This window comes from Vicugna pacos, unplaced genomic scaffold, assembly GCF_048564905.1.
Source record: "Vicugna pacos unplaced genomic scaffold, VicPac4 scaffold_20, whole genome shotgun sequence".
Lineage (NCBI taxonomy): Eukaryota > Metazoa > Chordata > Mammalia > Artiodactyla > Camelidae > Vicugna > Vicugna pacos.
Genome location: NW_027328741.1, coordinates 62,688,967 through 62,761,055, shown reverse-complemented (window position 1 = coordinate 62,761,055; position 72,089 = coordinate 62,688,967). Strand labels below are relative to the sequence as shown.

General features: G+C 45.8%; 1 long non-coding RNA gene across 1 annotated transcript; it reads left to right on the top strand.

Moving 5' to 3' along the window:
- Positions 1-20,861: 20,861 nt before the first annotated feature.
- On the top strand, positions 20,862-43,656 carry LOC140693876 (uncharacterized). Its single transcript, XR_012069582.1, has 4 exons — positions 20,862-20,995; positions 40,115-40,174; positions 42,075-42,147; positions 43,524-43,656. It is a non-coding gene; the product is annotated as an uncharacterized lncRNA (long non-coding RNA).
- The last annotated feature ends 28,433 nt before the right edge of the window (positions 43,657-72,089 follow it).

Below are 72,089 nucleotides of genomic sequence, written 5' to 3'. Positions count from 1 at the left end.
GGTAGGACGTAGACCATAGTGGCCTTACACAGGCTTAGAAAAATAAGTAACATTTTTTTCAATCACAAATCCAGAAGAAATCATCATAGTCTTATTAACTGACACTCAATAGAAATAAATAATAGAAATGAATTTTTCAGGGCTTGATCTTTGTTTGGCAATTGAGATAACCGTCTTCATTTACTTTTCTGCCCAAAACTAAGGTAGCCATTTCTATTTGGTATATATGAAAACAGAAACACAGGAAAGTTTCTACTAGGAAATACCTTATGTAGAGATACAATTTCCATCGCCTTTCTTCTGGGTGTTTGATAAGTATGAAGGTTATCATTGCTGTCTATTTTTATATAAGACCGAGTTTCTTCTTATGGCTGTACTTTTGAACATTAAAGAAAAGATCATTTAGCTACTCCATCTCCATGTAACCATAATAATGAAATGGTAAAAATTTAGAATAGAATTTGGACCTTTCAACCAAACCTATTACCCATATTCACTGGTGACTAGACGGTGACAATATTACCCATTATTTTGTACCATTACGTTGGTGTTAATATACTTCAATGGAAGTTGCATCATGAAAGCCAATAATTACCATCACAGTGCTTTAAAATCTTTCCTTATAATAAATGGTAATATATATTGAATGAATACATGAATATCATTAATAATAAATATTATTATATATCATTAAATAATAAATCATTAGATAATAAAAATATAATTAAGTAATAAAAGCTAAGAACATTATTATTCATCTAGGATTGTTAAGGTGATTGTTCAAAACATGAAGTAAGAAGCATTTGGTTATATTTTTGCCTTCCAAGAAATATTGTCTGCTGTATATAAATGTAATTTTTGGTACACTTTGACACCAAAAAAAAAATACTGCTTTACTCAACTTGTGAATGTAATGTTAAATTTTATTTTGAGGAAATGTTAATATAGATACTCATTTATTATATATATTTAGTTTTTTTAAATCTCTTAAGAAGTCTAATAATATTGCCAGATGTTTTAAAGATCTTAGAAAATTGTTAGGGTCAAAGGGCATAATCCAAAGAGTTTGGAAAAATGCTTTCAAAGTTAGTAAATAGTCCTTTTTCTCTACCCAGAACCTTTTGTGGGTTCTGTTAGTAAACTTCACCTTGAGCCAGAAGATACTGAGAGTTATTTCCCAGGTCTTACTTGAGGAAGATTTTTGGTGATAAATTGCCCACGTTATGACTGACTACATCAGAGTTTGGTTACTTTTGAACTTACTCTTGCTGGCCTACTTTCAGATGAATACATAGCATCTACATTAAATCATTAGTTTTCTTTCAGACAAATGACCATTGCAAGTTTAATAAAACAAATTTAATTCAAATAATATAAGAAAATGAAGATTTAAGATATTCTTAAATATTGTTTCTCTTTCAGAATGGCCATCTTAACTCTAGAAGAATATCAGATCTGAACTGTGAAAAATGTTCTTGCCAATGAGTTTTTGAATCTACTTTTCCAGGTATGTTTAAGGTAAATAACAGAGACCGAGGGCAGTGGTACCAGTAGTTCTACATCTTTTCCATTATGTAGTAGTTAGACAACTAGACTACAAAACCATATATTGTCAAAAGAACTGCATTAACCTGTACACCACCTGCAGATGGTAAGTTAGAGCGTGCCTGCTTCTCAGAGTCACAATGTGCATGATAGGAAAGTAGAGTATAGCTGATAATGTCTATCTTAATTACTCTTGATAGAGCAGATTGTAGACACATAAAAAAGAATTTAAAATGAAAAAGCCATTATAATTTGCTATTTTTCTTTACTTTTTTTTAAGACCCTCCCTAACAAGTAAGGCAGTGTGGACAGAGACATAGATCATAAGTTGGCAGCTGTAAATTTTTCACAAAGTATACCATCTTTCCAGTTAGGAGGTTATTTTAGATGCAGAGCTGTTTCTTAATTTTCTTTCTTTCTTTCTTTCTTTCTTTCTTTCTTTTTTGTAATTTAATTCTTTAGAAGGTCCAATAAAGATTGAAGGAGAAAGGAGGAAAGAAAAGCTGTCAGGGGTGAACATGAAATCATAAAACTTGCCAGATTTTAAGTATTTTCCCAGTTAAAGTAGTTCTCTTTGCTCCAATTTAAAGAAACAACTTATAGTTTCCCATTTTTCATAATTCTTCAAAAATATATGTTGATTTAATAGTATTTTACAGGGGGGAGGGCTGTGAGTAGGGACAGACTGGAAGTTCAAGATTTGTAAATACTGACAGGTATATATAGAATAGATAAACAAGCTTATACTGCATAGCACAGGGAAATATATTCAAGAATTTGTAGTAGCTCATGGTGAAAAAATATGAAAACAAATATACGTATATTCATAAAGGACTGAAAAATTGTGCTGTACACCAGAAATTGACACAACATTGTAAATGGACTATAACTCAGTTAAAAAATAAAAGATAAAACTGTTAGAACACTATAAAAAAAGTAGTATTTTACATTTTTCTTATTTTATTCTCCTTTTCTTATAAAAGCACCCCTATGAAGATCAATAAGGCTTGATATCTTCATATCTATCATGATCCTCCATTGTGAATACAGAGTAACCTGCCTGTGGCACAGCTATGTTAGAATAAATGAAAATTGAACTCTTCCTGACAGCTAATAACTAATGTATATTTAAAGCATATGAAATCTGATAAGCCTGTGATGCCCATTTAAATCAATCAGTTGCTCCACTGTCAGTTATCTGTCAGGATCTAAGTTGATGTCTTTATAGAATATAAATACATGTAAAAATAATATAAACCTACTATAAACAGGAATGACTTGCTTAGTAATATGAAAATTGAGCAGCTATTTTTATCTCATTTAAAACGATGCCCTCAATTACTTTGTTATCATTAATTATATAGATATTTTGACCACTTAAGTTTGTGTCTGAGTCATCTGGCAGCTCTTACATAGCAAAGCATTTTGAACTTTTATATTGCCTTTCCTATTTTCTCATGCTTATCAGGGACTTGCATAGGCACTATTTTTTCTATGACTCTATAAACAGATTTATGCCTGAAATTTTCTTTTGTGTCTCAGGGTTTCTAGCATTATATTACTGACAGATTTCTTGTTGGTTACCAATCTCATTTGTTTCTTTGTATATATACTCCTTTCAGTCCTTTCAAATATATATATATATATATGTAGTCAGTTTACAATGTTGTGTCAATTTCTGGTGTGCAGCACAATGCTTCAGTCATACATGAACATACATATATTCATTTTCATACTCTTTTTCACCATAAGTTACTACAAAACAGTATTGGATATAGTTCCCTGTGCTATACAGTATGAACTTGTTTATGACTTGGGAGTTTGAGATTTGGAGGTACTAAATATTAACATTGCATTTTATGATGCTCACTTTATCCCATATTCAGACATGCTTTTAAAACTTTATGTTCACTTAATATATAAGTAAGCAGACTTACTCTAAATTGTTTTATTTTCTGTCTGTTTCTAAAATAGAATTAGCTAATAAATTCAGTGATAAAAGCTTGAATTATTCTTTTATTTTATTTGCCAAGATCCCACTCCTGGCTGACCATTTTGGGTATTTAAGTATAAAGTAAGTAAATGTCAGTAGAATTAGGAAACCATTCCTGTGGTAATATTATTTTCAGTCCTTTCAAATAAACTCAGTGCCCAATATATTGCAGAGGAAGCATTCTAAACATGATCAGGATCTTCTGTCTTGTACGTTTGTCAGAAAGCGTGAAATGTTAAACAGTTTGATAAACAGAACAGTTCACCACACTGACCCCTACCTATATCCATGTTCTAATCCTGAAATCTGTGAATATGTTATTTTACATGGCAAAGGGGATTTTGCAGATGTATCAGGTTAAGAACTCTGAGACAGGGAGATTAGCCTGGATTATCTACATGGGCCTAGTCTAACAACAGGAGTCCTTAAAAACTGAAAATCTTTCCCAGATGTGGTCAGAAAGATATGACTTTGGAAGAAGGATTAGAAAGCTGTAAAGCTGTTAGCTTTGAAGATAGAGGAAGGGCCATGGGTAAAGAAATGTGGGTGAACACTAGAAGCCGGAAAAGACAAGGAAATATATTCTTCCTTTGACTTACAGAAGGGCATACAGCCCTACTGACATCTTGATTTTTAGCCAAGTGATACCTGTTCCTCACTTGACCTACAGAACCATAAAATAATAAGTTTGTGTTGCTTTAAGCTGCAAAATTTGTGATAATTTGTTACAGCAGTGATAAAAATAAATATAGGGGAGGTAATCCAAATTTATGGATTGGAGGGCTCAACATTTTAAAGATGTCAGTTCCCCTTCAACTGATTCAAAGATTTATATGTGCACATCAAAATCCCCAAAACTTAATTGTTGTTACTGTTTATTTGTAGAAATTGACAAGCTGATTCTAAATACATAGAGAAGCTTGAAGAGCCAACAATAGCCAAGATGATATTAAAGAACAATGTTAAAGAACTTATTATAAAACAATATTAACTCTATGTGATAACTACCTAAAGTTAGACATATAGACCAATGGAACAGTATTGAATTAAACCCTGTACCATACATGAACAGTAATTTTAGATAGATTATAAATCTAATAAATTTGAAACAAAAAGCAAAGCATCTGGGGGAGAGTAAAGCTCAGGTGGAATGTGTGCTTAGCATGCATAAGGTCTTGGGTTCAACTCCCAGTATCTCCATTAAAATAAATAACCTAATCCCCCACCAAAATAAAGCATCTAGGAAATAGTGTAGGAGATATTTTAATGACTTTGAAGTGGCAAAGAGTTCTTAAACAGGAGACAGCACTAAACATAAAAGAAGAGTTTTAAGTTAGACTTCAGTAAAATTAAGAATTATTTTTATCAAGAGATACCATTAAGAAAGTGAAAAGCCACACGGTGGGAAAATATATTTGCTATACCTATATCCAACAAAAGACTTGTATCTAGGGCATATAGAGAACAAAAACCAGTGGAGAAAAAGGCAAAACCTCAATATTAAAATGTGCAAAAAAGTTGAACAAGTGCTTCACACACAAAAAGAAAAATCCAAATAAGCTATGAAAAGTGGCTGACCTCTTTAGTAATAATAAAAATACGTACTAAAACCACACTTGGAACACCATTAGACATCCACTAGAATAGTTAGTTGTTAAGTGATATGAAGCATTGGTGAGGGTAACATGCAATGGGGACTCTTACACATGGCCAGTGGGAATATAAATTCTTTCAAATACTTTGAAAGTAGGCTTTTTGAATGAAAGTTATATATGTATATGTGTGTGTGTATATATGTACACACACATACACATACATACATACACACACACACACTCCCTGTGTACCCTTCAGAAGCTTCTACATCAGAGCACAAAAGGACATCCAGAAAATTCTCATAATCACTATTTGTTATAGCCCCAAATAGAAAATGACCCAAACACCTGTCAACAATAAATACATAACCATAAGTGGTGGCACATGCATACAAATTGTATACTTTAAAGCAATAAAAATAAATATACCAGTTTACAGAAAACACTAGTGGATGAATCTTACATAATGTTGAGTGGAATGTAAGGGACTAAAACTTTCAAAAGCAAAAAAAAAATCCATGGTGGCTGAATTTAGGATGGTGAATCCATCAAAGGGGTGCCATAGTATCTGGGAAGAAACCCAAAGTGGAACAGCAATGTTCTGTTTCTTGACTGGATGAAGGTTACATAGATGTGTTTACTTTGTGAAAAATCACTGAGCTGTATACTTAAGATATGTTCACATGTAAGCATGTATATTATATTTGCATTTTAAAAAAAAATGTATGCTTGCAAAAAAAGATATCCAAAGCCTAAGTATTTATCAGTAGGAGAATGGATAAAACAAATGATAGTATATTCAAACAATGGAATGCAATTCAACAATAAAAAAGAATCAACTACTGATACAAGGATGAACTTCAAAAGCCTAATTTATACATTTCATTGTCAGGTAAATTTTAACTCAGAAGGTAAACAAAACTATAAACAGGCATGTGCCCTGGGGGGAGGGGTGCTGAAGCCTTTGTCTCCTCAGACCTGTGCCATTACTGGCACATCTCGCAAGAAGAGAGGCAGGGCTCAGCCACAGCTACCATCTCCTCCTGTGCATAGTGCCCGGGTGGGGGCAGGGCTGAGACCTGAATCTGCACATGGGGGCTCCACAACCTTTTAGGCAGGACTGAGACTTGTTTATAGCCTGAGGTAGAGAGGATTTTTCTACCCTGACACCTCAGAGAACTTGTGCTGCCAAGGGAAACAAGGAGCTCAGATTTGGCACAGAGCGTAGGCGGGGCTGTTCCGTGGTCTTCCCTGAGCCCACCTACAGACCGCCTACCCAAGGCAGAGCAGGCTGCTGCACAGAGCAGCAGAGCGACCAGCACCAGGAGAGGGCAGGTGGGCAGCCACCCACCTTCCTGGCAGGAACACAGCACCTGACCACGGTGCTGGGGCGGGGTGTGATCTGCCCACCTGCTTTCCCCCAAGCACAGCATCTGACTGTGGCATCAGGAGGGGGAGTGACCTGCCCACCCACTGGATAAGAGCTCAGTTCCTGACCTAGTGTTAGGAGGGGACACAATCTGCTGGCCAACAGCCACTGAGAGCAGCACAGATGAGGGTGCCAACAGAAGGCCTATGAAACAGCAAGCTGAGTTTGTGAAGCAGGGCAAAGACACAAAGACCTCTCGATAAAATCATTAAGGGCACACCATCTCCAGGATAAGTAGGTAACTGCTACTTCTTAAGCCACGGTGCCAGAGAGATATGAGCAATGTGAAGAAGAGAAACCACTCCCAATGAAAAATTCAAGAGAAAACCCCTGAAAGCATGATCAATGAAATAGACATTGATGGTCTATTAGATCAAGATTTTAAAAAAGAGTGATCAAAGTACTGAAGGAACTAAAAGAAATAGTGTTTAGGTATATAAAATGTATCAAAAATGAAATAGAAACTATAAAGAAGAACTAGGTAGAATTAGTAAACTCATTGGCTGAGATGAGAGCTGACCTAAAGGCTGTGCAAAGCAGACAAGAAAATACAGAAGAATAAATAAGTGACCTAGAAGACAGGACAACAGAAAGCACCCAATCAGAACAGCTGAGAGAAAAACAAATGAAAAACAAAACAATATATGGGACCTATGGGGTAATATAAACTGTGCCAATGTATGCATAATAGGAGTTCCAGAAGGGGAAAAAGAACAAAGCGGGTTGAAAAGGTATGGGAAGGACTCATGACTGAAAACTTCCCAAACCTAAAGAAGGAATCATATCCAAGCACAGGAGGCTCAGAGGGTCCCAAGCAGGAAGAACCGAAACAGACCCACACCAAGGCATATCCTAATCAAGATAGCCAGATTCAAGGATAAAGAAATGATCCTAAAGGTAGCAAGAGAAAAACAAAGAGTGAGTTACAAGGGAACCCCCATAAGGTTTTCAGCTGATTTTTCTACACTATTTACAACAGCTAAGACATGGAAACAGCCTAAAATGTCCATCAACAGATGACTGGATAAAGATGTGGGATATTTATATGATGGGATACTATTCAGCCACAAAAACTGACTACATAACGCCATTTGCAGAGATATGGATGCTCCTGAAGAATGTTATTCTAGGTGGAGCAGAACAGAAAGAGATCACTCCACACATGGAGCAGAACAGAAAGAGATCACACCACACATGTGAGATCACTCATGTGTGGAATCTTAAATATATGCAAGATCTTGTGGTAACTCACAGCAAAAAAAAAAAAAGTGACAATGAATATATGTACGTTCATGTATAACTGAAAAATTGTGCTCTACACTGGAATTTGTCATAACATTGTAAAATGACTATTACTCAATAAAAAATGTTTAAAAATAAGTAAAATAAAATATAACCTTTAAAATACTGTATAATGAGAGGTGTGATGTTCTAGTATCTGTTCTAAGAAGTACGTTAGACACACATAAGAATAGCCAATGGTCAGACAGATCACATATTATCAGCTACCACCCCATGCAAATTAATGGCATTTAGCAGATATTCATATATGTGTGTAAATATATAAAATAGGTATTAGTCTATATGTAAATCAAATCAAATATTATAATCTAACGTAAAATCATATCAGCAAAAACACTTTGCTGACATAAGTGTCTTGGTGTAAACAGATTACAATTTTTTATTGAGTTGTCATAATGGGATAATATTGTGAACCAAGTGGAAATTGTAAAAAAAAAAAGTTATCCAAAAAAAAAAAAAATCCTGACTACATGAAAAGATGCACAGTTACTATAAGGCCTCTCCCATTATTTACTATCAGTGTCAGAAAGTCTTGGAATAAGTTAGGAGAATTAAAAACTCTAACAAGACACAAGAATGCACTCTCTGTTAAAGAAAATAAACGAAAAGAAAAAAACAAATGAATAGACAATTAAGGTCCTACAGATAAAAATACTAATTTTTATGGGAAATAGCCTTAAAATCAAAAATAAGGAGATTATATTCTAATTTCACCTTTTGAATAAAGATATACAAAATTTAGCTGAATACCTTCGTATTTTGCACTTATGAAGAAAAAAATGTATTTGCAATGAAAAAGCAGCCATTACCCTGCCTTTTGAGTATTCTAAAGTTTTAGGTTTGAATATATTTCATCTTAAATGATCTTAAGCACTATGCAGTGGTTGGCGTTTTAAAAATACCACTGTGTGTGGAACTTCTAAAAGTGCTTCAAAAAAATTATATTTTTGTAATAATTTAGTAATGGCCTGGATATTATTTTTAACAAGACAACTCATCATGGAATACTGCAAGATTTTTTCAATGAGTTTATATTCACAAATGTTTAAGATTGTCACTGTATTATGAGAAAATGTCAACCGTGGCAGTATTTTGACTTGAAAATGAGATAAGCTGAGAAGCATATTTTAAGTATAAACTAAATGATAGCACTCCTTTAAAGACAAGAAAGTAAAAGCATGATAAACTCTGACTTTGACACACTTAAAATATAAAAATTAACATAATGTAATTTTACACACTTCTCTTTAACTCTCAGTACTTTCTCAGCCCCTTTCCCATTACACCCGCGTCCCCGCTCCTGACCCTTGGTGTACACACCTCCGTTCACACGGAGGAAGGGGGGACCCGGGCGGTGAGGACCAGGGGCGCGGACACCCCAGCGGCCCCGATGGACACGGACACTCACCCGCTCCCGGCGGGCGAGGAGAATAGTCGAAGCGGGCCCGCCAGCGCACCCGTCTCCTCCTGCCCTGCTGGCCGGGGCCCCAGCTCGGTCAGGTCCACACACACCCCGGCGGGAAGCGGGCTTAGGCCGTGGGAAACCAGCGTAACTTCAGACAGAGAGCGGGGAGCATCCTCCCGCAGACACGCAGGCAGCGATGTCCTGGAGCCTCCTTGGCGCCGCCCTCTCAGCCCTGAGGAAAGCAAGCTCCGCCCCCAGGGAAGACGCTGGCTGCTGACGCGGACTGCGCATGCGCACCGCCACCTAAGACACGCTGGCTTCGTGCACCCCCTGCAGGTCCTCGAGGACGGTGCAGGATACTCGGAACTCATTGTAGAACACATGACCCCTCCCAGCCATGATGCTAAATCACTGGAAATCTCAGTGCCCTGGCCTCTTTTTTAATGGCACTGGTGATGCTCTCATCCAGCCATGCCTGCTCTCTTGCCTGGCACATGCCTCAGTCCTTGGAATCCTGCCTGAATCAGATTCTGTTCTGGAGGAAGGACAGGTGCAGAAGAATCTCAAAATTCCAGACTTAGAAGATGACCAGGAACCCAAACTCAACTCTGTCAACTCCCTGGGGTCCCCTGAGGAGTGTGGTTTTCTCAGAACCATCTGCCCTGTGTCAGGAGCAGACGAAGCCTCAGGTAGCTTAGAGAGGCTATCATGCAGCACATGCTTTGAATGGTTCTCAGTTCTGACCTGCATGATCTTGAGACCCTTTTGTAACTCCTAACACTCTGTTTTCTCATACCTATAGTGATGGTTATTGATGACTGAGTTAATCCTCTTACAATGCTGATGTGCTATTGTTCCTTGGATAACAGAATATTTTGAAGGGATCAACAGTTTATCACTTCCCCCTAATGAAGTATGTTTTTAAATCTAGAAATGTTTCAGGGGGCACTCAGGTCCTCCTCTTGCACCAGTTCCTGAGGTGTTGGCAGTTTCTGCTCTGAGCTCCAGATCCTGATCCTGCCGGTGGTCTATGGTGATGCCATTGTGTACATGCTCTTCCTTTTGCACCGGTGTGGAAAGGAGACAGCCCTTCCCCTACATGAGGCTGCAACATGCTGACACTCAAAGCAGGCACAATGAAGAACCAGCTAGAGTCCCCGGTACCAGCTGTCCCAGGTAGAAACGTCACCTTCACCACAGTGTTCCTGTGCTCCTATCAGGCCTTCACTACTCCCAGCAGGCCATGCCTGAGCAGTGTGACAGGTGACTGTCTGTCCCAGCATGGCATGGTGGTGATGATCCCACCTTATCTGTTTGTTTTTGGAATGTCCCCACACCTCTCTGAGCTTCACTTTGCTCTTCTCACAGGCAGAGTTGTACAGGCATGAACCTCACAGGGTTATGGTAGGTAGTCACGGTAGCTGCTCACCCAGTGGCATTCTCTGCCGAGAGGGCTGCTGGGAGTGCTGTGTGTCTTCACACTTGTCCTTCACTCTTCCCAATGAAAACACTCTTGGCCTTATTCTTCCCTGGCCTGCGGCCTTTCTGTGCTTGCAAAAGAACATGGAAACAATCTGCAAAGAAGTTTTGAGGTTCTGTCCATCTTGTCCAGGAAATGCTGACTCTGCTAGATATGCTGTTGGGTGGGCTCTCATGGGAGGGGCTTGGGCAGGACTTCCCTTTGCAATAAGCTGCCCCACCCAGGCCTTTCCATGATCCAGACCCCTGGGACCAGGGTGCAAATCCCCAGCTCCCCACTTGTCAACCATGTGACCTGGGCAACTTTCTCAAACCCAAGCTTTGTCCACCCAAGGTCAGCAGAGATGGGGGATAACAGGATGTCCCGCACAGAGTGTCTGTGCAGATTAAGTGAGGTAGAACAGACAGAACAGTGGTGGGGCCTGGCCCATTGGTTGGCAGAAGGGAGCTCACCATGTGCAGCAAGTTCCGCGGGTCACCCAGCAATCTGCCCAGAGGCTTAGCCACTCCATCGCTATCATGCATCTGAAGTCCACTTAACCACATGGGAGAGAAACAAACACATATTCTGAGTGTAGCTGCCACAGGGAAAATTGCATCTTAGCGGGGAGTAATACCAGAGGGTGATCAGGATGGCGGCAGATGCCCCCTGGGTTTGAGCAGACTGGAGCTGCTCTTCAGAGACTGGGGTTAGTGAGGATGGGCTTGTAGAAATACCCCTCTCCTTTACCCATCAATGCTGGGTCCTGCGGGTACTGAGTCCCACAATCGGTGTGCTGCTAGTGCCCTCAGCACAGAGAAAAACCCAGGGGTTCCCACAAGGCTTCGGCCACGTCCTCTGCTTCCTGAACTCCCACTCTGGTGACCCCACCTGGGATGCAGAGATGAGGTGAGGCAGGGACCTGTGCTGTCAACATCACTGCTCTACCCTGGGAATCTGGCACACAGTAGGTGCTTGGTAAGTCATTGTTGAATGAACAGCAATACTGGGCCAAGTTTCTGTGGGTGTCTGTGCCCCCAGATCAGGGACCCCTCAGGGCCCACCTCACAAGTGACATGAAAATAATGATCCCACCAGGAGCAATAACAGTTCCGCAGAATAAATGGGCTTTTCCAAGCACTCTCCACCTGTTGCAAAGGCCTCCCAGCAGGGAAGTGGGCTGTCAGGGGCAGCACTGCACTCTCCACTGTAACAAGGAGAAAGCCAAGGGCCACAGAGAGGAGTGCCTTTCCAGTGTCACTGCTCACTTTCCCACCTTTTGGGAGACCAGGAGGCTTTTCTACTACATTCTGGCTCTGAAGCCCCAATACTGTGTGGACATGCCTCCCTCCCTGGAGCAAGGAACCACTAAGTGACCTGTCACTTGTCACCAAGCAGACAGGCTCATTCCAGCTCATTGTGCCACCAGCAGGTTGTGCTAGAAGCAGGATCCTCTGGGAGACATCACACTCTCCCAAGCTGGAAACACGTGAACAGCTCACAGGTTTCCTGGAGAGGATGGTCACATGGCCTTGATCTGGCCGATCAGCATTTTCCATCCTCCCTGGCCACTGTGATTGGCTCAGGGCTGGGCACCAGCCCAATCAGGCTCCACGGAGGTCAGGCCTAGTTGCTGGAATCCTGGGAGCAGAGAAGTTCTATTTCAGTTGGGAGTTGAGGGGTGGTGATGTCAGCCTGTGGCAGTTGGTGACCATCTTGCTTACATAAAGGCAGAGCCATGTGAAGATGACACCAGTGGCAGAGCCCAGAGGTGGGGAAGGATGACTTCTGTTGATGTCACTGAGCACCAGGTACAGACCTGCCTGAAGCTATCTCCCTGTGGACGTCTCAGTTAGTCATTCTCTCCTGCCCTGTTTGCTTCATTAAGCCACTTTGGTTTTCTGTCACTGGTTTTAAGAAAAAGTTTGACTATTCCTTCAAGCTGGCTAAATGGAGACCCTGGAACTGCAACAGTGAGGTGACAGGCAACAATGTGGCTAATAGAGTCCAGAGGCGTCTGTTCAAACAGGGGATTGTAAATGACAAGGGAGAGTACACATTGCCTCAGTGAACAGATTTGCTACTGGTAGCTCCCAGTTCCTGGATATTAGAGTGCATGCACTCAGCCAAGTCTCAGCTCTGCTGTCACACCTGCTAACCCACACCTCTCCTCTCCCACCTGCCGGGCCTAGGGGGGCTGGACACCCCCGGGCACCTGAAACAGCCCAGGGCTTTGTGTAGTAATTTACACAGGCTGCCCCCAGTTCTGAGGGTGAGGGTGACTGGGTTCCAGTTTACAGAGAAAACAGACTAGACGGTCTCACTGGTGAGATGTGGGGGTGGGACCCCAATCTACCTTCTGACCTATGACTTCAGAGTGGACAGCCTCCCCACCCTCAGCCAGGATGCTTGCTAAGCCTAGGGGCTCAGGAGTCCTGCTTCCTCCAGCACCCCTCCTGGAGGTGAGAGTGGGGGGCTCTTCTCTATACAACATTCACCCCTGCAGGGGCACACGTGTGACCTCACAGTCTGTCATCCCTTCCTTATGACCTGGACCTCCTTGATGTGTGAGCACTGCAGATCATGGGTGCACACGTGGGCAGGTGCACCATGACTGAGAGGACAACACTCCAATTTAAGCCCCTCCTTGCTCAGATGATTACATCCTGGAATTGAGGGGTTCCCAGGGGTCAGTTGGCCAATTCTGGCCTTAGGGGCAAATTCTTATCACCCAGGGGGCTAATTTTTAAATTAAATTACACATTTACAATTCAATAGTCAAGCCCCTTTCTAGGCAGCCTTGTAGCCACTCAGCTTTTACCCCTCGCTGTGACCATGTCCTTAACTTCAAATTGAGTGTCATTATGGACATGAACATGTCCCTTTCATGTGTCACCTTCACAGTAAGCGGCCACCCCAAACTCCCCTCCCTTCCCCTTGTCGATATCTCCACTCAGGGAGTAGGGCCCTTTTGATGCAGTTGTGCAAATGTGTGATCTAAGGGTTTAGAATGTCCAGGCTAGGAGGGGTCTGCCCCACATGGCAGGGCAGGTGGGCTGGCAGGGGGTGATGGTTCACTTGCAAAACCTCAGCTGGTTTCAGGCAGTGACAACAGACTGGCAGCCAAGGGCTCAGCTGGTGCAGAATAAGTGGATTAACTGTGTTCACCCAGACGCCTTGGGGGTGGCAGCCCTGGAGTACGACTACAAGTGAGGAAGGTGGAGGGTCCCCAGTGCCTGGACCTCCACCTTCTAAAAATCAGGACTGAGATGTGGCTCTGAAGTCAGAACACTGGAGTTCAAAGCTTCCCCCACCACTTAGTCAATAATTCAAAGCAAATGAGCCTCAGTTTTCTCATGTGTAAAATGAGAACTTTGAAGCCTCTCCCTCTGAGGGTGTGGAGGGAAGTAAATGCGGTGACAGCAGAGCACAGGAGCTGTCTGGGCTGAGCCTGCATACAGGCAGGCCGTTGTTGCTGCCATGACCACTGTCTTCCAGGGCAGGGTCTGCACTCTCTCCCTGTGAAGGTCCAGACAGTAAACATTCTAGGCTTTGAGGGACCTACAGTCCCTGTCACAACTACCACCCTCTGCTGTTGGAGGGCAAAGACAGCTCCTGCAGTAGGTAGTCCAGTCTCGCACCCCCGCTTCCTGACATAAGTATTCCTGAGATACAATTTTCACATAACTTTGTTGGCTTTAGGTGTGCAGCATAATGACTTGTTACATGTGCATATTGTGAAATGATCAGTGCATTAAGTTTACCTGACGTCTGTCATCACCCAAAGTCACACACTATTTCCCTTGTGATGAGAAATTTTAAGAGGTACTCTCTTAACTATCAAATGCACAACGCAGTGCTGTTAACTACAGTCAACTTGCAGTACATTATGTCCCCAGGACTTGTTTATCTTCTAACTGGACGTTTGTACATTTTGATTATCTTTCCGAATTTCAATCATCCCCTGACTCACCTCTGGCAACCACCAACCTGATATCTGTTTCTATGTGTTTCGGTTTATTTTGTAGATTCCACATATAAATGAGATCATAGGTATTTGTCTTTCTGTCTTATTTATTTCACTTAGCATAATACCCTGAAGGTCCTCCCAAGTTGTCACAAATGGCAGGATTTCACTTTTTTAATGTCTGAATAAGATTCCATTTTATATACATATATATGCATCATGTTTTCTGTACCCATTCATCTGCTGATGGACACTTAGGTTGTTTACATATCTTGGTTATTGTAAATAATGATACAGTGAACATGAGGGTGCAGTTGTCTCATTGACATAGTGATTTCATTTCCTTTGGATATATTTCCTGCAGTGGACTTGCTGGATCATATGGAAGTTCTAATTTTAAATTTTGGGGGAGCCTTCTTACTCTTTTCCCGAGTGATGGCACCAATTTACATTCCCACCAACATTGCACAAGTTTCCCTTTACTTCACACCACCACCATCACTTGTTATCTCTTGTATTTTGATGACACCCACCCTGACAGGTGAGAGGGGGTATCTCATTGTGGTTTTGATTTGCATTTCCCTGATGGTGAGTGATGTTGAGCACCTTTTCATGTACCTGTTAGACATCTGTGTGCCTTCTTTGGAAAAATGTCTATTCAGTTCCTCTGCCCACTTTTTAAATCACATTGCTTTTTTTTTTTTGCTGTTGAATTGTAAGAGTTCTTTATATGTTTTGAGTGTTAACCCCTTATCAGATATATAGTCTGAAAGTACTTTCTCCCCTTCTGTCTGTTACCCTACCCTCTGCTTTCTGGATGACAGGGGTCCAGGCACTTAGGAATCTCTGCTTCTCACGTGTTTCCAATGTTGGTTGGGTGAGGGCTGTGTTCTGATAAAAGTGTGCACAACCGTGGGTCACTACCCCTTATTTTAGAAGGTGGGCTCTGAAGAGTGCAGTGTGGGCAGGGATGTTTCCCAGAAGTCATCATTTGGATGGTCATGTGCTCTGGAACTCACACCAACTAGCCCGGATGTGATGGGGCAATTTGCAAAGGGAGGACCTTGCAGCTAAGACACAGACCAGGTGCTCTTGTGTCTTGTTGGAAGGACCTGGAAACAAAGTTGTGTGGAACAGGGAATCCTCCAGGTCACAAGGCTCAGTTCAGACTTCTGGGGTGCAGAGACCTGCTCTGAGCCACTGTCACTGAGGAGCGAAGGGCCTCAGGCAGGAGGGAGGAGTTGCTGGATTTCACTTGCCCTGTGTGTCAAGTTTCAGCTCTGGTGATTTGTGGAACATGGGCTTAGCTTTGGGAATGTAAGAGGAGAGGTTACTGGGGAAGGGCTGGCTTTTTCCTTTGATTGAGGTCCTACTGTGTGCCAAGCACAGCAGTCCTCTGAGTCAGGGCTGGAAAGCCAGGCACAGAGAGGTCAGGGAGTTTCCAGGTCACACAAAATTAGGCGCATCATTAGGGTCTGATGCAGACCTGACGCCCAGCCCACATTCTCTCTCCTTTCCCAGGACCATCATGATCCCACATGTCAGAATCACCCAGAGAGGCCCAGGTATGGGCACTGGGACCTTTCCTGCCTAACATGCAAGGAGCCTTAAGAGGGACAACAAGGCACTTCCTGAGTCCATGATGCCCAGAGGCTGCTCTTAGCAAGAGGCTCAGCACACACTCTTGGATGAATCCTAGCTCTGTCCTGAGTCACTTTGTCCTCCCTGCCTCAGTTCTTCTGCCCACATGGGGCTGGAAACAGCAGCCACTTCACAAGGGTCTAAGGAACCTCCAGGATCCTGGAAGCAGCACCCTCACACAGGGAGCACGGTCTCCTTAACTTTTCCTCACCTCTTTGCTGGATGTAGAGTCCCAGCGGGGCCCTGGCTTGTCCCAATTCTCACCCCAGATCAGGGTCCAGCAGGGGGTGGTGTCCAGGCTGGACTCTGTCCTCTGCCCCTTTTGGGGACCCTCATTCATCGCACCTTGGCTGCCTAGACACTGTCTTCCAGGGGCCACTCTGTGCCTCCCACACCTACCTAGCATCCACCCACCCTGGGTTACTCCAGCGCCCTCTGGCCCTTGGACACACACCTACTCCGTGTTGAGTGGAAATGAGGTGACCGACATGCTGGGCCTCCTGGACAGTCTGGAGGAGACCGATATCCCCAACCTGCCCACCACCCCAAGAGCCCAAGATGGGGAGAGGGTGTGCCTCCATTCATACTCTGATTTGCTCAGATTCTCAGCACCTACTTTGCTGGGTGGATATGGGGGCAGAGGTATGATGTAAAAGCAGGAGACCTGGACAGCAGACCATGAGAAGGGGGCTAGCCCAGGCTGGTCTCATAACCCCCTTAGCTTTGGTTTTATCATCTTTAAAGTGGGACAGACTCTTGTGAGGTGAGCAGGATCCTGACCCATAGCCAGGAACTGTCCTACACGCCTTAGAGAAGCTCACTGACTCCTCACGAAAATCTGTGGGGCAGGGACAGGCATTATCACCCATTTCTGCAGAAGTAACTGAGGCACAGAGAGAACAGCTGAGGTGACCACCCCAGATTACAGAGCCCAGGTCATCTGGTTCCAGTGTCCAGGCTCATGGTCAGTGCCCACTCTGGGTTTTCCTCCTCCCTTCATCCACCACTGGGACCCATGGCCGCAGCCTCATCTCAGTGTGATTGTTCATGGGGAGCAGGATGGGTGCACTGAGGGCCCGTTTCTCTGAGGACTGCTTTCCCAGAAGGCTCAAGGGGTTGACTGTATTCACTACTGGACACCCAGGCCTGGGCCCAGGCCAGCCACACTGCAAAGCCTGAATCAGTGATTGTTGAGTGAATACCTGAACCTCTGCATGTACCTGCATGTTGCCCCCATTTCCTCATCTCCACAGCTGGCTACCCGGCCAAAACCCCGTGTAATCAGGCCTGGGCCAGGGACAGTCACGGGGACCAGAGATGCTCAGCTGGGGACAGGAAGCCTCAGGGGCCCTGTGGCTGTCCCAAGCATCTCCTGGGGCAATTCACAGGGAAGCCCAGCCAGCTTCCAGGAACAGCAATCAGGTCCCAATCCCAGGGGTATAAGGTAGGTCTTGAGGGGTGTTTCCTGAGACTGACTTTGTGTATGAAGGGGGCCTGGGGGTCAGGTTGCTTTCAACGTCCATTCCAGGCCTACATCCCTGCTGGCAGCATGGACCTAGTCATAAAGGACACAGGCCGTGGGGCCAAGGCTATAACAGGGCTCTGCTCCCTCTCTGTGGCTCAGTGTCCTCATCTGTAACAGAGAACTAGTAACAGGGCCATGGGAGGGCTCACTGAGACCCTCCTCTGTGGCTTTGGTTGGACACTGCCCTCCCTCTGCTCAGTGCCATTCTCTGTAATAGAGAATAGTAACATTTCTCTTAACCCGTTTTGGCCCCATTTTTCTGAGTCTCTTTCTACATTGGGCCCAGGGCTTTCACAGAGATCACAGACTTGGGATGTAATCAGAGTGTGGTCACAGCCCTAGTGGTCCCAATTGAGGCCAGAGGAGCTTCGGGGGGGTGGGAATCCAGAACTGCTTCATGGAGGAGGTGAGATCTGAGCTGTGTCCCCAAGGATGAGCTGTCATCTAGCTGAGGCCTGACACTGAGCAGGACCCATGTACATGGTTAATGAGGGTGTGAATGAATGAATGGGCACCCCTCTGACAGAGAGTGAGGGGGGAGTCCCCTAGGCCAAAGCAGGAAACACAGGGCACCCTGGGGGAGCAGAGGGCGTGGCTGCAGTGTGATGCCTGCCTCACCCTTTATGGGTGTCTTGCCACCACTTTAGCGTGTGTTCTGGTGGATTGGGAGCCCTTTTCTCTCCTCTGCTTCAGTATCCTGCTCTTCATTCCCCTGCTCTTCATTCCGAGGAACACCCGCCTGTGTCACCTCAGTGTCCCCAAGTGGACCTGGACCTGTCTTGTGGGAGATTTTGAAGAGGGATTTGGTGTGCAGCCCAAGACTGAAGTGGGAGGGAGAGGATAATAGGGACCTCCAGAGGGGATCATGGGCTGGGAGTCATCGGAGGGGTGGGGAAGGCAGAGCCTCAGAGCTGTAGGATCCTGCTAGTGGTGGCTCCTTCACGAGGGGCTTCACAGGGAGGAAGCAATCATGGGGAAAAGGCAGAGCTCAGTTTGGGGCTTGCTGACATGGAACAGCTCATCACAGAGACGTCCAGAGGAGCTGGATGTAGGGAACGAAGATGCCACTGATGTCAGGGTCAAATCCTGAGACCCAGATGAGGTGGGGCGGTGGTGCAGGGGAAGGGGCTTGAGGATATCAAGATGTTCATTCATTGGGGTCCTCAGGGTGGGGACCTTCATGTTCATTTCACAGCCACCTGGTGCCTGACAGAGTTAGGCTTAGGGAGGTCACTGAGTAGACACGTGCCGATAACCTAGATTCTGCTCTTTCCACATAAAGTCCCTGGTGTGAAGCCAGCAGGCACTCTTCAGAGTCATACACCCTCACCCCTGGGCTCTCTGTGTGCCTAGAGCCCAGTGGCCCCTTACCTCCCACTCCCCACTGCAGGACCCTTTGCACACCTGCATTTCCACAAGCTATAAAACATCTTCTCTTGCTGTGTGTTTACCCTATGAAACCTCATTGCCCCAGGAAGAGAGGCCTCACATCCTTCCCTTATTAAAGTGGTAAAGCCTTTTGTTCAGAGAAGCCCCTGTCAGATCTCATAACCAACCAGGTACCTGTGCATGAATTGATCATGCAGCCCCCTCCTCCTTGTGTGCACAGCACCCCCCCAATAACAGACCCCACACACTCAACCTTTGCGCTCGTGTAGGCACCTCTTACCTGTGTGGCCTGATGTTGTCTATAGCAGTGTCCCTATTGAACTTTCCTAAACCCTTCTCAGACGCTGGTATTTCTTTACCAACCCAAGTAATTAGCCTGCCATTGTGCCCACAACACCTGAAACAGAGTTGGCTAAATTATGCAGATTGATGATGCAGGTTAATTTGCTATAAAGCTGAAATCAAGGTTTACAAATAAAAGCAACATACATACTCAAGGCAGGACTAAGAACTCACACGGATAACTAAGACCCTCCACATACATCCCACTTTGCCCTTAGGGCCTTTGCGATGGCTGCTCTTCCAGCCAGGATCTCTCTCCGCCTGCTTCTTAAACACCTCCAGGAATCTGCTCAAATGTCCTCCCTGACCTTATTTTTCTCCATGGAACATATCACCTCTGGACATTGTGTATATTTTACTTAATTTTCTCTGTGTCCCACACCAGGCTGTCTGCTGCATGAGGATGGAGAACTGACTGCTTCACTACCTGCTGTGCCCGGTATCTGGAACCCACCCAACACACAGTAGGACCTCAGAAATTGTGTGACGGGTGTGTGATCACTGTAGGCCACAGACAAAAGTCTTCCCAGCAGTCATGGTAAGAGTCATTCATTCTCTACTTACTGTGCCCTACTGTGTGCTGGATACTGACCTGGGTGGGAGGCATGCAGTGGATTAGACACAGTGAGCACACACAGCATGTTAGGAGGGACATGTGCTCTGGAGACCACACAGGGCTGGGGGAAGTCAGGAGTGCAGGAGTGGAGGATAAGAGGGCCAGGTGGAGACAGTGGTGCCAGAGGAGACAGAGAGGTGGGGCCCAGGTCGTGCAGGGCTTTATGGCTCCTGTGAGAGCTTTTCCTCAGGGCAGCGGAACCATGGCTTGGTACGGAGCAGGGGCCCAGTTCCTGAGTGCTATGCAGGAAATGGAGCAGGTGTCTGCTGGGGAGATGTGCGTGGAGGAGGCTGTCCCTGTAGACTGTGCAGGCAGAGAAGGCTCCTCTGAGGAGGTGACATCTGAGCTGAGCCCTTGTATGGACCGTGTTTCCACCTTCTGTAGACTGGATGCTTTCATCTGCCCTGCAGCCCTATGCAGGACACACCCTGTTCTCAGTCACCTGGACTTGGCCTCCTGCCTGCCTTTTGGGCCCTCCCACCCCAGAAGGAGTCCTTCTAGATCTAACTCACTACCTCCTCCACTGGACTTGGACTCACACTGAGCCACTGTCCACCTGCCCAACTCACCCAGAGTCAAGTCCAGACACTTGGGGGAGCCCCTCCACTCCAGAGCCCATGAACTTACTCAAATGGCCAGTCCTCAGCCTGCTCACATGCCTCACACTCCCCTCCTGCAGAAACCCTGTGACAGATCATGTCCACAGCACCCTGCTCCTCCGATCCTGACCCCAGGCTTTCCCATGTGGTGTGACCCCGCATAGGTTGCAGTCCCCTCCTCCAGTCTGGTGAGTAGAAACTACCTTTTCTTTTTTCTTTTGTTAATATATTTATTTTTTAATTTTTATTTTATTGAGTTATAGTCAGTTTGCATTGTTGTGTCAATTTCCAGCATAGAACATAATTTTGTCAATTGTGTTTACTCTTTCAAGAAACCATCTCTTGGCTTGATTTTTTCAAATGTTCCTTATATCTCTATTTTATTTTTTTCCTCCCTGATCTTTATTATTTCCTTCCTTCTGCTTACTTTTGTTATTTTTGCTCTTCTTTTTCTAATTCTTTTAGGTGATAAGTTTGATTGTTTATTGCAGTTGTTCCTCGTTTTTGAGGTAGACCTGATTCTCTCGCTATAAACTTCCCTCTAAGCACTGCCTTTTCTGGATCCCATAGGTTCTGTGTGATTGTGTTTTCATCATCATTTGTCCCAATGTGTTTTTTATTGCTTCTTTGATTTCATCATCCACCCATTTTTTTTAAAGTAGTATGTTGTTTAACCTCCATACTGTCATTTATTTCTCCTTTATTTTTCTGTAGTTAATTTCTAGTTTCATGGTATTGTGGTCAGAAAAAGTTGCTTCAAATATTTTCTATCTTCTTCAAATTGTTAATGCTTCTTTTGTGCCAAAGTATATGACCTATCCTAGAAAATGTGGTATGTGCACTTGAGAAGAATGTATGTTCTATTTTAGGGAAATATAAAGTTCTGAAAATATTACCCAAAACAAATTGTTCTATTGTATCATTTAATTTCTATGTTGTCTTATTAATTTTATGTATGGAAGATCTGTCCAGTGATGTTAATGGATTGTTTAAGTCTTCTACCGTGATTGTATTCCGATCAAATTTTCCCTTTTTATCTGTTAGTATTCTCTTTTTGTCTGTTATATATTTAGGTGCTCCTATGTTGTGTTCATATATGTTAATGAGTGTAATATCTTCATCTATGACTCCTTTAATCATTATAAAATGGCCTTCTTAATCTTTCTTTATAATCTTTGTTTTAAAGTCTATTTTATTTGAAATCACTGTTGATATTCCTGCTTTCTTGTGATTTCCATTTGTGTGGAATATCTTTTTCAGTCCTCTCACTTTCAATCTATGTGTTTCCTTCTCCCTAACGTGGGTCACTTGTATACAGCGTATTGTAGATACTTGCTTTATTATCCACTCTGCACTCTATGTCCTTTGATTAAAGCATTTAGTCCATTGACATTTATAGTAATTATTAATAGAAATGTGTTTATCACACTTTGAACTTTGTTTTGCAGTTCATTTTGTATTTCCTCTTTGTTCCTTACTTTTTCTTTTTGTGGTTTGATAATTTTCCTTTTTATTATCTTGGTGTCTTTTTAGTTTTGTGACTCTATTGTAACTTTTTGGCTTGTGGCTACCCTACTTTGTACATATATTAACCCATTACTATATCTGTTTATTTTAAACAGATAATAATATAAGCTCAAACCCATCCTACCAAGAACAAAAAAGAGAGAGAGACAGAGAGAAAGAGAGAGAGAAACCTGCATATTTTCTTGCTCGCCTCTCCCACGCTTAATGATTTAGATGCCCTCTTTTATGATTTCATGTTTATTCTGTTGTAATTCATTGTAGCAATCACCTTTCCAATTATGGTTTTCTCCTTTTTGTAGCATCCTGCTTCTTTTCTATTTAGAGTAGGTCTTTCAATATTTATTTTAGCATAGGTTTAGTGTTGCTAACTTCTTTTAGTTTTTGCTTCTCTGTGAAGTTCTTTATCTCTCCTTCTATTCTAAAGGATACCCTTGCTGGATAAAGTATCCTAGGCTGCATCATTTTTTCATTCAGGACTTTGAATACACCTTGCTTCTCCCTTCTGGCCTGTACTGTTTTTGTAGAGAAATCAGCTGAAAATCTTATGGGGGTTCCCTTGTATCTCATTCTTTGTTTTTCTCTTTCTCCCTTTAGAATCATTTCCCATTCTCAACCCTGGTCATCCTGATTGTAATATGTCTTGGTGTGGGTCTGTTTGGGTCCTCCTTGTTTGGGACGCTCTGTGTTTCCTGTACTTGGATATCTGATTCCTTCTTTAGGTTTGGGAAGTTTTCAGTCATGATTTCTTCAAATATCTCTTCAATCTCCTTTGTTCTTTCTTCTCCTTCTGGGACCCCCATTATGAGTAGGTTTGCATGCTTTATGTTATTCCAAAGGTCCCGTATATTGCTTTCATTGGTTTTTATTTGTTGTCTTTCAGCTGTTTTGTTGTCCTGTCTTCTAAGTCACATATTCATTCCTCTCAATTATCCAGCCTACATTTTATAGCCTTTACCTCAACTCTCCTCTCAGCAAATGAGTTTTCCAATTTTCACTGGCTCCTCTTTAGAGTTTCAGTTTCGTTATTTGACATATTCTCTGTCTCTATACACAATCTCTTTTAGTTTCTTCAGTACTTTGATCACTCCTTATTTGAAATCATCTAGTAGACTATCAATGTCTATTTCATTGATTGCTCTTTCAGGGGGTTTATCTTGTTCTTTTAATTGAGACAGGTTGCTCTGCTTTTTTATCTTGCTTATATCTCTCTGGCACTAGGGCTTATGGAGTATCAATTATCTACTGTGGTCTTTTAAGAGTTTATTTATTTATATAAAGTGGATGCAGAAATAAAACTAAGCACAAAGAAATTAGTTTTAAAAGCAGTATAATCAATAACAGAAGAACATATTGAAACAAGATAACAATTGAGTTGGGATGAATTTTTAAAATATTAAAGGAAGAAAAAATATTTGAGAACAGAGTATAATCACAACAGAAGAACAAAACAAGGATAAAACTGAAATTGGACAAATTGTAAGATAATAATAAAAGTATTTTAAAAGAAAATTTTAAAAGGGATTAAAATAGAAATATAAAAATTATTTAAGAAGTAACATTTAAAAAGTAAAAGAAAATGGAACAGAAAAAGGAAAGAGTATGTTCCCTTGGAGATTGTGTGCCCTTAGTAATTTTATCAAGAGGTCCTTCTTAAACATGTGTGGTTACCAAGTCTTACTTCTGTGCCTTTTGTCTGTTATCCCTTTGGTTAATGATGTGGCCATTAACCTGTTAACCAGAGCCTACCCTGGCTATTGAATGGGGACTCCTCTTTGTTTTGTTGTTGTCAAAGCTCCTGCCCTTGCCTAGCTTCATGAACTCAGCTCGTTGTTTCCAGAGACCCTCTGGTCACACCCTTGGTCTGTGCTGCTCCCAGTGCCTGTAGGTAGACATGTCACTTCTCCTCACAGTGCTGCATCTTGGTGCTGCACTCCTGCATGGTAGGTGGACAGGTTGTGTCCCTTCCCAATGCCGTGTCCAGGTGCAGCAGTCCTCCACAGTAGTTGGGTCGGTTGCTCCCATATTCAGTGCTACTCCCCACACCACATCTGTTCCACACTCTGTGGGTGGGCTTGAGGCAAATGGCCACACCAGCCCTAATCCCTGCTCTTTGCCAGAACTTTGCTCCTTGTTCATTTGTCTTAGAGGTGTGAGTTCATAGAGGCACCAGGACAGAAACGTCCTATATGTCTGGGGATGTAAACAAGTCTCAGTCCCACCTATGAGGTTGCAGAACTTCCAGGTACATATTCAGGTTTCAACCCCATGTCTGCCTGGGTGGGTATGATGGCTGTGGCTGAGCCTCATCTCTCTTATTCTGAAAAATCACCAGTTATGTTGCCGTGAGTCAGCAGAAACAAAGGACGAAACACCCCTTCCCCCAGGCAAGCCAGCAATATTGCTTTGCTTTATTTTTTTCTTATTTTATGGGAGGCCCAGGCTGTTCTGATCTGTATACAATCCAAGCAGTTTTCCACAGCACACTGCAGTCCCCCAGGGTTACCTATGTACAGTCAACCAGAGTCTGCCTGGATCCAGCAACCTGTCCCTTCCCATCCCTGATTCACTTCTAGGTTTGGGGGTTGTTGACACACTTTGTGCCCATTTAACTTAATTCTGTCAGTCAAGGGTGGTTCTGTACACATCTGAGCCTCAGAGGTTCCCTGTCCATCCTGCTGACCTCTCCGTTGGAAAGAGGGAGACCCAGTCAACCAGCACTATCCCTCCTTTGCTGCTCCCTCTTCAAAGGACCAACCCCAAGCCATTTTGCATTTTCTTCCTTCTTTTTTCCTTTTCTCCTAGCAGATTGGTGGCACATTTTGTCTTTTGAAGATGGCAATGTTTTATCAAAGTTCAGCAGATGTCCTGAGTGGATGGGTGTGTCTGTGAATGTCAGTCTTGGTGAATTTATTGGAGAGGATAAGATACAAGCATCCTTCTACTCCAATATCTTGGCCTTTCTCCAAGAATATACACTCTTAATAATTTTGTCATAAGGTTATTTTTAACTATGGGTGGTTGCCAAGTCTTCCTTCTACGCCTTTTGCCTGTTATCCCCTTTTTTGGTGGTGTGGCTGGTGTTCTGGTGGCCTGAATCTGCCCTGGCTATTGAGCAGGAGCTACTTTTTTTCCTGTGGTTGTCACACTCCTGCCCATATCCTGCTGTGAAAACTCCACTTGCTGGTTCCAGAGGCCATCTAGTCGTGCCCCTGGTCTGTGTCCCAGCATCAGTAAATGGGTGGTCTGCACCCCCCACCAGATGCCTGGTCCCAGGACCACACTTGTGCAAGGTAGTTGGCAGGTAGCTCCCCTGCCGCATTAGGTCCATGCTTTGTAGGTGGACTCAGAGGAAACAGCTGCACTAGCCCTCACCCCTGCTCTGTTCCAGAACACTGCTTCTTGTGCATTTGTCTTAGAAGAGCCAACTCAGAGAGGCATCGGTGTGTAATGGTCCCTTCTTCTTGGGACTGTAAACAAATCTCATTCCCACCTATGAGGTTGTGGAGCCCCTAGGTAGGGATTTGGGTTTTGACCCCTCCTCTACCTGGGAACCATGCACCAGAAAATATGGTGGCTATGGCTGAGCCTTGACTCTCTTCTCCCAAGAAGTCTCCAATAATGGTACTGTGGGTCTGCGGACACAAAGGCTATGGCTCCCCTTCCCCCCAGGGCACACCAGCAGTGTTTTTTGCCTTTTTTTTGTATTTTATGGGGGACCAAGGCTGTTCTGTATACTCTCCCAGCCATGGCACACAGAACATTGCAGTCCCCCAAGGTTTCCTTTGTAGAGTCAGCCCGAGTCCTCTGCTCAACTCAGACAGCCTGTCCCATCCCACCCCTGCTGGTTCGTGTCTAGGGCTGGGGATCTTTGGGACCCTTTGTGCCCAATTAACTTAGTTCTGTCAGTCAAAGTCTATTCTATACAGATCTGAACCTCTGATGTTCCATCTCCATCCTGCTGAACTCGCCATTGGAGTTGGGGAGACCCAGTGTATTAATGCTATTCCTCCTTTGCAGCTCCCTCCCCATTGCAATGGTCCAGAACTATTTTCCTTTTTCTTCTTTTCTTCTGTTCTCCCAACAGATTTGTGGAAAATTTTATCTTTTGAAGAAGCCAATATTCTGTCAAAGTTCAGCAGGTGTTCTGGGTGGTGGGTGTGTCTGTGGATGTCACTCTTGGTGAATTTGTGGGAGAGGGTGAGCTCTGAGCATCTTTTTTACTCCACCATCTTTCCTCCTCCTTCACTCTTTTTCTTTTGATTGGAACATTTAGTCCATTGACATTTATAGTAGTTATTTTATAGATGTGGGTTTATTGCCATTTTGAAATTTGTTTTCCAGTTGATTTTGGTATTTATTTGTTTCTTTCTTTTAATTATTTTTATTTTTGTGGTTTGATAAATTCCTTTTCTATTAGCTTGGTTTCTTTTTGGGTTTTATGACTCTATTATATACTTCTGATTTGTGGTTATCTTGTCATTCAAGTATGGTAACCCCTTACTTCATCTGTTTGGTTTTAGTTGATAGTCATGTGGGCTCAAGTGCATCCTAAAAAGAAAGAAGACAAAGGGAAAAAAGAAAAAAAAAAGAGAAAAAATATATATTCTCTTGCTCTCCTCTTCCACCTTTTATGATTTTGCTGTTCTCTCTTTCTTGTTTGCTTTCTTGTTTTCTTTATTGACTTACTGACTTATTTATATCCTCATGTTTTCCCTTGCAACTCACTGTATTTATCGCATTTCCAATTATGGTTTCTTAATTTCTATAGCTTCCTGTTTATTTTTTATTTAGATTAAAACTTTCAAATTTTTTTTTTAGCATAGATTTAGTACTGCTGAATTCATTTAGTTTTTGCTTGTCTGTGAAATTCTTTCTCTCTTTCTGTTCTAAAGGATAGTCTTTCTAGATAGAATAACCTAGTTTGCAGCCTTTTCTTATTCAGGACTTTGAATATATCTTGCCACTCCCTTCTGGCCAGAAGTTTTTAGGTAGTGAAATCTGCTGAATGCTTATGGGACTCCCTTGTAACAAACACTTTGTTTTTCTCTCACTGCCTTTAGAATATTTTATTTAACTTTAGCCGTTTTAACTATAATATGTCTTGGTGTAGGTGTGTTTGGTTTCTCCTTGTTTGGGACCCTCTGTGCCTCCTGTACTTGGATAGTTCTTTCCTTCTTAAGGTTTGGAAAGTTTTCAGTCATGATTTCTTTAACTAACTTTTCAATCCCCCTTTCTCTTTCTTCTCCTTCTGGGACTCACCATTATGCATAGGCTGGCACACATTATATTATCTTGCTTTAATTGGTTTTTATTGACTTTTCTGTCTGCTGTTCTTTTTGGGTTATTTCTTTTATCTTGTCTCCTAAGTCATTTATTCATTCCTCTGCATTATCTAGTCTTCTTTTGATTGCCTGTATTTGAATTTTCTATTTTTAACTAGCTCTTCTTTATAGTTTAAATTTTATTTTAAAGTTTTCTGTCTCTATTGATAGTCTCTTTTAGTTCTTTCAGTGAGTTGATCATTCCCTTTTTCAAGTCTAGTAGACTATCAAAGTCTATTTTACTGCTTGTTCTTTCAGGGGATTTGTCTTGTTCTTTTAATTGAAAGTGGTTCCTCGGCTTCTTTATTTTACTTATATTTCTCTGGCTCTATGTATTTCTTCTAGACCCGTTTCTGAGCTTTTACATGTAGTAGGCAGGGTTGGAGCACTTCAGTTGTGAAGAAAAATAGGCAGAAGATGTTCACTGGGGAGTTCTCTCTGTGGTGTTGCCTGTCACTTGTTATGCAGACTTACAAAGTCCTATTTGTTGATTTTGGCTTTATCCCTGCCTTAGCTATGGGAATGTCAGCCACCTACTCTGGTGCCACTCAGGTTCTGAGCCCCAGGAAACATCAGTGCAGATCCAGCAGTGTCAGTCCCTTGGACCTGCCTTAGCAAGTGTGCAGTCACACATATGAATTTGTGGTCCACTACAGGTTCAGCTCAAACCCCAATCCCGCACTCACATATGGAACCATACACCACCCTGTTGTAAATACCCTCACTGGCCACCCTTCTTGAGTAAGAACTCCACTCACTACCTGTAAGTCTCAGAGGTGTGGATCCACAAAGTGACCAGATACAGCAAATCCACCCTCTCTGCCTGGGGCTGTAAACAAATCTCAGTCCCGCCTGTGAAGTTGCAATGGCACAGGGTATGGAGTCAACATTCAGCTCTGCCTTTGTTCAGCAGTGTTGGCTCTCACCAAGCCCCATTTCTCTTCTCACGAGAACACACCAGCAATGGAGCCAAGTGGAGTAAGTGACTTTGGCACAACTGTGTTTCATTCCTCCCCCATTATATCAAAATTGGTGCTTTTTTATGAGAGTTTCAGTCTTTTCTGTTCCACACACACACACACACAGCCAGAGCTCACACTGCCCTCTAGTTTCCTGAGGCTGCCTCTCTGCAGTGTGACCCAGCCCTCTGCCTGGGCTCTTCACTGACTCCAGTAGCCTGTTCTGGCTCATCCCTTCTAGCTCATGTATAGGGCTGGTCATCACAGGGACCCTCTGTGTCAGTTTTCCCCAGTTCTGCCTGCCATGCAGTTGCCACTGTCTCCTCCAAACCTTGGAAGCTCTGCTTCTTTCCTAGCTGATCTCCCAGCTAGAGAGGTTGTGTCCCAGTGTGAGGGTGCCTTTATTCCTATGCTACTCTTTCCCTGCAGGATCAGTCCTGCACTTAATTTTTCTTTTCTCTTTTTATTCCTTACCATATTTTGTGAGAATCTTCCTGTATTTCAAAATAAGAGACACTCTACCAGAGTTCAGGAGGTTTCTGTGCAAATCAATGTTTTTGTAGATGTAATTCTTTGAGTATTTGTGGGAGAGGTCAAGCTGTGAGTCTGTCTACTCTGCCATTTTGGCTCCTTCAAATTTTAAAATAGGGCTAGTTCTTTCTTAATTACTCTCAACAAGCTGTTGTAGTTTTCAGCGTACATGTCTTGTAATTTTTCCTTGCCTCTATTGGATGCTGATTCAGAACATACACAACCTTCTAGAGAAACCTGTCCCACCCTGCCATTTACTGCCAACTAGCTGGCCTGTGTCTGAATCACCAAAAGGTTTTGTTCTTTATCTGATTCTTAATTCTTTAGAATTTATCATTTTACTCTCATAAATGCTGATAGTACTTGTAACATATATTTTAAAATAAAAATAATAAACTTTATTCTATAGATGAAATATGAATGAATCTCAAGTAACATATGCTTTTAATACCTTAGAATTAGTAAAGCAATATAGATACATTATAAATGCTTGAAATGTTGCCTAAAGGAAAAGTGCAGAGATTTGCAAATCCCACTCCCAGAAGTGACCGTCATTAATGGTTTGGTGAACATCTCTCAGTCTCTATCTCTCTCATTCTCTCTGCCTCTGTGTCTCACACACCACAAGATTCATTTACATCTATGATGATTTGACACATATGTGGTTATAGAGATGGCATCTGGGATGTAGATGATGGATTAACAGGCATCCAAACTGAGGGCTTCCTTGACATCAGGTAAAGACCTAGCACTCATTTTTCCAGCTGCACAACAATCATTCCTCCATGTGAATCAGAACTGATGAATCCCACCCCCTCTCCATGAACATTAGTGTTGCTTCCATTTCCCTAGTAGTTTAACCAGGATTGTGATGAGCATCCTTGAAAAGACATCTTTGAAAAATTGTGCAAGAATTTTAGTATGATCAACACTAAGCATCAGCACTGCTCAGAAAGTGGTGCACTTGTGGAACTGTGATGCATTCTGCATACTGTTCTCCCAGAGAGGAGAGTCTGCTCACTCTTCCCTCCAGGGGATCTACTGTGGCCTCTGCCTCCTCATGTTGTCACTAGAGCTGGTTGTCTCCAGGCTAAAGGCCTGCCAGTGTGATGTTGACCAATGCTGTCTCCGAAGTGTGGACATCTTCGTGCATCCTCACTTGAGAGGTCGAGCATCTCTAATATACACTGGCCACCTGCATTGCCACTTGTTGGAATTGCATGTGTTTGTTCTGTTTCTGTTTAGAACACAGTGTTTCAAGATATTTTTGGACCACAGGGATGTGAAACCTTTCTCTGACTTTAGGTTATGAAAAATGATTTTTCCATGTTATGGTTTGTCTTTCATGGATTTTGATTATTATTTTTTTTTTATTTTGTTAGGTTATGTTTTGCCACAGGAAGAGCTAAGCATCTCCCTCCTGGCTCTGGTTTCACACATAGAATAGCAGTGCCTATCTCGAGATTATGCACATAGTTACTAAAAATATTCATTTTGTATATCTCATATTTAATCCACCTGGATTTCCCTTTGAAATAACCATAATGCTACTTCAAGTAAAGAAAAAAACACCAATCCCTTGTTAAAATATGAGAGCAGACACAAACAGCCACCTTTTGTATGATTTCATTGATAGGGAACATCCAGTGTAGGGAAAGACACACAGAGAGAAAGAGGATTAGGGCTTGTCAGGGGTTGGGGGAGGGATAAAAGAGAATGTGTGCTTTGGATACGGGGTTTTATTTTGAGGAAAGAAACAGTCTGAAACTAGACAGTGACGATGGTTACACAGCATTGTGAATGCACTTAATGCTCCTGAATTGCACAATTTAAAATGGAAAAACATCTAAATTTTATTATGGTAAACTTAAAACATAAAAATAGATGGTACTCTAAATGACATGAAAGAAAACAAGGAAATGACAGAAAAAACAAACAAAAATGATGCCAGGAGAAGGGAAGTAAAGTTCAGGTCTGGGAGTGGGTTGATTCTTAGAATTAGATGACAGTGTTGGTGGTTGCAGAGACATCTCAGCCCGTAAGGGTGGTGATGCCTGAAATGGCTCTGGGTCTCATAGAAGTATGTGTGTAGGTTCAGGGGGAGCTACAAGATCAGGCTCAGGGTCTCCCTGCAGGACTGGTAATGTAACTTGGCTCTAGGTCTCCTGTAGGGCTAGTCTTACAGTCTGCAGAGCTGGTGGGATGTGACACGGTTCTGTGTGTTTTGCAGGTGCAGGCTCGGGTTCCCCAGCAGGGTTGTTGGAATGGGACCCAGTCCTGGGTCTCCTGCAGGAGCCAGATCAGGATCTCATGCAAGACCAGGCTCAGGGTATCCTTGTAAGGCTTGTGGAATGAGACCCCATCATTTTTCTCCTGCAGCAGCAGATTCAGGGTGTCCCTGCAAGGTTTTGCAATTTCACCCTGCTCTATATCTCCTGCAGGAGCAGGCTTGGACTGTCCCTGCTGGGTTGGTGGAATATGACCCATCTCTGATTCTCTTTCAGAAGCAGGCTCAGGGTCCCCCTACAGGGCTAGTCGATTTTGTTCCAGTCTTAGGTCCTTTGCAGGTGCAGGACTGGGGTCTCCCTTCAGGGCTGGTGAAATGTGACTCAGCTGTTTGTCTCTTGCAGAAACAGGCAGAGTTTCTCCCTGCAAGCCTTGTGGAATGAGACCCAGTGCTGGGTCTCCTACAGGAGCATGCTCAGGGTCTACATGCAGGGCTAGAGGAACTGGACCTGGCTAATGGTGTCCCTGCAGTGCTGCTGGAGTTGTTCCAATTCTTGGGTGTCTTGAAGGTGTAGGCTCTAAGTCTCCCTGCATTGCTAGTGAAATGTGACTCTGTTGTGGTTCTCCTGAAGGGACAGTCTCAGGGTTTCCCTGCAGGGCTGGTGGATGGGACATAGTGCTGGGTATTCTGCAGGAGCAGGCTCATCTTGCAACATGACCAATCTCAGGTTCTCCTGCAGGAGTAGGCTCGGGGCCTTCCTGCAGGGCTAGTGGAATTGGACATGGCTCATGGTCTCCCTGCAGTGCCATTGGAATTGGTCCAATTCTTGGGTCTTTTGAAGGTGTAGGTTGCAGGCTGATAAATTACCTGTAGGGCTGGTGGAATGTGACATGGCTCTTAGTCTAATGCTAGAGCTGATTCAGGGTCTTTCCACAGGGTTGGTAGAATTGGCCCAGGCCTGGGTCTCCTGCATGTGCAGGCTCTGGTATCCCTGCAGGGCTTGTGGAATGTGACTGGGTTTCTGTTTCCTGCAGGGGCAGGCTCAGAGTCTCCTTGCAGTGTTGCTGGAATGGCACATGGTTCTGAGTTTCCTGCAACAGCAGGCTTATGTTCTTCCTGCATGGCTAGTTGAATATGACTCAGACCTTGGTCACTTGCAGGAGCAGGCTAGTTTTCTCACTGCTGGGATGGTGGAATCAGACCCTGTCCTGAGTCTTCTGCAGAAGTAGCTCCAGGTCTTCCTACAGGGCTGTTGGAACATGACCCATCACTGGTTCTGCTTCAGGAGTAGGCACAGAGTCTCCTTGCAAGGATAGTGTAATTGGACCCAGCTCAGGGGTCACTACAGGGCTGATGAAATTTGTCCTGGCTCTGTGGTTCCTGCAAGTGTAGATTCTGTGTCTCCCTTCAGGGTTGGTTTAGTGGGACCCATTCCTGAGTCTCCTGTAGTAGTAGGCTCAGAGTCTCCCTGTAGGGCTGGTGGAATGGGCCCCTTCTCTAGGTCACCTGCCAGAACAGATTTGGACTCTGCCTTCAGGCTGGTGGAATTGGGCCTGTTCTTGCATCTCCTGCAGGAGCAGGCCTTGGGTCTTCCTGGAAGAATACTGTAATATGACCCATCTCTGGTTCTCTTGCAGGAGAAGCTCATGGTCTCCCTAGAAGGTTAGCAGAATTTGTCCCATTCCTTGGTCCAAGGCTCAGGGTATCCCTGCAAGGTTGGTGGAATGGGACCTAGTCCTGTGTATCCTGCAGTAGCAGGTTCTGTTCTCTTTGCAGGGCTGGTGGAATATGACTCCACACTGTGGTTCTTTGGCAGATGCAGGCTCAAGGACCCCACCAGAACTGATGGCTCTTAGTCTCCTATGGGAGCAGGTGAGGGATTCCCTGGAGAGCTGTTGGAATTGGTCCCAGTCCTAGGTCTCTTACAACTGCAGGCTCAGTGTCTCCCTGCAGGGTTTGTGGAATATGACTTGGCTGTGGGTATGCTGCAGGAGCAAGCTCAGTGTTTCCATGCAGGGTTGGTGGAATGGGATCTAGTTCTGGCTCTCCTGCTCTCCTGCAGGAGGAGGCTGGGGTTCTCCCTGGAGAGGCTGATGGAATTGGACTGGGATGTCTGTCTCCTGCAGGAGCAAGCCTATGGATTACCTGCAGAGCTGGTAGAATGTCACACAACTCTTGTTCTTCTGCAGGAGCTGGCTCATATTCTCTGTGAATGGCTTGGTCTCCCCCAGGAGTAGGTTTGTAGTCTCACTACAGGGCTGGTGTTATGTGACCCGCACTGTGTTTTCTGCAGATGCAGTCTTAGTGTTGGACTGCAGGTTTGGTGGAATGGGACGAAGTTCTGGGTTTCCTGGAGTAGCAGGCTCACGGTCTCCCTTCTGGGGTATTGGAATGTGACCCAGTCATGTGTTTCCTGCCAAAGTGGCCTCAGGATATCCCTGCAGGGCTGTTGGAATTGTACCTCACTGTGTATCACCTGCAGGATCAGGTTTGTGCTCTCCCAGCAAGGCTGGTGTATTTGGACCTATTCCTGGGTCTCCTGCAGAAGCAGGCTTTCAGTCTTCCTGCAGGGCTTCTGGAATATGACGTATCTCTAATTTTCCTGCAGGATCAGGCTTGTGGGTCACCCAGCAAGGCTAGTGGAATTGGACCCAATTCAAGGTCTTAGTGCATGATTGATGGAATGGGACCCATTCCTGGGTCTCCTGCAGGAATTGGCTCAGAGTCTTCCTGCAGGACTGGTGAAATTGGACCAATTCCTGAGTCTCCTGCAGGAGGAGGCCCTGCATCTTCCTGGAGGGATGGTGGAATATGACAGAGATCTGTTTCTCCTGCAGGAACAGGCTCAAGGTCTCCCTACAAGGCTAGTGTAATTGGACACATTCCTGGATCCATTGCAAGTGAAGGCATGATGGTCTTCCTACAAAGCTGGTGGAATGTGATTCGGCTCTGAGTCTCCTGCAGGAGTAGGCTTAGGGTCTCCTTGAAAGATTGGTGAAATGGGACACAGTGCTGTGTCTCCTGCAGTAGCAGGTTCAGGTTCTCCCTACAGTATTGGTAAAATTGGACCTGGCTCTAATTCTCCTGCAGTAGCAGACTGAGGGTATACCTGCATGGCTGGTTGAGTGTGAAGGAACAGCAAGTCTTAATACATTGGCCCACTCCTGGGAAAAGGATAAACAGGGCGTAGTGCATTGTCTCTTGTATTGTCTGAAAAAGCCCCTTGAGATGTGTTGATTCTGATGACCTCTTCCAAGAACTTGAACACTTTTAGAATCTCTGCCAACTCATCTTGTTTAGACTGAAGGACTCTGCCTTTCATCAGTTCTTGGAATAGAGATCAACACAAAAGGAAAGAGGGAAGAAAAAATTACCAATCTATCTGTTGAGAAGTCAGCTGAAGACATTAAAAAGTTCTCTTGCAATGCACTTGTTTCTATTTTGGTGCATTTAGAATCATTTCCTTATTATCAATTTTTGCCATTTAAATTAGAATATATATTGTCGTAGGCCTACTGGGGTTCATTATGCTTGGACGCTCTGTGCTTGCTGTGTTGAGATAGCCGGTTCTATCTTTGGTTTAAGAAAATTTCAGTCTGATTTCTTCAAATACCTTTTCAAACCATTTGTCTTTATTCTTTTCCATGTGGGATCCCTATGAGTCATACACTGGTATGTTTTCTCTTATCCCAGGTTTCAGTTGCATTGCTTGCATTGGTTTTCACTTGCTTTTCTATGTCGTGTTCTGACTGAGTGATTGCGGTTATCCTGTTTTCTAAGTCATTTATTTGTTCCTGTGCATTATCTAGTCCGATTTGGACTGTCTTTAGCTTAGCTATTCTCACCATTGAGTTTTCTGATTATATTTGGCTCATCTAAAGTGTTTCTCTTTCCATTTATACTAGCCTGCATTTGTATTCATAGACTCAAGATTTCCTTCAGTGTTTTTATGTCCTCCCTTTTCAAGTCATGTTCTAGTAAATTTTGGGGGTCTAATACATTGGATGTTCTTTCAGGAGACTCCTGTCTTTTGAAAATTTGGAATAGTTCTTTTAACTTTATTATATCTCTCTATCGCTATGGGTTAAGGATTATCAGTTATCTATTATAGACTTGAACGGCTTTTGTAAGTGAAATCATTTCTGTGCACATTTAGTTTTAATGCTGTGAGGATTGTTTTTGGTATGTAATGATGCCATGCATTCCTTCTGTGTCCGTTGCCTGTTATATCTATGATTGCTACCGTGGTTTTTGTTGTGGTGAATATAACCTATTCTAGTAAAGTTAGCAGAGTGTCATTTTGGTTAAATGTTTATCATAGCTCTGACAGTGCTGGAACTACTAATTTTTACTGGAATAGAGGTTTCCAAATGATTTCTGGGCTGCAGGCTGGATATGTGGAAAGGGAATTGTTCCAATATACACTCATGAAAGTGCATTCGTCCTTACTGTTGCCACGGAAAAGTCAAAATTTTATAATGGGTTCCCTCAGGTTCTCTGCAAACAAAGACAAAAGTGGAAACAAATCTAATGATGTCACACATTAGAAACTGCTGAAACAATCCTGCAGTGCCACAATTGGGTCCTAAGTGTAGTACTGGGTCAGCACCACAACTATAGTTGCATTAGCATGTGGTAGGCAAGGTTGATGGAAAAGCTTCACATTCTCCTATTTTTCAGCAGATCTCTGCTCCAAGAACTCTTGTCAATAAGGCATGGGAACTCAAAGGCAAGCATGGAACATTTCAAAAACCTCTGCTTTGGACAATAAGAAATTTCAATCCTGCCTATGAAAGTTGCAGATCTTTTGGCTATAGAATCTTATTTCAACACGAAATTGCCCTGGATTCTAGAAACCAGATAAAGATGGCTCTGATTGAGACCATTTCTCCTTTATGGAGAAAATGAGCAATTATACTGTGGATGTGAAAAGGCTGTGACTAAGGCCCTGGGTTACTAAGCTAATCCACAACACATATGCCAGCAGATTTAATATTAAGAGAGGACCCAGGCAGATCTGTTCTCTAGATAGTACCAACCACAGCCCAAAACAATCTCCAAACCCCTGGGAATAAATTTGTGACATCAGCCACACCCCTAACACAGATTCCACAGGCACTCCTAGCTCAAAACTGGCAGATGCAGTCTTGGTCTGGGAATCAATTGCAGAGAAATTTTGTGATTATTGCTTTCAGTTATGTCAATCAAACGTCCACTATGCACTCTTTTAACCCTCAGCGCATCGTCTTCCATCTTAAATGACCTGTCCACTTTAGAGTGTGCATCCCAGTAAAACACAGTTTCGCCTTTAGTGCTCCTTCCCCCAAGTTCAGGTCCTGCACTGATTTCCATTCTCTACTTTGCCTTCTACTCTTTCCAGGTTATGTGAGAATTCTTTCTGACTTTTGAAGTAAGAGATGTTTGGCCATTATTCAGCAGGGATCCTGAGCCAAGGGCCGGGAGAGTGGATGTTTATCTTGCTGTATACATGGGAGAGAGTGAGCGAAGTTTGCACTGGTACTCTGCCAGTTTGGCATGGATAAATTAACACAATTTAGACATAACTCACAGACACTTGATCCTTGTTTAGCTATTTTTCTCTATATCAATTGTGGAAGGATGTGTTCGAAGATTCCAAGTCTGACAATGTGTACATACCTCCATTGCAGACTTTCAAATAGTTAACAGAATTGAATTACATACTATGGGAAGTGTATCAAAATAAAGATAGTTTTAGAAATATACTAAATCTAACTACAAGACAGAGTTGCCATATTTAGGTATCAGCTTGAAATACCCAAATAAGAAAAATACACAGAAAATATTAGTTAGCAGCCAAAATTCATGAAGGAGGCAGGTCAACACTTTTCTCTTGGTGCTTCCAACACTAAGAAAAACAATGAAATAAATCTTAGAATCATTAACAACCACAACCATGGGTTTCCATTGTTCATGTGGTGCCCTTTCCTAATAATGGCACATACTGGTCAATGTTGGCGATTCAAGGGGCAACATTACTATTTAGGAAAGCACAAAGAAACCCAAACAATGTATTTTTATATAGGCTTGGTTTCAATAGCACTTAGAGACATTATAGATATGAGAACACTGCTGCACTTCTGCTAGGCTATTGAGAATCATGTGCTCTTCTATGAAAGATGAGTATGTTTAATCGTCCAATTATGTTGAGAAACACAATTAAACCCGACAAATATGGCAACCACATTATATCCTGCACCCGGTACTTGACTGAAGGGAAAAGATGGTCCACAAAAAATGTGTCACTTCATATCTATGTCAACAATTACACTTCATTTCAATAACAGAATTATAATAGTTACAAATACTGTTTTGAAAAACTGAGGATAAATAAATATTCAAATTCAGGCAAAGAATCCACTCACTTACAAAACACCCTTCACACCAAAGTAGATATAACCCCAGCATGATCTGAATCTGGGGGAAGGTCATCATTTCACAGTGTGAACTAAGAATTCAAACCAACCTATTTTAGTCCAGAGTAGTTGACCATGGAGGAGTTCACTGTTGTGCACAAAATGTGAAGGTGGAGGAACTCTGAATCTAGGAGGGTCTTCCTGTGCTCCTACTGGCTTCAATGCAGTTCAAGGGCTGATTCTCTGAAATGGATAACTGAGTGAAGGGGAGGGAAAAGCAAGTGCTTCAGAGCAAGGCCCAACCCTGGGAAAAGGCTTACCAGGGCTTGGTGCTTGGTCGTCTGAGTGGTTTATAAATGCCCCGTGGGAAGTTTGGAATTTCAAGACATCTTCCAAGAACATGAGAGCTTCTATCATTTCTACCTTCTCTTCTGTTTTGGACGGAAGAAATCTTGGACCCGTACTTGGAGCAGAGAATTCAGTAACTTCCTCAAGTGCACGTTCAGATTCCACATGTAATTGACAGTATCAACGAGGCTCAATATGTCAATGAATGTCTTCCAAGCTTGGTATTCTCTACAGCTGTCTCCATGCCAGTATTCTTCATTGTAGCAGAACAACTCTCATCAATGTGTTCGCATCTCTCCTCAATCCATGCAGCCAGCTTTTCTGACAGATTCTCTTCCTGTCTCCTATAAAGTCAAATTCTAAATGATTGGGCAAATCTGAAAGTACCTCCGAGACTAACCAGTGAGCTGATGACACACATTTCTTCCACTGTCTGCTCTTTAAGGTTCTGGAAACTGACCCGTGAACACAGGCCATTGGGCAGCAGCAGGATCTCGAACTTACACAGCTTCCCAAAAAAGAGACCTAAGCCAAGCTCCAAAGAGGGCGACAGCCCATCCATCACACTGATCCACCCACAGGGCTCTGCCCAGTTTCCATGGATCCACAGGCCACAGCAAACCTCATGGAACAAACGAACATTCCACCTGGAATTAAACCGGCAACTGCCATCCCCAAAGGTGGCTGCAACTTGTCAGTGTTGGGGGAGGGGCTGTATGAGACAAGAGGTTCTAAAGGTAAATGTGATTCTATCCACTAGCGTCCCATGGGCTTTTCTCTTCCCTCTTTCCTTTTATTCAGATCTGTACGCACAGTACAAACGGAGGGAAGTGTGTCCAATTATAGTTGATGATTTCACACGTCTATAAACTTTCTAACAGTTCACAGTACACAGAGACCCACTAAAGGAGACTTATGTTCCTATAATATCCGTACACCCGGAATACATATGCGTCGCCTGATTTCTGCTGAAACACCCGCACTCTCAGGACATGGATCCATTTATTTCATGGGGGCTGAAATTCCTACAAATGAAACCAATCCCAATGTGCAATTTACTGTGTGTCTCTTTTGCCCTTAGAACACTTTTGCAGAGCTACTTGTCTTTGTTATAGGCTTATGCCATTTCTTCTCTACGTAGGGTATAATATGGCATACATTCAATCTGTTGGGAGACTTGCAAATTTATATCACGGACTATAAATCCATTTTATTCCAAATAGGCATTTGAATTAGGTCACGATATGCTCTTATGAATCAATATTTATGAATATTAATGCACGCATCTGTTTTCTGAATACAAGTGTGTTGAGTACATGCAAGCTGTGATATTGGGTCGATGAGTGCTGAATGATTCTTGACATCACCTTGAGTACTTTCTTGAGAATATTCATGGTTCCATTGTTTTATGTCAGCCAACCGTGCCCTTTTGGTGCTTGTTTGTTTGTTTGATTGTTTGTTTGTTTGCTTCTTGTTTGTTTTGCAAACACATTAGGCCATGCATCACTCCGTTCACTTAAGAGAGTCATATAAGCAGATTCACTTAAGATAGTGCTTACAATCATCTATGATTTCCTGCTTCACTCTCCCATATATAGGGTTTTGATGTCCTCTTGCTTTCTTCTTGTTTATTCTCTGCAACTCATGCTCCTCTTGCATTTCCAATAATAGTCTTCTTCTTTCCATTTCATCTTGCTGCTTTTCTAATCAGCGAAGAATTCTCAATCATTCTTTTAGGATAAGTTTTGAACTGCTGAATTCTTTTAAGATGTGCCGGTCTGTGGAATTCTCTAGCTTTGCCGTTATTAAAAATGGCGGTCATGTGGCATAGGCTACCCTAGATGGCAGCATTTTCCCATTCAGGATATGGTCTAAATCCTGGCACTTCTCCCTTTCCTGAAATATTACTGCTGAGATACAAGCTGAAAGCGCTCTGGAGGTTCCCTTGTGATTATGTTGCTTTCCTCAAAGTGCATTTTTTTCATTTTTTTTCCTCCAGGTGCATTTTAAATCACATGGATGCTCATGAACTTTGTTGATTAGAATCATCTGGCTGCTGGTAAGTCTATTGGGATTTCAATTCCGTTGGATGCTGTGTACTTCCTGAATTCATATACATGATTCTATCTTGGTTTTCAGGAAGGTTCAGTCAAATTTATCTACAGATATCTTTTCAGAATTTTTTTTTTTTACCTCTTGCTTTTCCATCTGGGACTCTTATGAATCCTAGTCTTACATGCTTTACTTAACCCAGGACTCAACAGCAATGTTTTCATTGTATTCAACTTGCTTATCTATGTCTGCTTCTGACTTAGGGATTTCTGTTCCCCTGTATTCACATTCATTCACGTGTCCCTCTGCATTATCTAGTCAACTTAGGACTGAATTTAACCCTGATATTATCCCATCCATTGAGATTTCTGATATAATTTGGCTCGTCTTTAGACTTTATCTTCCACATTTCTGGTATTCTGATTTTGTGTTTCTGAGACACGGTTGTGCTTCAGTGTTTCCCTCATCTCCGTTTTCAATACTAGCCCTGGTAGCATTTTGCAGTCTAGTTGTTTGAAAGCTTATCTTTTGGGCCTTCAATCCCTATGGAACTGAAAATGGTACTTCCTGTTTCTTTTACTGTACTTCTACATTTCAACTGGTCAAGTAATATCAGGCATCTAATGTAGACTTCAAGGGCTTTGTTAAGTGAAAAGTTTAGACCCTTGGCTCTATGCAATTCCATGGGATTACTGTGAGGACAATTTCTCCTAGACACTGATGCCATGTCCTGTTCCTGTGTGTGTTGTCTGGTATATCTCCAATTGCTGGTGTTGCCTTTGCTGTGATGAACAACCCGTACTATTTCGATTAGCATAACCTCATTTTGATTACGCTTATCTCACAATTCTGAACGTGCGCAGGACACTTTCTCTTGTGGAAATGAAGCTTCAAAAAGTTCTCAGCTCTGCATTCTTCTCTATGTCACTTTGGAGTGTTTCCTAAACAGCAAACTGAGAGTGCGCTTGTGCTTTGCAGTGCCACGGGAATGTCCCAATGAAACCAGTGCTTCCCAGAGCTTCTCTGTCTACTGAAACACCAGTGGAAGCACATCCATGGATGTCACACATCAGGGCCTGCTGGAATGATCCCGCAGACCGACCTTGGTGTCCTCGGTGCCGTACCGTGCCATCCAAAATGTAGCAGCTTCATTCTGGAGATAATGCTGAAGGAAATGCTTCAACTTCTCATGCTGTGGACTTGGACCACTCTTCCTTGTCCTCTCATTCTTGTGGCACAGGTGCACGAAGACAACCACAGAGCTGTTGTGCATCCTGTGCCTCAAACCAAACCATAATCCCAGCCCAGGTTATGAATGTAGCAGATCCTAAGGCTTTTCATTCTGATATCAAAACCAAGGCCCCCTGGATCCTTCAGACCAAATGCACGATATCTCTGATTCAGCCCCACACGTGCTCTATTGGCAAAATGCCAAATTGTTCCCTGGTCTTGCAGATGCACTGGGTGTGGCCATGGGACATATCGATAATCTCAACCTCGCGCGCCAGTGTGGTTGCTTTCTCATTGGGGTCACAGGTCGGTTTGCTCTCTTGATAGGACCCACCACATCCCACAACGCACTCCAGGTCCCTGAGACACAGCGTGTGCCATCATCCGTAGCCCTATCCCTCCCTGACCGCTGACTCTGCTACCTCAAATTTGGAAGCTCAGATCTTGGTCTCAGAATCAAGTGTGGGGATATTTTGCGCTGGTTTCTTTGAGTTCTGTCAGCCAAGCATCTGCTGTGCACTCTTCTAACACTCAGCGCATCACCTTCAATCCCATGTCTCCTGTCTGCTTGAGAGTGTGCGTCCAAGTTCAACAGAGTTTCAACTTTGCTGCTCCATCACCAGGGGTCAGACCCTGCACTGGTTTCCATTCCCTGCTTTGCCTTCTCCTGCTTCCAGGTGTTCTGAGGCCTCATCCTGTCTTTGGAAGTAACAGACCTCTCTTCGGCAAGTGTCCTATGCCAAGGGCTGGGTGAGTGGATGTTTCCATTGCTGTGTACATGGGAGCGAGTGAGCGCAGTTTGCACTGCTTCTCTGCCAACTGGGCATCGATGAATCAACACTTTCCAGATACACTTCCCAGATATGTGATTTTTGTTTACCTCTTGGTTTCTATACAGCCGTGGTGGGAGGGATTGTCCAAAGACTCCAGTTTTGACATTGTGTTGATATCTCATTTGCAGTCTTTAAAAAGTTTAATAGAATTGATTTCCATGTTTTGGGAGCTGTACGAAAATGAAGTTAGTTTTTGAAACATACTAAATCGACCTAGAAGCCAGACTTGTCAATTTCGGTAACATTTTGTCAGCTCTAAGGAAAACATAGACAGATAGAATGCAAAGTAGCAGTCCAAACTGTAAAAGGGGTTATGTCAACTCTTTCCTGTTGAAGCCTCCGAAACCAACAGGAACCATGAAATAGCTATTGGAAACATGAAATAACCCCCAACCTTGGATTCACTTGTGCATGTGGTGCCCTTTACTCCCAATGACACCTACTGGCCAATGTTGGCATTTCAAGGGGTAACATCCCTCTCTAGGAAAATACAAGAGAAAACAAACCAAATATATACATTTAGGCTTGAATCCAAAAGCACCTAGAGGCATTGTAGCTTTGAGAACCGTGCTGCAACTATGCTAGGCTATTGAGAACCAGGTGTTCTTCTATCAGTGATGAGAACGCTTAATCATCCGATCATGTTGGGTAAAGCAATTTAACGCAGCCGAGTCTGCACCCCCATGATATAGTGCCCCCGGGGGCTTGACTCAAGTGAAAGACGGTCCACATAAGCTGTGTCTTTAATGTCATTGGCGACTTTTACAGTTCAGTTCACTATCTGACTTATAGTATTTACCTATACTGTCTTGAAAGACTGAGGCCTGATACATATTCAAGTTCAGTCAAAGATTCCCCTCACTTACCACACTCCCTTCACCCCAGAGAAGACACAAACCCAGCATTTGCTGAATCTAGCGGAAGTCCATCGTTTCTTTGTGTGAGCTAAGTATTCAATTCCTATCTATTTCAGTCGAGACTATTTGAACTTTAAAGAGTTCACTGTTGTTCACAGAGTGTGAAGCTGGGGGAACTCTGATTCGAGGAGGGGCATGCCCTTCTTGTACTGGCTTCATTGCAGCTCAGGTACTGATCCTTCAAAATGGATGCCTGAGTGGAGGTGAGGGAAGAGCTTTACTTGATAGCTTGGCGCATACCAGGGAAAAGGCTTACCTGGGCTTGGTGCACTTTGGTCTGAATGGCTTGGAAATGCCCCTTGGGACGTGTGGATTCTCAAGAACTCTTCCAAGAACATGAGCATTTTGATCACCTCTGCCATCTCTTCTCTTTTAGACGTCAGGGATCTTGGACCCGTTCTTGGAGCAGGGAATTGAGGAACTTCCTCAAGTCCACGTTGGCACTCCGTATGTTTCTGCCAGTATCAGCGAGGTTCAATACGTCTCATGAATGTCTTTTGAGCCTGGAATACTCTACAGCTGTCTCCAGGCCAGTATTCTCCTTTGTAGCAGAACATCTCTCATCCATGTGTTCGCATCTCTCCTCAATCCGTGCAGCCAGCTTTTCGGCCAGCTTCTCTTCGTGTCTCCCATAAAGTCGACTTCAATAGGACTGGGCAAGTCTGAAATTACCTCGGAGTCTCACCAGTAAGCTGATGACAGGCAGATCTTTCACTGTCTGCCCTTTCAGCTTCTGGAAACTGACCCGTGAACTCAGGTCTTTGGGCAGCAGCAGTATCTCGAACTTACACAGCTTCCCGGACCAAACACTTAAGCCAAGCTCCACAGAGGGCGGCAGCCCCTCCATCACACTGATCAACCCACTGAACTCTGCCCGGTTACCTAGGATCCACCGGCCACAACAAGCCTCGCGTTACACACCAACATTCCACCTGGAATCCAACCGGTAACTGCCATCCCCAATGGCTGCCGCATCTTGTCAGTGTTGGGGGAGGGGCTGCATCCGACGAGAGGTTCCTTAGCTAAATGTGATTCTACACACTAGTGTCCCATGTGCCTTTGTTCTTCCCTCTTTCCTTTTCTTCAGATCTGTATGCACAGTACCAACGGAGGGAAGTGTGTCCATTTTCAGTTGATGGTTTCACACGTCTTTCAACTTTCTAACAGTTCACAGTACACAGAGACCCACTAAAGGAGACTTATGTTCCTATAATATCCGTACACCCGGAATACATATGCGTCGCCTGATTTCTGCTGAAACACCCGCACTCTCAGGACATGGATCCATTGGTTTCATGGGGGCTGAAATTCCTAGAAATGAAACCAACCCCAATGTGCACTTTACATTCTGTCTCTTTTGCTCTTAGTACACTTTTACAGAGCTACATTTTGTTATAGTCTTATGCCATTTCTCTTTGACGTAGGGTAGAATATGGCATTCTTTCATCCTGTTGGAAAACTTGCAAGTCTATATCACAGACTAGGAATCCATTGACTCCAAATCGGAATTTGAGTTAGGGTTAGAGTTAGGGTTGGGGTTAGGCTTAGTGTTTAACTGTAGGGTTAGGATTAGGGTTTGGGTTAGGGTTTAGTGTTAGAATTAGTGTTAGGTTTACGGTTAGGTTTAGGAGTTTGTGATAGTTTTTGGGTTAGTTTAAGTGTTAGGGTTATGGTTTAGATTTAGGGTTAGGGTTATGGTTAGTGTTCAGGTTCGGGATAGGGTTAGGGTTAGTGTTTAGGTTACGGTTTAGGCTTCGGGTTAGGGTTACGGTCAGGGTTCGGGTTCGGTTTTCGGTTAGGTTTAGGGTTAGGGTTAGTGTTCAGGTTAGGGTTCGGGTTCGGGTTAGGGTTTGACAAGCATTAGCGCGTGCATCTCTGTGGGCAGTGGAGTGTTTCAAACTGCTTCTCCAATCCTGGTGCACCTGTGCCACAATAAAGATTTGTGGAATATGTTTCCCCACCTCCAGCACACACACGGAGACGTGTTCAGGCATCCTAATTGTGGGGAGGCTCCTCCAAATGACAGCAGCGCCTGGGTTCTAATAGAATCCCTTAGTTTGTAATAAGAGTGTTTCCGTGGTCCGGGATGTGACGGAATTCGTGGGGTTGTGCTTCGAGTCCAAGTAGCAGTGGGTGCCAACTGATCAATTGAGGAAGTACTTAGAGGACTTCTCCAATAAGGGAACACATTTGCCGAAATTCATCTGGGTGGAGTGGGGCTGTACAACTCCCACACACAGAAGAATGTGTTCTGGAATCCTGAGTGCAGGGAAGATCCTGCAACTGACATCAGAGCCTGGGATCTAATTGAATCCCTTTGCTTGTCTTCCCTGATGGTATTCCTAGGAGGGAGTGCAGGGGAACATGTGGTTTGGGCTTCAAAACCAAGTATTTGTGAGTACCTCTCTGTGGTTAGTGGAGGTGTTTTAAATACATCCCTAACCTGGGAACACCTGTGCCCCCATAAAGATCCGTGGAGTCTGTTTCAATACCTCCAGCACACACATTAACACTTGCAGAGTTATCCTGAGAGTTGGCAGCCTCCTCCAACTGACAGCAGCGCCTGGGTTATAATAGAATCCTTTAGCTTGTAATATGAGTGTTTCCCTGATCCGGGATGTGAGGGAAAGCTGGAGGTTGGGCTTCGAGGTCAAGTAGCAGTGAATCCCCCCTGATTGATTGAGGAAGTACTTAGAGGACTTCTCCCTAAAGGGAACAACTTTGTACCCATTCATCTGGGTGGAGTGGGGCTGCACAACTCCCCCCCACACACAAGAATGGGTTCCGGAATCCTGAGTGCAGGGAAGTTCCTCCAACTGACAGCAGCGCCTGGGTTCTAACTGAATCCCTTTGCTTGTCCTCCCTGATGGTATGCCTAGGCGGGAGTGCGGGGGAAAGTGTGATTTGGGCTCCAAAACCAAGTATTTGCGAGTACCTCCCTATGTTTAGTGGAGGTGTTTAAACTACATCCCTAACCTGGGAACACCTGTGTCCCCATAAAGATCCGTGGAGTCTGTTTCCAGACCTCCAGCACACACACGAACAGTTGCACAGTTATCCTGACAGTGGGCAGCCTCCTCCAACTGACAGCAGGGCCTGGGTTCTAATAAAATCGCTTACCTTGTCTTCCCTGTTTGGTTGCCTGATACGGTGTGCGGGAGGAGGTTGGGGTTGGGCTCTAAAACCAAGTATTAGCGAGTGCTTCTCCATGGGAAGTGGAGGTTATTAACCAAAAACCCACAACCTGGGAATACCTGTGCTCCTTTAAAGATGCGTGGACTCTGTTTCCCCACTTCCAGCACACACATGAAGAAGTGTTCTGGTATCCTGAGTGTGGGGAGGCACCTCCCACTGACAGCAGCATCTGGGATCTAATAGGATCCCTTAGGTTGACTTCCCTAAGTGTTTTCCAAGGACAGGCTGGGAGCGAAGGTGGGGGTTGGGCTCTAAAGCCAAGTAATAGCCAGTGACTCTCTATGGGCAGTGGAGGTTTGTAAAGTACATTCCCTCCTTGGGAACACCTGTGCCCCCATAAACTTGCATGGACTATGTATCCCCAACACCATCACACACACAAAGAATTGTTCAGGTATCCTGAGTGTGGGGAGACTTCTCCAACTGACAGCAGCGCCTGGGTTCTAATAGAATCTCTTAGCTTGTCTTCCGTGATGGCATGCCTAGGCTGGAGAGTGGGGGAAAGTGGGGGTTGGGCTTGAAGTCCAAGTAGCAACGAGTGCCCCCGATTTACTGAGGAAGATCTTAGAGGATTTACTCCTAAAGTGGAACACTTGTGCCCCCATTCATCTGCGTGGACTGGGTCTCCACAACTCCCCTACACACAAGGCTGGACTCCGCAATCCTGAGTGTGTGGATGTTCCTCCAACTGACAGCAGCGCCTTCGTTCTAATAGAATAACTCAGCTTGTATTCCCTGAGTGTTTCCCTAAGCCGGGCTGCGAGCGAAATCTGGGGTTTGGGCTTGGAGGCCAAGTAGCAGCTTGTGCCAACAGTTTGACTGAGAGAGTATTTAGGGAACACCCCTACCGGGGAACACCTGTGTCACCATTCGTCTGCGTGTATTGGAGCTGCACACCTCCCCCACACACAAGACTGTCTCCGGAGTCCTGAGTGTTGGGAAGTTCCTCCAAGTGACAGCAGCACCTGGGTTCAATACAATCCCTTAGCTTGTCTTCCCTGATGGCTTGCCCTGCCAGGAGTGCGGGGGAAATTGGAGGCTGGGCTCTAAAGCGAAGAATTAGCGAGTGCCTATCCATGGGATGTGGAGGTGTTTAACCTACATCCTCTAACCTAGGAATATCTGTGCCCCAAGGAAAATGCGTGGACTCTGTTTCCACACCTCCAGCACACGTGTGAAGAAGTGTTCTGCTTTCCTGAGTGTGGGGAGGCTCCTCCAACTAACAGCAGCACCAGGGATTTAATAGAATTCCTTAGCTTGACTTCCTTGAGTGTTCTCCTAGGCCGGGCTTTGAGCGAAGGTGGGGGTTGGTCTCTAAATCCAAGTAATAGCCAGTGCCTCTCTATGGGCAGTGAAGGTGTTTAAACTACATCATCTACCTGGGAAAAACTGTGCCCCCATAAAGATGCATGGACTCTGTTTCCCCACTTCCAACACACACACGAAGACGTGCTCAGGTATCCTGAGTGTGGGCCGGCACTTTCATGTGACAGCAGCGCCTGGGTTCTAATAGAATCCCTTAGCTTGTAGTCCCTGAGTGTTTCCCGAGGCCTGGCTCTGAGGGAAAGCTGGGGATTGGGCTTTGAGGCCAAATAGTAGCGAGTGCCCCCCGATGGACTGAGGAAGTATTTAGATGAATTCTCCCTAAAGGGGAACACCTATGCCCACATCAAACTACGTGGGGTGGGTATACACAAAACCCCTCCTCCCACAAGCCTGGCTTCCGGAATCCTGAGTGTGGGAAAGTTCCTCCAACTGACAAGAGTGCCAGTGTTCTAGTAGAATCCTTAAGCTTCTCTTCCCTGATGGATTGCATAAGCTGGAGTGCGGTTCAAAGTGGGATTTGGGCTCTAAATCCAAGTATTAGTGAGTGCCTCTCCATGGGAATTGGAGGCGTTTAACCAACAACCCCCAACAAGGGAGTACCTGTGCCCCCTGAAATATGCGTGGACTCTGTTTCTCCACCAACAGCACACACACGAAGAAGTTTTCTGGAATCCTGAGCATGGGGAGGCTACTCCAATGACAGCAGCACCTGGGTTCTATTAGAATCCCTGAGCTTGTGTTCCCTGAGTGTTTCCTTAGGCCGGGCCATGAGGGAAAGCTGGGGGTTGGGCTTGGAGGCCAAGTAGCAGCGTGTACCCCCCGATGTCCTGAGGAAGTTCTTAGAGGAATTCTCCCTAAAGGGAAACACCTGAGCACCCATTCATCTGCGTGGAGTGGGGCTCCACACCTCCCCACCACACAAGGTTGGGTTCCAGAATCCTGAGGGTGGGGTAGTAACTCCAAGTGACATCAGCTTCTTGGTTTTAATAGAATCTCTTTGCTTGTCTTCCCTGATGGTTTGCCTAGGCCAGAGTATGGTTGAAAGTGGGATTTTGACTCTAAATCCAAGTATCAGCGTGTGCCTCTCCATGGGAAGTGGAGATGTTTAACCTACAACCCACAACCTGGGAATTACTGTGCCCCCTGAAAAATGCGTGTGCTTTGTTTCCCCACCTCCAGCACACACACGAAGTTTTCTGGTATCCTGAGTGTGGGGAGGCTCCTGCAACTGACAGTAGCACCTGGGATCTAATTGGATCCATTAGATTGACTTCCCTGAGTATTTTCCTTGGCCGGGTTGTGAGCGAAGTTGGCGGCTGTGCTCTAAAACCAAGTATTAGCGAGTTCCTATCTTTTGGCAGTGGAGGTGTTTAAAGTATTTCCCCAACCTGGGAACACCTGTGCCCACATAAAGATGCGTGGACTCTGTTTCCCCACCTCCAGCACACACACGAAGACGTGTTCAAGTATCATAATTTTTGGAGGCCCCTCCAACTGAGAGCAGGCCCTGGGTTTTAATAGAATCCCTTAGCTTTTCTTCCCTGATGGTTTGCCTAGACCGAAGTGCGAGGAAAAGTGGATTGTGGGCTCTAAATCCAAGTACTAGCGAGAGCCTCTCCATGCGAAGTGGAGGTGTTTAACCTACAACCCTCATCCTGGGAATACCTGTATCCCGCTAAAGATTTGTGGGATTTGTTTCCCTGTCTTCTGTAAACACACGAAGAAGTGTTCTGGTGTCCTGATTTTGTTGAGGCTCCTCCAAATGACACCAAGACCAGGGATCTAACTGTATCTCTTAGGTTGATTTCCCTGTGTGTTTTCCTAGGCCGCAGGGTTAGCGAATGTTGGGGTTGTGCTCTAAGTCCAAGTGATAGCGAGTGCCTCTCTATGGGCAGTGGAGCTATTTAAACTACATACCCAAACTGGGAACACCTGTGCCCTCATAAAGATGCTTGGACAATTTTCCACACCTCCAGCAAAGAAAATATGTCGTGTTCAGTTATCCAGAGAGTGGGGAGGCTCCTCCAACAGACAGCAGCGCCTGGGTTCTAATAGAATCCCTTAGCTTGTATTCCCTGAGTGTTTCCGAGGCCGGGCTTTGAGGGAAAGCTGGGGTTTCGGCTTGGTGGCCAAGTAGCATCGAGTGCTCCCCGATGAAATGAGGAAGTAATTAGAGGACCTCACCCTAACTGGGAAAACCTGTGCCCCCATTCATATCCGTTGAGTGGGGCTCCACACATTCCCCCTCACAAGACGGGGTTCCGATATCCTGAGGGTGGGGAAGTTTTTCCAACTGAGAGCAGCGCCTGGGTTCTAATACAATGCATTTACTTGTCTTCAATGATGGCTTGCCAAGGGTGGAGTGCGGGGGAATTTGGGGATTGGGCTGTAAATCCAAGTATTAGCGAGTGCTTCTCCATGGGAAGAGGAAATTATTAACCAAAATCCCACAACCTGGGAATACCTGTGCTCCTTGAACTATGCGTTGACAATGTTTCCCCAATTCCAGCACACACACAAAGACTTGTTCAGGTATCCTGAGTGTGGGGAGTATATTCCAACTGACAGCAGCGCCTGGGTTCTAATAGAATCCCTTAGCTTGTCTTATCTGATGGCATGCCTAGGCTGGAGAGTGGGGGAAAGTGGGGGTTGGGTTTGAAGTCCAAGTAGCAACGAGTGCCCCCGATTTACTGAGGAAGTACTTAGAGGATTTCACGCTAATGTGGAACACCTGTGCCCCCACTCATCTGTGTGGACTGGGTATCCACACCTCCCCCACACACAAGGCTGGGATCCGGAATCCTGAGTGTGTGGAAGTTCCTCCAACTGACAGCAGCGCCTGCGTTCTAATAGAATAACTCAGCTTGACTTCTCTAAGTTTTTTCCTAGACCTAGCAGTGAGCGATGGTGGGGAATGGGCTCTAAAGCCAAGAATAAGCGAGTGCATCTCTGTGGGCAGTGGAGGATTTGAAACTTCTTCCCCAACATTGGAACACCTGTGCCCCCATAAAGATGCGTGGACTCTGATTCCCCACCTCCAGCACACACACGGAGACGTGCTCAGGTATCCTGATTTTGGGGAGGCTCCTCCAAATGACAGCAGCGCCTGGGTTCTAATAGAATCCCTTAGCTTGTATTCCTTGAGTGTTTCCATATGCCGGGCTGAGAGGGAAATCTGGGAGTTTGGCTTGGAGGCCAAGTAGCAGCAACTGCCCCCCGATGGAATATGGAATTATTTAGAGGACTTCTCCCTAATGGGAAACAAGTGTGACCCCATTCATCTACTTGGATTGTGGCTCCACATCTCCCCGCCACACAAGGTTGGCTTCCGGAATTCTGAGAGTTGGAAAGTTCCTCCAACTGAGAGCAGTGCCAGTGTTCTAGTAGAATCCTTAAGCTTCTCTTCCCTGATGGATTGCATAAGCTGGAGTGCGGTTCAAAGTGGGATTTGGGCTCTAAATCCAAGTATTAGTGAGTGCCTCTCCATGGGAAGTTGAGGTGTTTAACCAACAACCCCCAACAAGGGAATACCTTTGCCCCCTGGAATATGCGTGGACACTGTTTCTCCACCAACAGCACACACACGAAGAAGTTTTCTGGAATCCTGAGAATGGGGAGGCTACTCCAAATGACAGCAGCACCTGGGTTCTATTAGAATCCCTTAGCTTGTGTTCCCTGAGTGTTTACATAGGCCAGGCTTTGATCTAATGTGGGGTTTGGTCTCTATAGCTAGGTTTTAGCGAGTGCCTCTCTATGGGCATGGAGGTTTTTAAAACTACATCCCTAACCTTTAAACACCTGCCCCCCATATAAATGCGTGGTCTCTCTTTCCCCACCTCCAGCGCACCCTCGAAGAATAGTTCTGGTATACTGAGTGTGGGTAGGCACCTCCAAATGACAGCAGCAACTGGGAACTTATAATATCATTTGGCTTGATTCCCCTGAGTGTATCCATTGGCCAGGCTGTGAGCGAAGTTGGGTGTTGGGCACTAAAGACTAGAAATAGCGAGTGCCTCTCTCTGGGCAGTGGAGGTGTTTAAAATACATCCCCAAACTTGGAACAACTGTGCCCCCCCAAAAATGCGTCGACTCTGTTTCCCCAACTCCAGCACACACACGAAGAACTCTTAGGCAATAATAACTGTGCGGAGGCTCCTCAAACTTACGGCAGCACCTGGGATCTAACAGAATCTCTTGGATAGACATCCCTGATTATTTCCTTTGGCCGTGATGTGAGTTAAAGTGGGGTTGGGCACTAAACCAAAGTAAGAGCGAGTGCCTCTCTATGGGCATTGGAGGTGTTTAAAATACATCCCCAAACTTGGAACAACTGTGCCCCCCAAGAAATGCGTCGACTCTGTTTCCCCACCTCCAGCACACACACGAAGACGGGTTGAGGTTTCCTGAGTGTGGGGAGGCACCTACAACTGACAGCAGGGCCTGGGTTCTAATACAATCCATTAGCTTGTCTTCACTGATGGCTAGCCTAGGCGGGAGTGCGGGGGAATGTGAGGGTTGGGCTCTAAAACCAATTATTGTTGAGTGCCTCTCCACGAAATTTGAAGTGGTTTAACCTACAACCAAATATTTGGGAATACCTGTGCCCCGTGAAAGTTGCAAGCACACTGTTTCCCCACCTTCAGCACACACACGATGTGGTGTTCTGGTATCCTGAGTGTGGGGAGACTCCTCCAACTGACAGCAGCACCTGGGATCTAATATAATCCCTACGTTTGGCATCCTTCAGTGTTTCCCTAAGACGGGCTCTGAGCCTAGGTGGGGGTTGGGCTCTAAAGCCAATTATTATCGTGTGCCTCTCTATGTTCAGTGGAGGTGTTTAAACTACATCCAAACCTGGGAACACCTGTGCCCTCATGAAGATGCGTGGACACTCTTTCACCACCTCCAGCACACACACGAATATGTGTTCAGGTATCCTGAGAGTGGGGAAGATCTTCCAAATGACAGCAGTGCCTGGGTTCCAATAAAACCCCTTAGCTTGTATTTCCTGTGTGTTTCCCTATGCCGGACTGCGAGGGAAAGCTGGGGGTTGGGATTGGAGGCCAAGTAGCATCGAGTGCCTCCAATGGACTGAGGAAATATTTTGAGGAATTCTCCCTAACGTGGAACACCTGTGCCCCCATTCTTCTGCGTGGGGTGGGTCTCCACACATCCCCCACACTAAAGGCTGGATTCCGGATCCTGAGTGTGGGGAAGATTCTCCAACTGACAACAGCGACTGGGTTCTAATACAATCCCTAAGTTTGCCTTCCCTGATGACTTGTCTATGCCAGAGTGCGGGGGAATGTGGGGTTCAGCCTCGACAAACAAGTACAATCGAGTGCCTCTCCACGGGATGTGGAGGTCTTTAAACTGCAATCCACAACCTGTGAATACCTGTGCCCCTTGCAAGATGTGTAGATCTGTTTCCCCAACTCCAGCACACACACGAAGAACTCTTCGGCTATCCTAAGTGTGGGGAGGCTCCTCAAACTGACGGCAGCACCTGGGATCTAATAGAATCTCTTTGATTGACATCCCTGATTGTTTCCTTTGGCCGCGATGTGAGTTAAGGTGGGGTTGGGCACTAAACCAAAGTAATAGCGAGTGCCTCTCTATGAGCAGTGGAAGTGTTTACCTACATCCCCAACCTGGGAACACCTGTGATCCAATAAATAAACGTGGACTTTGTTTCCCCAACTCCAGGACACACATGAAGAACTTTTCTGGTATCCTGAGTGTGGGGAGGCTCCTCCAACTGACAGCAGCACCTGGGATCTCATAGAATCACTTGGCTTGACTTCCCTGAGTGTTTCCATAGGCCTGGCTGTGAGCGAAGGTGTGGTTGGACACTAAACCAAAGTATTAGCGAGTGCCTCTCTATGAGCAGTGGAAGTGTTTAACTACATCCCCAACCTGGGACCACTTGTGCCCCCAGAAAGATGCGTGGACTCTGTTTCCCTCCTCCAGCACACACAAGGCATTGGGTTCAGATGTCTTGAGTGTGGGGAGGTTCTTCCCAATAACAGCAGCGCCTGGGTTCTAATACAATACTTTAACTTGTCTTCCATGATGAATTGAAAAGGCCGGTGTGCAGGGGAAAGTTGGGAATTGGCTCTAAACCAAGTATTAGCGAGAGCCTATCCATGGGATGTGGGTGTCTGACCTACAACCCACAACCATGGAATAACTGTGCCCCCTGAAAAATGCGTGTGATATGTTTCCAAACGTCCAGCACACACAGGAAGAAGTGTTCTGGGGTTCTGAGTGTGGGGAGGTTCCTCCAACAGACAGCAGCACCTGGCTTTTAATAGAATCCCTTAGCTTGAATTCCCTAAGTGTTTTCCTAGGCCTAGCAGTAAGCGATGGTGGGGGATGGGCTCTAAAGCCAAGTATTAGCGAGTGCATCTCTGTGGGCAGTGGAGGGTTTTAAACTACTTCCCCAACCTTGGAACACCTGTGACCCATAAAGATGCGTGGAATCTGTTTCCCCACCTCCAGCACACACACGGAGACGAGCTCAGGTATACTGATTGTGGGGAGGCTCCTCCAAATGACAGCAGCGCCTGGGTTCTAATAGAATCCCTTAGCTTGTCTTAACTGATGGCATGCCTAGGCTGGAGAATGGGGGAAAGTGGGGGTTGGGTTTGAAGTCCAAGTAGCAACGAGTGCCCCCCGATTTACTGAGGAAGTACTTAGAGGATTTCACGTTAATGTGGAACACCTGTGCCCCCATTCATCTGTGTGGAATGGGTATCCACACCTCCCCCACACACAAGGGAGGGATCCGGAATCCTGAGTGTGTGGAAGATCATCCAACTGACAGCAGCGCCTGCGTTCTAATAGAATAACTCAGCTTGAATTCCCTAAGTTTTTTCCTAGACCTAGCAGTGAGCGATGGTGGGGAATGGCCTCCAAAGCCAAGAATAAGCGAGTGCATCTCTGTGGGCAGTGGAGGATTTGAAACTTCTTCCCCAACCTTGGAACACCTGTGCCCCATAAAGTTACGTGGAGTCTGTTTCCACACCTCCAGCACACACACGAACACTTGCACAGTTATCCTGAGAGTGGGCAGCCTCCTCCAACTGAGAGCAGGGCCTTGGTTCTTATAAAATCGCTTAACTTGTCTACCCTGTTTGGTTGCCTGATACGGAGTGCTGGGGAAAGGGTGGGTTGGGCTCTAAATCCAAGTATTAGCGAGTGCTTCTCCATGGGATTTGGAGGTTATTAACCAAAAGCCCACAACATGGGAATACCTGTGCTCCTTGAAAAAAGCGTGGACTCTGTATCCCCACCACCAGAACACACATGAAGAAGTTTTCTGCTATCCTGAGTGTGGGCTGGCAATTTCAGGTGACAGAAGCGGCTGGGTTCTAATAGAATCCCTTAGCTTGTAATCCCTGAGTGTTTCCCTAGGACTGACTCTGAGAGAAACCTGGGGGTTGGGCTTTGAGGCCAAATAGTAGCGAGTGTCCCCGATGGACTGAGGAAGTATTTAGATGAATTCTCCATAAAGGGAAACACCTGAGCACCCATTCATCTGCGTGGAGTGGGGCTTCAAATCTCCCCACCACACAAGCTTGGGTTCCAGTAACCTGAGGATGTGGTAGTTCCTCCAACTGACATCAGCATCTTGGTTTTATTAGAATCCCTTTGCTTGTCTTCCTGATGGTTTGCCTAGGCCAGTGTGTGGTTGAAAGTGGGATTTGGGATCTAAATCTAAGTATTAGCGTGTGCCTCTCCATGGGTAGTGGAGATGTTTAAACTACAACCCACAACTTGGGAATTACTGTGACCCCGGAAAAATGCATGTGCTATGTTTCCCCACGTCCAGCACACACAGGAAGTAGTTTTCTAGGGTTCTGAGAGTGGGGAGGTTCCTCCAACAGACAGCAGCACCTGGGTTTTAATTGAATCCCTTAGCTTGACTTCCCTAAGTGTTTTCCTAGGCCTAGCAGTAAGCGATGGTGGGGGATGGGCTCTAAAGCCAAGTATTAGCGAGTGCATCTCTGTGGGTAGTGAAGGGTTTTAAACTACTTCCCCAAACTTGGAACACCTGTGCAACATAAAGATGCGTGGAATCTGTTTCCCCACCCACAGCATACACACGGAGACGTGCTCAGGTATCCTGATTGTGGGGAGGCTCCTCCAAATGACAGCAGCACCTGGGTTCTAATAGAATCCCTTAGCTTGTCTTCCCTGATGGCATGCCTAGGCTGGAGAGTGGGGGAAAGTGGGGGTTGGGCTCTAAACCAAGTATTAGCGAGAGCCTATCCATGAGATGTGGGTTTTTAACCTACAACCCACAACCACGGAATAAATGTGCCCCCTGAAAGATGCTTTGACCGTTTCCCTACATCCAGCACACACGCGATGAAGTTTTCTGGTATTCTGAGTGTGGGGAGGTTCCTCAAACTGACAGCAGCACCTGGGTTCTATTAGTATCCCTTAGCTTCTGTTCCCTGAGTGTTCCTTTAGGCCAGGCCATGAGGGAAAGCTGGGGGTTGGGCTTGGAGGCCACGTAGCAGTGAGTGCCCCCTGATCCACTGAGGAAGTACTTTGAAGACTTCCCCCTAAACGGAACACCTTTTCCTCCATTCATCTGGGTGGAGTGGGGCTGCACATCTCTCCCACACCTTAGAATGTGTCCTGGAATTCTGAGTGCAGGGAAGTTCCTCCCACTGACAGCAGCGCCTGGGTTCAAATTGAATCCCTTTGCTTGTCTTCCCTGATGGAAAGCCTAGGCGGGAGTTCGGGGGAAAGTGTGGTTAGGGCTCCGAAACCAAGTATTTGCGATGACCTCTCTATGGTTTGTGGAGTTGTTTAAACTACATCCCTAACCTGGGAACACCTGTGCCCCCATAAAGATCCGTGGAGTCTGTTTCCACACCTCCAGCACACACACGAACACTTGCACAGTTATCCTGAGAGTGGGCAGCCTCCTCCAACTGAGAGCAGGGCCTTGGTTCTTACAGAATCGCTTAACTTGTCTACCCTGTTTGGTTGCCTGATTCGGAGTGCTGGAGAAAGTGTGGGTTGGGCTCTAAATCCAAGTATTAGCGAGTGCTTCTCCATGGGATTTGGAGGTTATTAACCAAAAGCCCACAACATGGGAATACCTGTGCTCCTTGAAAAAAGCGTGGACTCTGTATCCCCACCACCAGAACACACATGAAGAAGTTTTCTGCTATCCTGAGTGTGGGCTGGCAATTTCAGGTGACAGAAGCGGCTGGGTTCTAATAGAATCCCTTAGCTTGTAATCCCTGAGTGTTTCCCTAGGACTGACTCTGAGAGAAACCTGGGGGTTGGGCTTTGAGGCCAAATAGTAGCGAGTGTCCCCGATGGACTGAGGAAGTATTTAGATGAATTCTCCATAAAGGGAAACACCTGAGCACCCATTCATCTGCGTGGAGTGGGGCTTCAAATCTCCCCACCACACAAGGTTGGGTTCCAGTATCCTGATGGTGGGGTAGTTACTCCTACTGACATCAGCGTCTTGGTTTGAATAGAATCCCTTTGCTTGTCTTCCCTGATGGTTTGCCTAGGCCAGTGTGTGGTTGAAAGTGGGATTTGGGATCTAAAACTAAGTATTAGCGTGTGCCTCCCCATGGGCAGTGGAGATGTTTAAACTACAACCCACAACTTGGGAATTACTGTGACCCCTGAAAAATGCATGTGCAATGTTTCCCCACGTCCAGCACACACAGGAAGAAGTGTTCTGGGGTTCTGAGTGTGGGGAGGTTCCTCCAACAGACAGCAGCACCTGGGTTTTAATAGAATCCCATAGCTTGACTTCCCTAAGTGTTTTCCTAGGCCTAGCAGTAAGCGATGGTGGGGGATGGGCTCTAAAGCCAAGTATTAGCGAGTGCATCTCTGTGGATAGTGGAGGATTTTAAACTAATTCCCCAACCTTGGAACACCTGTGCCCCATAAAGATGCGTGGAATCTGTTTCCCCACCTCCAGCACACACACGGAGACGTGCTCAGGTATCCTGATTGTGGGGAGGCTCCTCCAAATGACAGCAGCGCCTGGGTTCTTATAGAATCCCTTAGCTTGTCTTCCCTGATTACATGCCTAGCCTAGAGAGTGGGGGAAAATGGGGGTTGGGCTCTAAACCAAGTATTAGCGAGAGCCTATCCATGGGATGCGGGTTTTAAACCTACAACCCACAACCATGGAATAAATGTGCCCCCTGAAAGATGCTTTGACTGTTTCTCTACTTCCAGCACACACACGAAGATGTGTTCTGGTATTTTGAGTGTGGGGAAGTTCCTCAAACTGACAGCAGCACCGGGATTCTATTAGTATCCCTTAGCTTCTCTTCCCTGAGTGTTCTTTTAGGGCAGGCCATGAGGGAAAGCTGGGGGTTGGGCTTGGAGGCCACGTAGCAGTGAGTGCCCCCTGATCCATTGAGGAAGTACTTAGAGGACTTCTCCCTAAAGGGAACACCTTTTCCTGCATTCATCTGGGTGCAGTGGGGCTGCACATCTCTCCCACACCTAAGAATGTGTTCTGGAATTCTGAGTGCAGGGAAGTTCCTCCAACAGACAGCAGCGCCTGGGTTCTAATTGAATCCCTTTGCTCCTCTTCCCTGATGGAAAGCCTAGGCGGGAGTGCGGGGGAAAGTGTGGTTTGGGCTCCAAAACCAAGTATTTGCGATGACCTCTCTATGGTTTGTGGAGGTGTTTAAACTACATCCCTAACCTGGGAACACCTGTGCCCCCATAAAGATCCGTGGAGTCTGTTTCCACACCTCCAGCACACACACGAACACTTGCACAGTTATCCTGAGAGTGGGCAGCCTCCTCCAACTGAGAGCAGGGCCTTGGTTCTTATAAAATCGCTTAACTTGTCTACCCTGTTTGGTTGCCTGATACGGAGTGCTGGGGAAAGGGTGGGTTGGGCTCTAAATCCAAGTATTAGCGAGTGCTTCTCCATGGGATTTGGAGGTTATTAACCAAAAGCCCACAACATGGGAATACCTGTGCTCCTTGAAAAAAGCGTGGACTCTGTATCCCCACCACCAGAACACACATGAAGAAGTTTTCTGCTATCCTGAGTGTGGGCTGGCAATTTCAGGTGACAGAAGCGGCTGGGTTCTAATAGAATCCCTTAGCTTGTAATCCCTGAGTGTTTCCCTAGGACTGACTCTGAGAGAAACCTGGGGGTTGGGCTTTGAGGCCAAATAGTAGCGAGTGTCCCCGATGGACTGAGGAAGTATTTAGATGAATTCTCCATAAAGGGAAACACCTGAGCACCCATTCATCTGCGTGGAGTGGGGCTTCAAATCTCCCCACCACACAAGCTTGGGTTCCAGTATCCTGAGGGTGGGGTAGTTCCTCCAACTGACATCAGCGTCTTGGTTTGAATAGAATCCCTTTGCTTGTCTTCCCTGATGGTTTGCCTAGGCCAGTGTGTGGTTGAAAGTGGGATTTGGGATCTGAAACTAAGTATTAGCGTGTGCCTCTCCATGGGTAGTGGAGATGTTTAAACTACAACCCACAACTTGGGAATTACTGTGACCCCTGAAAAATGCGTGTGCTATGTTTGCCCACGTCCAGCACACACAGGAAGAACTCTTCTGGGGTTGTAATTGTGGGGAGGTTCCTCCAACCGACAGCAGCACCTGGGTTTTAATAGAATCACTTAGCTTGACTTCCCTAAGTGTTTTCCTAGGCCTAGCAGTAAGCGATGGTGTGGGATGGGCTCTAAAGCCAAGTATTAGCGAGTGCATCTCTGTGGGTACTGGAGGGATTTAAACTACTTCCCCAACCTTGGAACACCTGTGGCCCATAAAGATGCGTGGAATCTGTTTCCCCACCACCAGCACACACACGGCGACGTGCTCAGGTATGCTGATTGTGGGGAGGCTCCTCCAAATGACAGCAGCGCCTGGGTTCTTATAGAATCCCTTAGCTTGTCTTCCCTGATGGCATGGCTAGGCTGGAGAGTGGGGGAAAGTGGGGGTTGGGCTCTAAACCAAGGATAAGCGAGAGCCTATCCATGGGATGTGGGTTTTTAACCTACAACCCACAACCATGGAATAAATCTGCCCCCTGAAAGATGCTTTGACTGTTTCCCTACATCCAGCACACACACGAAGATGTGTTCTGGTATTCTGAGTGTGGGGAAGTTCCTCAAACTGACAGCAGCACCTGGATTCTATTAGTATCCCTTAGCTTCTGTTCCCTGAGTGTTCTTTTAGGCCAGGCCATGAGGGAAAGCTGGGGGTTGGGCTTGGAGGCCACGTAGCAGAGAGTGCCCCCTGATCCATTGAGGAATTACTTAGAGGACTTCTCCCTTAACGGAACACCTTTTCCTCCATTCATCTGTGTGGAGTGGGGCTGCACATCTCTCCCACACCTAAGAATGTGTTCTGGAATTCTGAGTGCAGGGAAGTTCCTCCAACTGACAGCAGCGCCTGGGTTCTAATTGAATCCCTTTGCTTGTCTTCCCTGATGGAAATCCTAGGCGGGAGTGCGGGGGACAGTGTGGTTTGGGCTCCGAATCCAAGTAATTGCGATGACCTCTCTATGGTTTGTGGAGGAGTTTAAACTACATCCCTAACCTGGGAACACCTGTGCCCCCATAAAGATTCGTGGAGTCTGTTTCCGCACCTCCAGCCCACACACGAACACTTGCACAGTTATCCTGAGAGTGGGCAGCCTCCTCCAACTGAGAGCAGGGCCTTGGTTCTTATAAAATCGCTTAACTTGTCTACCCTGTTTGGTTGCCTGATACGGAGTGCTGGGGAAAGGTTGGGTTGGGCTCTAAATCCAAGTATTAGCGAGTGCTTCTCCATGGGATTTGGAGGTTATTAAGGAAAACCCCACAACATGGAAATACCTGTGCTCCTGAAAAAATCATGGACCCTGTATCCCCACCACCAGAACACACCTGAAGAAGTTTTCTGCTATCCTGAGTGTGGGCTGGCAATTTCAGGTGACAGAAGCGGCTGGGTTCTAATAGAATCCCTTAGCTTATAATCCCTGATTGTTTCCCTAGGACTGGCTCTGAGAGAAACCTGGGGGTTGGGCTTTGAGGCCAAATAGTAGCGAGTGTCCCCGATGGACTGAGGAAGTATTTAGATGAATTCTCCATAAAGGGAAACACCTGAGCACCCATTCATCTGCGTGGAGTGGGGCTTCAAATCTCCCCACCACACAAGGTTGGGTTCCAGTATCCTGAGGGTGGGGTAGTTCCTCCAACTGACATCAGCGTCTTGGTTTGAATAGAATCCCTTTGCTTGTCTTCCCTGATGGTTTGCCTAGGCCAGTGTGTGGTTGAAAGTGGGATTTTGGCTCTAAAACTAAGTATTAGCGTGTGCCTCTCCATGGGTATTTGAGATGTTTAAACTACAACCCACAACTTGGGAATTACTGTGACCCCTGAAAAATGCGTGTGCTATGTTTCCCCACGTCCAGCACACACAGAAAGAAGTGTTCTGGGGTTCTGAGTGTGGGGAGGTTCCTGCAAACGACAGCAGCACCTGGGTTTTAATAGAATCCCTTAGCTTGACTTCCCTAAGTGTTTTCCTAGGCATAGCAGTAAGCGATTGTGGGGGATGGGCTCTAAATCCAAGTATAAGCGAGTGCATCTCTGTGGGTACTGGAGGGTTTTAAACTACTTCCCCAACCTTGGAACACCTGTGCCCCATTAAGATGCGTGGAATCTGTTTCCCAACCACCAGCACACACACCGAGACCTGCTCAGGTATCCTGATTGTGGGGAGGCTCCTCCAAATGACATCAGCGCCTGGGTCTTATAGAATCCCTTAGCTTCTCTTCCCTGATGGCTTGCCTAGGCTGGAGAGTGGGGGAAAGTGGGGGTTGGGCTCTAAACCAACTATTAGCGAGAGCCTATCCATGGGATGTGGGTTTTTAACATACAACCCACAACCATGGAATAAATGTGCCCCCTGAAAAATGCTTTGACTGTTTCCCTACATCCAGCACACACACGAAGATGTGTTCTGGTATTCTGAGTGTGGGGAAGTTCCTCAAACTGACAGCAGCACCTGGATTCTATTAATATCCCTTAGCTTCTATTCCCTGACTGTTCTTTTAGGCCAGGCCATGACGGAAACCTGGGGGTTGGGCTTGGAGGCCACGTAGCAGTGAGTGCCCCCTGATCCATTGAGGAAGTACTTAGAGGACTTCTCCCTAAACGGAACACCTTTTACTCCATTCATCTGTGTGGAGTGGGGCTGCACATCTCTCCCACACCTAAGAATGTGTTCTGGAATTCTGAGTGCAGGGAAGTTCCTCCAACTGACAGCAGCACCTGGGTTCTAATTGAATCCCTTTGCTTGTCTTCTCTGATGGAAAGCCTAGGCGGGAGTGCGGGGGACAGTGTGGTTTGGGCTCCGAAACCAAGTATTTGCGATGACCTCTCTATGGTTTGTGGAGGGGTTTAAACTACATCCCTAACCTGGGAACACCTGTGCCCCCATAAAGATCCGTGGAGTCTGTTTCCACACCTCCAGCACACACACGAACACTTGCACAGTTATCCTGAGAGTGGGCAGCCTCCTCCAACTGAGAGCAGGGCCTTGGTTCTTATAAAATCGCTTAACTTGTCTACCCTGTTTGGTTGCCTGATTCGGAGTGCTGGGGAAAGGGTGGGTTGGGCTCTAAATCCAAGTATTAGTTAGTGCTTCTACATGGGATTTGGAGGTTGTTAACCAAAAACCCACAACATGGGAATACCTGTGCTCCTTGAAAACAGCGTGGACTCTGTATCCCCACCACCAGAACACACATAAAGAAGATTTCTGCTATCCTGAGTGTGGGCTGGCAATTTCAGGTGACAGAAGCGGCTGGGTTCTAATAGAATCCCTTAGCTTGTAATCCCTGAGTGTTTCCCTAGGACTGACTCTGAGAGAAACCTGGGGGTTGGGCTTTGAGGCCAAATAGAAGCGAGTGTCCCCAATGGACTGAGGAAGTATTTAGATGAATTCTCCATAAAGGGAAACACCTGAGCACCCATTCATCTGCGTGGAATGGGGCTTCAAATCTCCCCACCACACAAGGTTGGGTTCCAGTATCCTGAGGGTGGGGTAGTTCCTCCAACTGACATCAGCGTCTTGGATTTAATAGAATCCATTTGCTTGTCTTTCCTGATGGTTTGCCTAGGCCAGTGTGTGGTTGAAATTGGGATTTGGGATCTAAAATTAAGTATTAGGGTGTGCCTCTCCATGGGTAGTGGAGAAGTTTAAACTACAACGCACAACTTGGGAATTACTGTGACCCCTGAAAAATGCGTGTGCTCTTTCCCCACGTCCAGCACACACAGGAAGAAGTGTTCTGGGGTTCTGAGTGTGCGGAGGTTCCTCCAAAAGACAGCAGCACCTGGGTTTTAATAGAATCCTTTAGCTTGACTTCCCTAAGTGTTTTCCTAGGCCTAGCAGTAAGCGATGGTGGGGGATGGGCTCTAAAGCCAAGTATTAGCGAGTGCATCTCTGTGGGTAGTGGAGGATTTTAAACTACTTCCCCAAACTTGGAACACCTGTGCCCCATAAAGATGCGTGGAATCTGTTTCCCCACCTCCAGCACACACACGGAATCGTGCTCAGGTATCCTGTTTGTGGGGAGGCTCCTCCAAATGACAGCAGCGCCTGGGTTCTAAAAGAATCCCTTAGCTTGTCTTCCCTGATGGCATGCCTAGGCTGGAGAGTGGGGAAAGTGGGGGTTGGGCTCTAAACCAAGTATTAGCGAGAGCCTATCCATGGGATGTGGGTTTTTAACCTACAACCCACAACCATGGAATAAATGTGCCCCCTGAAAGATGCTTTGACTGTTTCCCTACATCCAGCACACACACGAAGATGTGTTCTGGTATTCTGAGTGTGGGGAATTTCCTCAAACTGACAGCAGCACCTGGATTCTCTTAGTATCCCTTAGCTTCTGTTCCCTGAGTGTTCCTTTAGGCCAGGCCATGAGGGAAAGCTGGGGGTTGGGCTTGGCGGCCACGTAGCAGTGAGTGCCCCCTGATGCACTGAGGAAGTACTTAGAGGACTTCTCCCTAAACGGAACACCTTTTCCTCCATTCATCTGGGTGCAGTGGGGCTGCACATCTCTCCCACACCTAAGAATGTGTTCTGGAATTCTGAGTGCAGGGAAGTTCCTCCAACTGACAGCAGCGCCTGGGTTCTAATTGAATCCCTTTGCTTGTCTTCCCTGATGGAAAGCCTAGGCGGGAGTGCGGGGGAAAGTGTGGTTTGGGCTCCAAAACCAAGTATTTGCGATGACCTCTCTATGGTTTATGGAGGTGTTTAAACTACATCCCTAACCTGGGAACACCTGTGCCCCCATAAAGATCCGTGGAGTCTGTTTCCACACCTCCAGCACACACACGAACACTTGCACAGTTATCCTGAGAGTGGGCAGCCTCCTCCAACTGAGAGCAGGGCCTTGGTTCTTATAAAATCGCTTAACTTGTCTACCCTGTTTGGTTGCCTGATACGGAGTGCTGGGGAAAGGGTGGGTTGGGCTCTAAATCCAAGTATTAGCGAGTGCTTCTCCATGGGATTTGGAGGTTATTAACCAAAAGCCCACAACATTGGAATACCTGTGCTCCTTGAAAAAAGCGTGGACTCTGTATCCCCACCACCAGAACACACATGAAGAAGTTTTCTGCTATCCTGAGTGTGGGCTGGCAATTTCAGGTGACAGAAGCGGCTGGGTTCTAATAGGATCCCTTAGCTTCTAATCCCTGAGTGTTTCCCTAGGACTGAATCTGAGAGAAACCTGGGGGTTGGGCTTTGAGGCCAAATAGTAGCGAGTGTCCCAGATGGACTGAGGAAGTATTTAGATGAATTCTCCATAAAGGGAAACACCTGAGCACCCATTCATCTGCGTGGAGTGGGGCTTCAAATCTCCCCACCACACAAGGTTGGTTTCCAGTATCCTGAGGGTGGGGTAGTTCCTCCAACTGACATCAGCGTCTTGGTTTGAATAGAATCCCTTTGCTTGTCTTCCCTGATGGTTTGCCTAGGCCAGTGTGTGGTTGAAAGTGGGATTTGGGATCTAAAACTAAGTATTAGCGTGTGCCTCTCCATGGGTAGTGGAGATGTTTAAACTACAACCCACAACTTGGGTATTACTGTGACCCCTGAATAATGCGTGTGCTATGTTTCCCCACGTCCAGCACACACAGGAAGCAGTGTTCTGGGGTTCTGAGTGTGGGGAGGTTCCTCCAACAGACAGCAGCACCTGGGTTGTAATAGAATCCCTTAGCTTGACTTCCCTAAGTGTTTACCTAGGCCTAGCAGTAAGCGATGGTGGGGGATGGGCTCTAAAGCCAAGTATTAGCGAGTGCATCTCTGTGGGTAGTGGAGGGTTTTAAACTACTTCCCCAACCTTGGAACACCTGTGCCCCATAAAGATGCGTGGAATCTGTTTCCCCACCTCCAGCACACACACGGAGACGTGCTCAGGTATCCTGATTGTGGGGAGGCTCCTCCAAATGACAGCAGCGCCTGGGTTCTAAAAGAATCCCTTAGCTTGTCTTCCCTGATGGCATGGCTAGGCTGGAGAGTGGGGGAAAGTGGGGGTTGGGCTCTAAACCAAGTATAAGCGAGAGCCTATCCATGGGATGTGGGTTTTTAACCTACAACCCACAACCATGGAATAAATGTGCCCCCTGAAAGATGCTTTGACTGTTTCCCTACATCCAGCACACACACGAAGAAGTGTTCTGGTATTCTGAGTGTGGGGAAGTTCCTCAAACTGACAGCAGCACCTGGATTCTATTAGTATCCCTTAGCTTCTGTTCCCTGAGTGTTCTTTTAGGCCAGGCCATGAGGGAAAGCTGGGGGTTGGGCTTGGAGGCCACGTAGCAGTGAGTGCCCCCTGATCGATTGAGGAAGTACTTAGAGGACTTCTCCCTAAACCGAACACCTTTTCCTGCATTCATCTGGGTGCAGTGGGGCTGCACATCTCTCCCACACCTAAGAATGTGTTCTGGAATTCTGAGTGCAGGGAAGTTCCTCCAACTGACAGCAGCGCCTGGGTTCTAATTGAATCCCTTTGCTTGTCTTCCCTGATGGAAAGCCTAGGCGGGAGTGCGGGGGAAAGTGTGGTTTGGGCTCCAAAACCAAGTATTTGCGATGACCTCTCTATGGTTTGTGGAGGTGTTTAAACTACATCCCTAACCTGGGAACACCTGTGCCCCCATAAAGATCCGTGGAGTCTGTTTCCACACCTCCAGCACACACACGAACACTTGCACAGTTATCCTGAGAGTGGGCAGCCTCCTCCAACTGAGAGCAGGGCCTTGGTTCTTATAAAATCGCTTAACTTGTCTACCCTGTTTGGTTGCCTGATACGGAGTGCTGGGGAAAGGGTGGGTTGGGCTCTAAATCCAAGTATTAGCGAGTGCTTCTCCATGGGATTTGGAGGTTATTAACCAAAAACCCACAACATGGGAATAACTGTGCTCCTTGAAAGAAGCGTGGACTCTGTATCCCCACCACTAGAACACACATGAAGAAGTTTTCTGCTATCATGAGTGTGGGCTGGCAATTTCAGGTGACAGAAGCGGCTGGGTTCTAATAGAATCCCTTAGCTTGTAATCCCTGATTGTTTCCCTAGGACTTACTCTGAGAGAAACCTGGGGGTTGGGCTTTGAGGCTAAAGAGTAGCGAGTGTCCCCGATGGACTGAGGAAGTGTATAGATGAATTCTCCATAAAGGTAAACATCTGAGCACCCATTCATCTGCGTGGAGTGGGTCTTCAAATCTCCCCACCACACAAGGTTGGGTTCCAGTATCCTGAGGGTGGGGTAGTTCCTCCTACTGACCTCAGCGTCTTGGTTTTAATTGAATCCCTTTGCTTGTCTTTCCTGATGGTTTGCCTAGGCCAGTGTGTGGTTGAAAGTGGGATTTGGGATCTAAAACTAAGTATTAGCGTGTGCCTCTCCATGGGTAGTGGAGAAGTTTAAACTACAACGCACAACTTGGGAATTACTGTGACCCCTGAAAAATGCGTGTGCTCTTTCCCCACGTCCAGCACACACAGGAAGAAGTGTTCTGGGGTTCTGAGTGTGCGGAGGTTCCTCCAAAAGACAGCAGCACCTGGGTTTTAATAGAATCCTTTAGCTTGACTTCCCTAAGTGTTTTCCTAGGCCTAGCAGTAAGCGATGGTGGGGGATGGGCTCTAAAGCCAAGTATTAGCGAGTGCATCTCTGTGGGTAGTGGAGGATTTTAAACTACTTCCCCAAACTTGGAACACCTGTGCCCCATAAAAATGCGTGGAATCTGTTTCCCCACCTCCAGCACACACACGGAATCGTGCTCAGGTATCCTGTTTGTGGGGAGGATCCTCCAAATGACAGCAGCGCCTGGGTTCTAAAAGAATCCCTTAGCTTGTCTTCCCTGATGGCATGCCTAGGCTGGAGAGTGGGGAAAGTGGGGGTTGGGCTCTAAACCAAGTATTAGCGAGAGCCTATCCATGGGATGTGGGTTTTTAACCTACAACTCACAACCATGGTATAAATGTGCCCCCTGAAAGATGCTTTGACTGTTTCCCTACATCCAGCACACACACGAAGATGTGTTCTTGTATTCTGAGTGTGGGGATGTTCCTCAAACTGACAGCAGCACCTGGATTCTCTTAGTATCCCTTAGCTGCTGTTCCCTGAGTGTTCTTTTAGGCCAGGCCATGAGGGAAAGTTGGGGGTTGGGCTTGGCGGCCACGTAGCAGTGAGTGCCCCCTGATGCACTGAGGAAGTACTTAGAGGACTTCTCCCTAAACGGAACACCTTTTCCTCCATTCATCTGGGTGCAGTGGGGCTGCACATCTCTCCCACACCTAAGAATGTTTTCTGGAATTCTGAGTGCAGGGAAGTTCCTCCAACTGACAGCAGCGCCTGGGTTCTAACTGAATCCCTTTGCTTGTCTTCCCTGATGGAAAGCCTAGGCGGGAGTGCGGGGGACAGTGTGGTTTGGGCTCCAAACCAAGTATTTGCGATGACCTCTCTATGGTTTGTGGAGGTGTTTAAACTACATCCCTAAACTGGGAACACCTGTGCCCCCATAAAGATCCGTGGAGTCTGTTTCCACACCTCCAGCACACACACGAACACTTGCACAGTTATCTTGAGAGTGGGCAGCCTCCTCCAACTGAGAGCAGGGCCTTGGTTCTTATAAAATCGCTTAACTTGTCTACCCTGTTTGGTTGCCTGATACGGAGTGCTGGGGAAAGGGTGGGTTGGGCTCTAAATCCAAGTATTAGCGAGTGCTTCTCCATGGGATTTGGAGGTTATTAACCAAAAACCCACAACATGGGAATAACTGTGCTCCTTGAAAGAAGCGTGGACTCTGTATCCCCACCACCAGAACACACATGAAGAAGTTTTCTGCTATCCTGAGTGTGGGCTGGCAATTTCAGGTGATAGAAGCGGCTGGGTTCTAATAGAATCCCTTAGCTTGTAATCCCTGAGTGTTTCCCTAGGACTGACTCTGAGAGAAACCTGGGGGTTGGGCTTTGAGGCCAAAAAGTAGCGAGTGTCCCCGATGTACTGAGGAAGTATTTAGATGAATTCTCCATAAAGGGAAACACCTGAGCACCCATTCATCTGCGTGGAGTGGGGCTTCAAATCTCCCCACCACACAAGGTTGGGTTCCAGTATCCTGAGGGTGGGGTAGTTCCTCCAACTGACATCAGTGTCTTGGTTTGAATAGAATCCATTTGCTTGTCTTCCCTGATGGTTTGCCTAGGCCAGTGTGTGGTTGAAAGTGGGATTTGGGATCTAAAATTAAGTATTAGCGTGTGCCTCTCCATGGGTAGTGGAGATGTTTAAACTACAACCCACAACTTGGGTATTACTGTGACCCCTGAAAAATGCGTGTGCTATGTTTCCCCACGTCCAGCACACACAGGAAGCAGTGTTCTGGGGTTCTGAGTGTGGGGAGGTTCCTCCAACAGACAGCAGCACCTGGGTTGTAATAGAATCCCTTAGCTTGACTTCCCTAAGTGTTTACCTAGGCCTAGCAGTAAGCGATGGTGGGGGATGGGCTCTAAAGCCAAGTATTAGCGAGTGCATCTCTGTGGGTAGTGGAGGGTTTTAAACTACTTCCCCAACCTTGGAACACCTGTGCCCCATAAAGATGCGTGGAATCTGTTTCCCCACCTCCAGCACACACACGGAGACGTGCTCAGGTATCCTGATGGTGGGGAGGCTCCTCCAAATGACAGCAGCGCCTGGGTTCTAAAAGAATCCCTTAGCTTGTCTTCCCTGATGGCATGGCTAGGCTGGAGAGTGGGGGAAAGTGGGGGTTGGGCTCTAAACCAAGTATAAGCGAGAGCCTATCCATGGGATGTGGGTTTTTAACCTACAACCCACAACCATGGAATAAATGTGCCCCCTGAAAGATGCTTTGACTGTTTCCCTATATCCAGCACACACACGAAGATGTGTTCTTGTATTCTGAGTGTGGGGATGTTCCTCAAACTGACAGCAGCACCTGGATTCTCTTAGTATCCCTTAGCTTCTGTTCCCTGAGTGTTCTTTTAGGCCAGGCCATGAGGGAAAGCTGGGGGTTGGGCTTGGCGGCCACGTAGCAATGAGTGCCCCCTGATCCATTGAGGAAGTACTTAGAGGACTTCTCCCTAAACGGAACACCTTTTCCTCCATTCATCTGGGTGCAGTGGGGCTGCACATCTCTCCCACACCTAAGAATGTGTTCTGGAATTCTGAGTGCAGGGAAGTTCCTCCAACTGACAGCAGCGCCTGGGTTCTAATTGAATCCCTTTGCTTGTCTTCCCTGATGGAAAGCCTAGGCGGGAGTTCGGGGGACAGTGTGGTTTGGGCTCCAAACCAAGTATTTGCGATGACCTCTCTATGGTTTGTGGAGGTGTTTAAACTACATCCCTAACCTGGGAACACCTGTGCCCCCATAAAGATCCGTGGAGTCTGTTTCCACACCTCCAGCACACACACGAACACTTGCACAGTTATCCTGAGAGTGGGCAGCCTCCTCCAACTGAGAGCAGGGCCTTGGTTCTTATAAAATCGCTTAACTTGTCTACCCTGTTTGGTTGCCTGATACGGAGTGCTGGGGAAAGGGTGGGTTGGGCTCTAAATCCAAGTATTAGCGAGTGCTTCTCCATGGGATTTGGAGGTTATTAACCAAAAGCCCACAGCATCGGAATACCTGTGCTCCTTGAAAAAAGCGTGGACTCTGTATCCCCACCACCAGAACACACATGAAGGAGTTTTCTGCTATCCTGAGTGTGGGCTGGCAATTTCAGGTGACAGAAGCGGCTGGGTTCTAATAGAATCCCTTAGCTTGTAATCCCTGAGTGTTTCCCTAGGACTGACTCTGAGAGAAACCTGGGGGTTGGGCTTTGAGGCCAAATAGTAGCGAGTGTCCCCGATGGACTGAGGAAGTATTTAGATCAATTCTCCATAAAGGGAAACACCTGAGCACCCATTCATCTGCGTGGAGTGGGGCTTCAAATCTCCCCACCACACAAGGTTGGGTTCCAGTATCCTGAGGGTGGGGTAGTTCCTCCAACTGACATCAGCGTCTTGGTTTGAATAGAATCCCTTTGCTTGTCTTCCCTGATGGTTTGCCTAGGCCAGTGTGTGGTTGAAAGTGGGATTTGGGATCTAAAATTAAGTATTAGCGTGTGCCTCTCCATGGGTAGTGGAGATGTTTAAATTACAACCCACAACTTGGGTATTACTGTGACCCCTGAAAAATGCGTGTGCTATGTTTCCCCACGTCCAGCACACACAGGAAGCAGTGTTCTGGGGTTCTGAGTGTGGGGAGGTTCCTCCAACAGACAGCAGCACCTGGGTTGTAATAGAATCCCTTAGCTTGACTTCCCTAAGTGTTTACCTAGGCCTAGCAGTAAGCGATGGTGGGGGATGGGCTCTAAAGCCAAGTATTAGCGAGTGCATCTCTGTGGGTAGTGGAGGGTTTTAAACTACTTCCCCAACCTTGGAACACCTGTGCCCCATAAAGATGCGTGGAATCTGTTTCCCCACCTCCAGCACACACACGGAGACGTGCTCAGGTATCCTGATGGTGGGGAGGCTCCTCCAAATGACAGCAGCGCCTGGGTTCTAAAAGAATCCCTTAGCTTGTCTTCCCTGATGGCATGGCTAGGCTGGAGAGTGGGGGAAAGTGGGGGTTGGGCTCTAAACCAAGTATAAGCGAGAGCCTATCCATGGGATGTGGGTTTTTAACCTACAACCCACAACCATGGAATAAATGTGCCCCCTGAAAGATGCTTTGACTGTTTCCCTATATCCAGCACACACACGAAGATGTGTTCTTGTATTCTGAGTGTGGGGATGTTCCTCAAACTGACAGCAGCACCTGGATTCTCTTAGTATCCCTTAGCTTCTGTTCCCTGAGTGTTCTTTTAGGCCAGGCCATGAGGGAAAGCTGGGGGTTGGGCTTGGCGGCCACGTAGCAATGAGTGCCCCCTGATCCATTGAGGAAGTACTTAGAGGACTTCTCCCTAAACGGAACACCTTTTCCTCCATTCATCTGGGTGCAGTGGGGCTGCACATCTCTCCCACACCTAAGAATGTGTTCTGGAATTCTGAGTGCAGGGAAGTTCCTCCAACTGACAGCAGCGCCTGGGTTCTAATTGAATCCCTTTGCTTGTCTTCCCTGATGGAAAGCCTAGGCGGGAGTTCGGGGGACAGTGTGGTTTGGGCTCCAAACCAAGTATTTGCGATGACCTCTCTATGGTTTGTGGAGGTGTTTAAACTACATCCCTAACCTGGGAACACCTGTGCCCCCATAAAGATCCGTGGAGTCTGTTTCCACACCTCCAGCACACACACGAACACTTGCACAGTTATCCTGAGAGTGGGCAGCCTCCTCCAACTGAGAGCAGGGCCTTGGTTCTTATAAAATCGCTTAACTTGTCTACCCTGTTTGGTTGCCTGATACGGAGTGCTGGGGAAAGGGTGGGTTGGGCTCTAAATCCAAGTATTAGCGAGTGCTTCTCCATGGGATTTGGAGGTTATTAACCAAAAGCCCACAACATGGGAATACCTGTGCTCCTTGAAAAAAGCGTGGACTCTGTATCCCCACCACCAGAACACACATGAAGAAGTTTTCTGCTATCCTGAGTGTGGGCTGGCAATTTCAGGTGACAGAAGCGGCTGGGTTCTAATAGAATCCCTTAGCTTGTAATCCCTGAGTGTTTCCCTAGGACTGACTCTGAGAGAAACCTGGGGGTTGGGCTTTGAGGCCAAATAGTAGCGAGTGTCCCCGATGGACTGAGGAAGTATTTAGATGAATTCTCCATAAAGGGAAACACCTGAGCACCCATTCATCTGCGGGGAGTGGGGCTTCAAATCTCCCCACCACACAAGGTTGGGTTCCAGTATCCTGAGGGTGGGGTAGTTCCTCCAACTGACATCAGCGTCTTGGTTTGAATAGAATCCGTTTGC